General features: G+C 33.1%; 7 protein-coding genes, 1 long non-coding RNA gene and 1 pseudogene across 8 annotated transcripts; 8 read left to right on the top strand and 1 right to left on the bottom strand.

The window, feature by feature from the left end:
- The first annotated feature begins 673 nt into the window (after positions 1-673).
- Positions 674-1,777, top strand: LOC134681600 (complement C1q tumor necrosis factor-related protein 4-like). Its single transcript, XM_063541247.1, has 2 exons — positions 674-992; positions 1,258-1,777. Exons 1-2 carry the CDS (start codon positions 740-742, stop codon positions 1,650-1,652), a joined length of 648 nt encoding a protein of 215 aa, XP_063397317.1. The 5' UTR covers positions 674-739; the 3' UTR covers positions 1,653-1,777.
- Positions 1,778-10,128: 8,351 nt separating this feature from the next.
- LOC134681599 (EMILIN-1-A-like) lies at positions 10,129-12,768 on the top strand (annotated as a pseudogene).
- A 5,234-nt stretch (positions 12,769-18,002) lies between these two features.
- LOC134681598 (complement C1q tumor necrosis factor-related protein 4-like) lies at positions 18,003-19,759 on the top strand. The gene is made up of 2 exons (XM_063541246.1): positions 18,003-18,296; positions 19,127-19,759. Exons 1-2 carry the CDS (start codon positions 18,047-18,049, stop codon positions 19,519-19,521), a joined length of 645 nt encoding a protein of 214 aa, XP_063397316.1. The 5' UTR covers positions 18,003-18,046; the 3' UTR covers positions 19,522-19,759.
- A 2,824-nt stretch (positions 19,760-22,583) lies between these two features.
- LOC134681597 (complement C1q tumor necrosis factor-related protein 4-like) lies at positions 22,584-23,569 on the top strand. The gene is made up of 2 exons (XM_063541245.1): positions 22,584-22,884; positions 23,151-23,569. The coding sequence occupies exons 1-2, from the start codon at positions 22,638-22,640 to the stop codon at positions 23,543-23,545; spliced, it is 642 nt and encodes a 213-aa protein (XP_063397315.1). The 5' UTR covers positions 22,584-22,637; the 3' UTR covers positions 23,546-23,569.
- A 2,503-nt stretch (positions 23,570-26,072) lies between these two features.
- On the top strand, positions 26,073-28,825 carry LOC134728159 (complement C1q tumor necrosis factor-related protein 4-like). The gene is made up of 2 exons (XM_063592637.1): positions 26,073-26,392; positions 27,961-28,825. The coding sequence occupies exons 1-2, from the start codon at positions 26,143-26,145 to the stop codon at positions 28,356-28,358; spliced, it is 648 nt and encodes a 215-aa protein (XP_063448707.1). The 5' UTR covers positions 26,073-26,142; the 3' UTR covers positions 28,359-28,825.
- Positions 28,826-33,219: 4,394 nt separating this feature from the next.
- Positions 33,220-34,513, bottom strand: LOC134681596 (uncharacterized). The gene is made up of 2 exons (XR_010100644.1): positions 34,381-34,513; positions 33,220-33,761 (listed from the first exon to the last, which is right to left on the bottom strand). It is a non-coding gene; the product is annotated as an uncharacterized LOC134681596 (long non-coding RNA).
- A 1,605-nt stretch (positions 34,514-36,118) lies between these two features.
- Positions 36,119-41,889, top strand: LOC134728158 (complement C1q tumor necrosis factor-related protein 4-like). The gene is made up of 3 exons (XM_063592636.1): positions 36,119-36,248; positions 40,122-40,422; positions 41,267-41,889. Exons 2-3 carry the CDS (start codon positions 40,173-40,175, stop codon positions 41,659-41,661), a joined length of 645 nt encoding a protein of 214 aa, XP_063448706.1. The 5' UTR covers positions 36,119-36,248; positions 40,122-40,172; the 3' UTR covers positions 41,662-41,889.
- Positions 41,890-45,338: 3,449 nt separating this feature from the next.
- Positions 45,339-47,180, top strand: LOC134681595 (EMILIN-1-A-like). The gene is made up of 2 exons (XM_063541244.1): positions 45,339-45,741; positions 46,566-47,180. The coding sequence occupies exons 1-2, from the start codon at positions 45,456-45,458 to the stop codon at positions 46,958-46,960; spliced, it is 681 nt and encodes a 226-aa protein (XP_063397314.1). The 5' UTR covers positions 45,339-45,455; the 3' UTR covers positions 46,961-47,180.
- Positions 47,181-51,986: 4,806 nt separating this feature from the next.
- Positions 51,987-54,168, top strand: LOC134728157 (complement C1q tumor necrosis factor-related protein 4-like). The gene is made up of 2 exons (XM_063592635.1): positions 51,987-52,279; positions 53,652-54,168. Exons 1-2 carry the CDS (start codon positions 52,030-52,032, stop codon positions 54,044-54,046), a joined length of 645 nt encoding a protein of 214 aa, XP_063448705.1. The 5' UTR covers positions 51,987-52,029; the 3' UTR covers positions 54,047-54,168.
- The last annotated feature ends 2,955 nt before the right edge of the window (positions 54,169-57,123 follow it).

The following is a 57,123-nucleotide window of genomic DNA, read 5'->3' as shown; positions in this document are numbered from 1 at the left end:
TCTCCATTTCATAAAGGTCTATCTCCGTAAATTGATCGAACTTCAAATATTTGTTTCCTATACCTTTCTCGTAATAAACGAACATTTAATTCAATAAATCGATATCTGTACAGTTGTTGGGACTTGGGAAATAGTTTTCGTCTTATCACAACGTTAAAAACTATTTGAAACTACTCGCCCTTTTCTGTTTTGAAGGCATAAAAACATCATAAAAAATGTTACATCCACCTAACATACCCACATCCCTGTTTATAGAGAATTGTCGGGGAGATAAAAACTATTCAATAATACATAAATAGCTAACAAATTTGAATATCTGAATCAATTTAAATGTTCCTGTATCTAAACTACATATTCAATTATCATCTGCTGAATTTGTTCATGTTCTGAAAATCAAATTTAGCATGTTTAGTATCACGCCACTATGGATTGACATACCAAAAAGTACAGTTAAGTTATTATGGTCAGCATACAGCCATTAAACTTTTGACCTGAATCAAAGACAATTAATGGTACAAATCATATATAGCCATACCTTACTCACTTACATATTTAGTCACAAAAAGCTGCGCTTTTCGTGAATTAAATATGTTAATTTATAAATGGCGTGCTATATTATATATATATTATATACACATATATGTTACTTCTCATGTATTTTATTTCCGAAACATATCCAATCTGTATTGTTGTTAACTAAACAGTTGGAGTAAAGAAAATTTCGGTTAAAGTTGTAACAATGACACTTAAAGCGATTGTATTATTAATTTTTGTCGTAACAATTATTATCAAATACGGGAAAGGACAAAAACCTAACAACTCCTCTACTGAGATACCACTACTGGACAATCTAAATATGCCTTTAGTTGCTATGTTCGATACCACGAAACTTAACGAGGTATTGAGGGCCGCTATAAAGAAGACAGTAGAAGATACCATGAACGAGATGATTCCTCGGATAAAACAGGCTGTTCTTGCTGACATTGGATACGGTATGTATAAAGTTCATGTATTTCAGTAGCTTTTTTAAAAAATCGATCAAAGAAAATTCGCATGACAATGTATTTTGAATTCTGAACGTATGCGTCAAAATTTGTTTTTTAAATAAGAGATATTGTTTTAATGCTGCTTTATTTGATTTCTCTATCAAAGGGTATGTTTTCCCTCTCAGTTAACATAATTTCATTTAGCATTAAAGTTTGTATTGGGTTATTTTCCATGTGTTAAGCAAACTACATTGGAAATTATTTTTTACAGAACCAGGACGAGAAAAAGAAAGACCAGCTTTTACAGCATCACTTACATCACACAGAAATCTTGGTCGATACGAAGTTGTTATATTTGACAAAATATGGCTAAATATGGGTGGAGCTTACGATAAGAAAACTGGAGTTTTTACTGCGCTGAAAGCGGGACTCTACTCTATTTCAACAACGGTTATGTCTTATCTCAGCAGTCATTTACACTGCGATTTGTGGAAGAATAATGAGAAACTGGTCAGAGCTTTCGGTACTAAATTATCGACTGGGACTCTGAATGTTGTGGTGGCATTAAAGAAGAATGACACAGTTTATGTCAAACATATTAATGCTAAGGAATACATTTATGGAGATCATAGATCGACATTTTCCGGATATCTAATTACCGAGTAAACCTGTAAAATCTTTTAGAAGAAATTGATCTGGAAATGAGAAATGTTTTGGAGGTGTTTAGTAGGAGACTGAGAAAATTTAATATATTCATCTAGTAATAAATAAAGCATTTTCCTGAAATTTAATTCTGATTTTTTTATGTCTTCATTTATGTCGGCAATTCTTGATAGTGGCTATGGAAGTGTTTTGGCGTACCCATTAAACAAATTATGACGTCGCAATCAAAGTTAACATAAACAAATAATTAGAGTGAGCATCGTATTCCTAGCTACATACAAAGTGCAACATATGTGTTACAAGTTCACTCATTCATGTGTTATTTATATTGTTTTGTGATTTATGCCTTTAATTTTTCTATTTTATTAATCGATTGCTGTTATTATAGTTTGCGATTAATTACTAGTAATCGTCTGCATTAGTTAAGTAGTCTGCTCGGAGCTTAAATTTTTATTTATAATGATGAGAAACACTGTCAAATTAGCTACATATTGTTCTACTCTATAAATACCTGACTGATTATCTTAGGCCGTGTTCACACCAAACGCTTTGTACTACATTTGGTTTAATGTAATGCACACTAGTTTCACATTAAATTTGTTCACTTCTATACACCTTGTTTAGCTACCTGTACATAAGTTTTGTTCACACTTGTAAAGTTTATGTCATTTAAATGTTCATTACGTAGAACAGAATTCAAATTTTCGAACAACTTTTTTAGCAGTTTATAGGGAACAACCATTTGACTTTAAAAAGGGGGGTGATTTTACCACAATTTGATTTTTTTAAAATCGGTTCATACAGATGATTAGAATGAACAAATGTCCTGAATCCAAAGTTTGCACATACATTATAGTGTCAAATATTGAATTGGTACCATGGAAAAAATAAATAAATATAAACTTTCGCCCGAGAAAAAATTCTGACTCAGATGTCTCGATTACGCATTAAAAACATAGGCTGTATCAGCTTGCTTACAGACCATCCGAAGAAATAGAATTGCAATGTTTAAGGATCACTACATATCTATCTTTTCTGTTTGTTTCAAATGGTATTTTTTCTCCAAGGAGTATTTAGCAAAAGGAGGGGGTTATGGTTTTTTCTAACTGTATTTTAACGGACTTGAATTGCTGCACAAACACACAATAAGCCTCACCCTTTTTCAGTAATGCATTTATGAGTGAATCGTTGTTCAGAATGCCTTTTTTTGTGTACATTTAACCTACACAAGGTCTACATCGAATATCGACTGCTTGTAGACAAAACATGATTTACACTACATTTAAACATTGAGTTTTATCAATGAGAAAGTAATAATGTTCAGTTAATGTGTGAGTTACACTAACACAACACCGAGTTGATGTCAATGTGAACACTGCCTAAGGCTTGTTTTCATGTAAACATGCATGTGCATTTGTTGCTGATCACGTGTAAATGGCTGATTGGTAGATAAAGAGAAGAGCCATTGAATCATCACTGAATCTTAAAGTTTTGTTCTCAATATTTGTCCACTATATTACATTTTGGTTCTCAATGCTCTTCAACTTCGTACTTTATTTGGCCTTTTTAACTTTTTTGGATCGAGCGTCATTGATAAGTCGTTTGTAGACGAAACGCGTCTGGCGTATATACTAAATTTAGTCCTGGTATCTATGATGAGTTTATTTACAACCACTGGGTCAATGCCACTGCTGGTGGAGATTTATTTCCCCAAGGGTATCACAAGCCCAGTAGTCAGCACTTTTTGTGCTGACATGAATTGTCATTGATATGGTTATATTTATAAATTTACTGTTTACACATTTTTGATTTTTTTGAAATACTAAGGCTTCTCTATCCAGGCATAGATTACCTTAGCTGTATTTGGCAACACTTTTAGGAATTTTGGTTTTCAATGCTCTTCAACTTCGTACTTTATTTGGCCTTTTTAACTTTTTTGGACTGAGCGTCACTGATAATTTTTTTGTAGACGAAACGCGTCTGGCGTATATACTAAATTTAGTCCTGGTATCTATGATGAGTTTATTTACAACCACTAGGTCGATGCCACTGCTGGTGGAGATTTATTCCCCCCCCCCCCCCCCGAGGGTATCACAAGTCCAGTAGTCAGCATTTTTTGTGCTGACATGAAATGTCATTGATACGGTTATATTTATAAATTTACTGTTTACAAATTTTGGCATTTTTTGAAATACTAAGGCTTTTCTACCTCAGGCATTGATTACCTTAGCTGTATTTGGCAACACATTAGGAATTTTGGTTCTCAATACTCTTCAACTTCGTACTTTATTTGGCCTTTTTAACTTTTTTGGATTCGAGATTCACTTATGAGTCTTTTGTAGACGAAACGCGTCTTGCGTATATACTAAATTTAGTCCTGGTATCTATGATGAGTTTATTTATATTCAGCAAGTGAAACTGCGAGCTACTGCTCACTGATGATACCCCCGCCGCAAGTGGATAATATAAATAGTGTAAAAATATCAAAGTGTTCGGTAAACAGGAAGTTGTAGAGTGATGAATCTGAAAACGCATCACACGGTATAGCTGACTTATATAAATCCTGAAACCAAATTTCAGAAATTCTTGTATTGTAGTTCCTGAGAAAAATGTGACGAAAATTTTCAACTTGGCTATCATGTGTAAAATCATACAAGTGTTCGGTAAACAGGAAGTTTTCAAGTGATCAATCTGAAAACGCATCACACGGTATGTCTGACTTAGATAAACCCTGAAACCAAATTTCAGAAATCGTTGAATTGTAGTTCCTGAGAAAAATGCGACAAAATATATTCATGGGACGGACGGACGGACGGACTGACTGACGAACTGACGGAAGGACAGACAGAGATAAAGCAGTATACCCCCCTTTTTTTTTAAATCGGGGGTATAATGATATTGTCAAACTCGTTCTGCATATCTTTATTGCACATTGAAATAGACAATGCGAATACTAAAAATCTGGACTTAAAATAAGACGTATAGGTACGGTTTTCAATTTGTTATCGGGTATGATATAAAACAGTGAATAAAATAATTCAACTTTATGTATACCTAAAATAGGACAATCCTGTTGATTAAAAAATAATCCGTTCCAGGACCTTACGTTTTTCAAAAAATTAACATTACCAATAACTGATAAGTTCTAGGTAGAAGGGTTCAAACAAAAAGATTTTGGAAGCAGAGAAAACTGTGCATCTTATAATCCGCATGACTTTATCAGATAATACGCATAGTTATATACTCTAATTTAGTCACGGACCAGCGATATCACGGGTGTGTCCTAGTATAATATATAATAACAAACCAAAATATACTGATCACAAATGATTATATCCCTACAATATAATAGTTATTACGGCGAGGTTGAATTCCTTGTCATGTAATCATCATCAACACACGATCTCAGAAAAAAATATATATCTATGTTCCTTAACCTTACTTTTAGGTATAGAGATGTGATTTATTTTCTGAGACACTGGTATTACGGTGATGTTGAATTTCCTGCCATTTATTCATCATCCACACACGATCTCAGAAAAGATATATATCTATGTACTTACTTTCAAGTTTAAAGATGTGATTCATTTTCTGAGACACTTGTGCTTGTGACCATCCACAAGAACTTGCGGTCAGTACTTCAGTACTTTGATTGCTAGTGTAATTGAGTAGGCATAGTTCGAATACACTATATACAAGACTTCTAACTGAACGATTCCTAATGTAATTGTGTTTATTATTCTAAAACAAAATAGTACTGATGATATTGTAGTCATGTTAACTTTTAAGCTAGGATGCCATGTATGCTATCTGACATTTCAATAAATATAAAAAAAGATGTGGTATAATTGGAAATTAACATTACCAATAACTGATAAGTTCTAGGTAGAAGGGTTCAAACAAAAAGATTTTGGAAGCAGAGAAAACTGTGCATCTTATAATCCGCATGACTTTATCAGATAATACGCATAGTTATATACTCTAATTTAGTCACGGACCAGCGATATCACGGGTGTGTCCTAGTATAATATATAATAACAAACCAAAATATACTGATCACAAATGATTATATCCCTACAATATAATAGTTATTACGGCGAGGTTGAATTCCTTGTCATGTAATCATCATCAACACACGATCTCAGAAAAAAATATATATCTATGTTCCTTAACCTTACTTTTAGGTATAGAGATGTGATTTATTTTCTGAGACACTGGTATTACGGTGATGTTGAATTTCCTGCCATTTATTCATCATCCACACACGATCTCAGAAAAGATATATATCTATGTACTTACTTTCAAGTTTAAAGATGTGATTCATTTTCTGAGACACTTGTGCTTGTGACCATCCACAAGAACTTGCGGTCAGTACTTCAGTACTTTGATTGCTAGTGTAATTGAGTAGGCATAGTTCGAATACACTATATACAAGACTTCTAACTGAACGATTCCTAATGTAATTGTGTTTATTATTCTAAAACAAAATAGTACTGATGATATTGTGGTCATGTTAACTTTTAAGCTAGGATGCCATGTATGCTATCTGACATTTCAATAAATATAAAAAAAGATGTGGTATAATTGGAAATGAGACAACTGTCCACAAGAGACCAAAGTGACACAGACATTAACAATTATAGGTCACCGTACGGCCTGCAACAATGATCAAGGCCCATACCGCATAGTCAGCGTTGAAAGGCCCGAATATAACAATGAAAAAAATTATAAATCATCTATTATAACAGCTACAATACTATTAATGTTTGTGTTATCATAAGATATGTGATGATATTTTCAAACAATCATGGTTTTGTCTTGAATACTGATGTCGACAGATTACTAATGGAAAATGTCATTAGGAACCTTTTAGTAAACGTAACCATTTAAATTGTGATCAAGTAAGATTATCCCTCAAGTTTAAACTCTACGATAGAAATCTCTCAAAAATAGTTCCTCAAGAAGTTTGAGTTGAGGGCGGGAGATCATTAGTTTGTTTTATACAAAAATAGCGTGTATGGTTGGAGTGATAATGTCTAAAAAATCTATTTCTATGATAAACGTTTACGTCAACAGAACCCGATGCGTATATACATTTAGATTTTTTGGAGTGCAAATTATACGAAAATTGAACTGTAAATACATTGCATGCTTCAGATTCTAGAGTCAGAGTCGTTATATTTAAACTAAATTAAGACCACCTGGAACCTTTTCGTTCGAATTTTTTTATCTCCCTGAATTCTTTTCTACTTTTGTGATATCAATTTTGATCTAAGCCATTTAAAAATGTCGAAATAAACTGACAACGCCATGGCTAAAGAAAATTAAACAAACAGGCACTCAATTTGCACAAAATAAATGTACAACAAAGAAAATTAAAGACTAACACGAACCCTACCAAATACGGGGGTGGTCTTAGTTGCTCCGGAAGAGTAAGCTTTTCCGGCCTCACATGTTATAATAAAAGCGAAGCCTCATTTGATATGTCAAATTGGTCGTCAATGAGCCTGGGTATTTTCTGTTAAGCTCTTCCTAAAATCCCATGTCACGATTTGTGACGTCATATGTTTTTGATATGGCCTTCATAACTTTAAATAAAGGCAACAGTAGTATACCGCTGTTCAAAACTCATATATCCATGGACAATAAACAAAATCGGGGTAACAAACTAAAACAGAGGGAAACGCTTTAAATACAAGGAGAACAACGACACAACACTGAAATGTAAGACACACAGAAACGGACCAAGCATCAGACAAAATCCCACGAGAATAACAAATATAACATCAAAACCAAATACATGAATTTGGGATAGACAAGTACCGTGACACGTCTTATCGCAATGTGAATTTACACTAAAAAATTAGAGAAAACAAACGACGCAATTAACGTCAAAATGTAACACACACAGAAACGAACAATAATATAACAATGGCCATCTTCCTGACTTGGTACAGGACATTTTTAAAGGGAAAAAAATGGTGGGTTGAACCTGGTTTTGTGGCATGCCAAACCTCGCACTTTAATAGCAATGTTAAATATAACATTGAAATGACAACATAATAGTAAAGGACTATAATACAAATAAATAGGAGAACATATTAGACAAAGAAACACATGATTAATAGATAACAAAAAGCATCAGGTTTAAAATTCAATACGCTCAAAACGCGCCTCGTCCACACAAGACTCACCAGTGACGCCCAGATATAAAAGATCGAAAGTGAAAAAAGTACAAAGTTGTACAGCACTGAAGATCAAAAGTTGAAATAGGTTGTGTCAAATACGGCTATGTTTTTATGCTTGGGATAAGAACATCCCTATTATTTAGAACAATTAATGCTATTGCAAACAGTAAATTTTATCAAATGAATATAAAAGAGATATACATTATGAAACTGAAGTATTAACTAATTACAGAAAACTAAACCCGAATACATAATGCTAAGACCAACACAGAATAGACACACCGACTCAGTCCGGGCCTCAACACAATAAATCATTAAAATGACGTCACATACGATGGCGAAAAGGCACAAAAATAACGTCACATTTGAATTTATGAAATTTCTGAAACAGCACAAAAATGACGTCACATATGAAAAACTATAATTCAAAAGTAAGATAGAATTAGGATGGATTTAAGATTATATTAGAACTAAATACTGATATTACATTTAAACACAATGCATATTGCAATACTTATTTAAAATAGCAATTAACTATAATATATATATATATATATATATATGTCCAGTTTGTTATGAATCCAACTTCAAACGTAAATTATCGTTCAGATCACGTTGAACAAAATTAAATCTAATAAATGAAGGCGGTGATTAATTTTTCAAAATTCAATGAGAATTACAATTATAACATTAAACATTTAAACAAAATACATGAATTTGGGATAGACAAGTACCGTAACACGTCTTATAGTAATGCGAATTCACATTCAGCAAAACAGTCACAATCGGGAATAAGTCACGTTTGGTAATTAAAATTTTAGACGAAATAATGACAAACCACAATTTACCATGTGGTAAAAATGTTCATTATCACTGAACTAGATATAGGAAGATGTGGTGTGAGAGCCAATGAGACAACTCTCCATCCAAATAACAATTTAAAAATTAAACCATTATAGGTTAAAGTACGGCCTTCAACACGGAGCCTTGGCTCACACCGAACAACAAGCTATAAAGGGCCCCAAAATTACTAGTGTAAAACCATTCAAACGGGAAAACCAACGGTCTAATCTATATAATAGTATATATTTTTTTAGGGGCCAGCTGTAGGACGCCTCCGGGTGCGGGAATTTCTCGCTACATTGAAGACCTGTTGGTGACCTTCTGCTGTTGTGTTTTTTTATTTGGTCGGGTTGTTGTCACTTTGACACATTCCCCATTTTCATTCTCAATTTTATCTTAACTACTTTGGTTAAAGACACATCGTATGGATCCACCAATTCGTGATGGTGTCCATAAAATTTACGGAGTGTCAATTTCAATCTGTCCTCCTCATAACTTTGTTGGAGCAGTTTCTGCGTAAGGAGCACACTCCTGTATATGAAGTCCGTATAGTGTGAACAAGCACGTGAATAACGTATCACTTGTGATATGTAAACACCATACGAAGGGGCAGAGGGTATGTTACTGCTGAGAAATGGAAAATTGACAACTGGGAAGTTGAAATCGTCCCGTTTATCATAGATTATCGTGTGAAGTTGTCTCATCTACGTCAATATTGAGGAAAAGATCAAGGTATGAAGCAGTCCTTCTAGTATCAGTAGTACCCTTAATTTCAAGTTCACTGGGATATATGAGATGTAAGTATTGGCTGAAGTATGGGTTATGGGTTATTCAAAAATAGAACATCATCAATATATCGGAAAGTAAAATTAAAGAAATTCGCAAACTGACGATCTGTTACCTTTTAACATGTGACCTGTGATATATTTTAAAGCGACCACAGGAGCTCCAACCAGGGTGGGCGATTTTACTTCAAACTGTGTTAACGTTAATTTAAATCTTTTAACAAAATATTTATCCAATTTAAACAGTTCCCTGTGATATCTGATAAGAAAAAAACTTTGAAAAAAGTAAAATCACAAAAATACTGAACTGAGAGGAAACTCAATTTGGAAAGTCCATAATCACATGGCAAAATAAAAAAACAAAACGAAAGACAGCGACCATTTGCCGGTCTTTAATTTGCAAACAAAAAATCTTAGACTCTTGACAGTTTTTTTTTTATTTGTTGTGGTTTTTTTTAATAAACCACGTGAGCGATGCATATAAATAATTCTCATTTGTTGCCGGAATTTTGTCAGGTTCCTTACTAAAAAAGTTGAGTAAAGAAAACAATTGTTAAGCAATGCATATAAATATTTGCATTAGTAATTTTCGAAACATATGAGTTCTTGCAGGTTTTTAAATACACAGTCGGAGTGAAGAAAACAATTGTTAAACTTGTAATAATGGTACTAAGAGGGATTTTGTTTCTACATTTTTTAATTACGATTATGAAATACGCGAAAGGACAAAATAGTGACAATTCTTCAAAATATACCTTTAGTTGCTTTGTTTAATACCACGAAACTTAACCAGGTGTTGACGATCGCTATTCAGAAGGAAGTAAAAGATATCATGAACCAGATGATTCCTCGGATAAAACAGGCTGTTATTGCTGACATTGGAAACGGTATGAAAAAGTTCATATACAGTGCATAGTTTGGCGTTAATATTGAGTCACTGATAAGGTCTTTGCGTCGGAACTAAAGACATTTATTCTAAAAACAGTTGTTGGCATGACACGGGTTATGTTCTTCTCATATATTTTATGATGGTATGATACTAAACCCCTAACGGGAAGGATTGTGCCTGATGTTCATATGATGAAATCATAATCTTTCAGTCAGTTTAATTGAAGTCTGGAGCTGGCATGTCAGTTAACTGCTAGTAGTCTGTTGTTATTTATGTATTATTGTCATTTTGTTTATTTTCTTTGGTTACATCTTCTGACATCAGACTCGGACTTCTCTTGAACTGAATTTTAATGTGCGTATTGTTATGCGTTTATTTTTCTACATTGGTTAGAGGTATAGGGGGAGGGTTGAGATCTCACAAACATGTTTAACCCCGCCGCATTTTTGCGCCTGTCCCAAGTCAGGAGCCTCTGGCCTTTGTTAGTCTTGTATTATTTTTATATTAGTTTCTTGTGTACAATTTGGAAATTAGAATGGCGTTCATTATCACTGAACTAGTATATATTTGTTTAGGGGCCAGCTGAAGGACGCCTCCGGGTGCGGGAATTTCTCGCTACATTGAAGACCTGTTGGTGACCTTCTGCTGTTGTTTTTTATTTGGTCGGGTTGTTGTCTCTTTGACACATTCCCCATTTCCATTCTCAATTTTATTTTGTGACAGAAAATAATAACTGCCATGAAAATGTTTTCGAGTACTGAATGTAAGTGTATAGAGTGCCAGCAGCAGATGATATCTCTCACAGGGCCATCAATATTTTACAAAATGATTCTACCTTTGTTGTACATTCGAGAAATTCTAAAACACAACTTTTTTTTTCAAACGTCAGCTTGTGTTTGTTTATGTAAAAATATAATATTTACAGTAAGTGTACAAAAGGCCCTTCCACTGTAAGTTCGGTAAATTAAAACAATTGTGGCCCTTTAGAATCGATAAATATCCAAAATTGTCAACCCTTAAAAGTTATTTCACTTCGGGCTGCGCCCTCACTGAAATAACCTTCTCGTGTTGACAATTTTGGATATTTACATTTTCAACAGGCCATAATTGTATATTGTTCTCTTGTAACAACCTTCATTCTGTATTGAACTTTAATAAGTTACGCCTTTGAAAAACACTTAAAGAAAATAGCATACCATAAAAGTATGAAGAATACAAAACTCATAATAAAGTGCAAAGCTACACGACAACGCCGCTGCTATGTTTATTAAGTATGTTACCTATGAACATTCAAAATCACATTTGTATATATTATACTTCACACAACATAATACAAAAAAACAACATCCAGTCCTATCAATCTTATTGTCCGGCTTATAAATAACTAAAAAGGGAGACTTATTGAATAAATTAAAATGTTCAAAGTTATTAAATGAGGAAAACCGCTCCTTTGACGTTGTCGTGCTGAATGACCGAAACCCCGGTTTCGGCGGGAAACTGACCACACGATAGGTACACCTATACATCATGAAAAGTCAAGAGAAAATAATTTCACTCTAATTCTCTACGTTCAACTGTATGAAATTATATTTATATTATATTATGCTTCTTAAATATAATTCTTTATAATATGGTCTCTGGCGGAGAGTTGTCTCATTGGTGTTCGCACCACGTCATTTGTATGGTGTTTAAATTACTAATATGCTGAGACAATACAAATATATGTAACAAGTATTGGTTTCGAAAATCATTTTCCCTTTCAATAAATATAAAGACAATATAGACAGTATTCGGGTTATTTTTCATGTGTTATAAAAATTGAATATTACATTGAAAATTAGTTTTCAGAACCTGGAAAAGAACAGGAAAGGCCAGCTTTTACAGCATCGCTTACATCATCTAAGAATCTTGCTAGTAGTGAAGTTGTGATATTTGACAAAGTATGGTTAAATATGGGTGCCGCTTACAATCAGGACACAGGCGTTTTTACTGCGCCGAAAACGGGACTCTACTCTATTTCAACAACGGTTATGTCTTATTATACCACCATGTTACACTGCGATTTGTGGAAGAATAATCAGAAACTGGTCAGAGCTTTCGGTACTAAATTATCGACTGGGACTCTGAATGTTGTGGTTGCATTAAAGAAGAGTGACACAGTTTATGTCAAACATGCTGGTGGTAGGGAACAGATTTATGGAAATCATAGGTCGACATTTTCTGGATACCTAATTACCGAATAAACCAGTAAAAACCTTTAGAAGAATTTGATCTGGAAAAAAAGAAATGAATTCGGCAAAACACACGTTATGTATAGAAAATGTCATACTCATGTTCACTGAAAATTTCCAAATGCTAGTACCTATTTATATTGTTTCAAAACAAAATATATATGCATTTTTTAGGGAACGACATATAATTTTATTATATCTATTGAGTAATAAATAAAAGATTTCTAACAAAGTTTTTTTTTTTATATCTTTGTTTATTTCTACAGTTAATGATAGCTAATAACGATGTCGCAATCAAAGTTAACATAAACAAATAATTAATGTGAGAATGGTATTCCTAGATAAATTCAAAGCACGTACAACATATTTGTTACGAATTCACTCATTTACGTTGATTTGGTGACACAGCCAAAATATATTTAATGCCTTCTTTAATTCTTCTATTTCATAAATCGATTTCAATGATTATAGTTTGTGATGAATTAATCATCTGAATTTGTATAACTGTGTGGCAGCTTCAATTTCAATTTATAATGACGAGAAACATCGTCAAATCAGCTATATATAGTTCTGTTCTATAAATACCTTACTGATTATCTTAGGTTCGATTTCATGTAAACAAAATGCACGTACATGCATGTGCATCTGTCGCTGATCACGTGTAATGGCTGATTGATAGATAATGAGAAGTGCCATTGAACCATCACTGAATTTCAGCAGTATTGTTCTCGATATTTGTCCAATATACTATATCGTCACTTTTTCTGCATATCCTTGTGCACATAGAATTAGTTTCATTTGATTTCTGTGTTTATTACAAATTACAATTGAAGATGTGCGTATGACTATGCTACCATTGCCGTTCGCCCTTTAAAAGTACAATATTAATTTTACATTTGTCTCAGTTTTTTACATTCTTTATAAACCATATAATTATTGAACACTTTGTCAATGAGTGTGATTGGTTATTCATTAAATACTATGATATATGGTGTGTCTTTAAATCCCCACAGGGACACTTAGCTGTACATTACTGAATACATATACATTTGTACATGACAATAACTCAACTATATGTATGCTTTGTATTTCAAATGAAAGATTGCAACTCATAGTTCAAACATTTTGGTAATAAAAAGGAAATATAAAATATAAAAAAGATTTGGTATGATTGCCAATGAGACAATTATTTACAAGAGACCAAAATGACACAGAAATTAACAACTACAAAAAAATATATACGTCACCGTACGGACTTCAACAAGGAGCAAATATCATACCGCATAGTTAGTTATAAAAGGCCCCGAATTGACAATATAAAACAATTCAAACGAGATAACTTACAGCCTAATCTATGAACAAAATAATGAATAAAAGTCTGGTACCACGTATTCAAACAACATTTCAGTAAAATATGTTTTTTTTAATGGAAATAACAAAAGCAGTTCTTTGGGACTCATTAAACTTATATATTTCAACATTTAAACCAGTTATATATATTATAGCATGCTAGAAACAAAGCTTTCTCAAGTTTTATTTGAACAGATTTTTTTTTCTTAACTTGAAAATCGTAATCAAAGATCAGACTGTCTGAAGGATACGATTGCCATAGTTTTCATTGACACATGTATAGCAGTTATGACAACTTTTCATTTAGCAAATGCATGAATTTTGGCCAAAATTGAAAATATCAAAGAGGAAAAAAATAGATCAAAGGATACTGCCTCAAAAAAAGCATGAGCATGCGTGAGTCTGACGCATTTTTGGCAGCCCTGGTACAGCTGGATAGTATTATTTTCAAAACTTATTCAAGACATTCAACTGCACATGCAAAATGTAATAATCTGAATAGTTACTCAACTTTAAAAATAGCCAATCCCAGATACAAGTGTATGAGCAATGTACTTATTGTGTTTTATTTTTTGTACTATCAATTCTAAGTTTACTTTCCACAGCAGTCAATGAGAGTGAGGAAGGTATTTCATCATTAATTATAGGAGGAACCCCATTTCTAACGCTTTAAATATTATTTTTTTGGGTCCGTGGGCATGACTCCTTTCCGTACACACTCCTTTGTTTAAATTGAGATCGTTCTTAATATAATAAGACGTTTATCGACATCTAACAAGTTATTTTTCTAGACGAGTCGTAGTGTATTTCGTTGACGGAAAATACTTCCAGAAGGGAGACAACTCGAAACGATAATATGGAAGACTCCATTTCGACTGAAGGGGTGTTATAGGTAAACATATAATTTAAATGATGCATATGATTTAAAATTATACAACAACAATAAACCTCAATAATTACATCAGATGTAAGTTTCATTATAATACGTTATTCTGATTGGCTAACATGTTATTCCGTAAACAATTGCATCAGACAATAACATTTATCATGCATGATGACACGAGATCCCACAAAAAAGTGCACAGGTGAATTAAATAAAACTGGATAAAAATCGTGTTTTCATGATTTTAGCTAAAAAAAATGTAATTATAAGTATTGAATACTTCTTTTTGAAACTTTATAGGGTTGTAAAAGCGTTGACCGTACGTACATTTTTAGAATGAAGTTCCGCGCTTCATACAAAATTTACTTCGGTCAACGCTTTTACCACCCAATAAATTTACAAAAAGAAGCATTCAATTCTTAAATAGCAGACAGACAAAGAAAGAATCGCATGAGTTTCAAATCAATCAATGAAGTGGGGAATCCAGAGAAACCACTCAATCGGATAATCAAGAAAACTATACGCATGCGCATTAATACATAAACAAAATCGCGACTTGCGATTTGGAACAAGAACGTTTATTAAATGATATGATGAATGGTTCTCCATATCTTCATGAGAGTTCAGTATCAAATATCAGTTTCATAACGGTAAAATATAGAAATACTCCACTTCAGTTCTTATATGACAGAAATAGAATTTTCGGAATTCAGAGAACTCTCGCATTTAATTATCAAAACTGGGGAATTTCCTCTGACGTGTTTCTAAATTTATAAATACACTAAATATAAATACTGCTTAATTATGATTTTCCGTGTTGTTAAAAACACGCATATTGGTCAAGGGAAATATCAAACATGAAGATTATGAGAAGAACATTACTGGAAAGTTGTTTATATCCAATTTTTTGGCTTATTTTTACCTTTTAAAGCAAGACAATCATAAGAATCTGAGAGGTTACTGAATGTTTAGAATAAAACAGTTGACGCGAGGGAATGAGCCCTGAGTCAACGGTAAAAGTCTACAGATTGCTTGAAAGCAATCGTATCCCAAAAATTAAAATTGTAAAAATGTAATTGTAGAAAATCATCCCTAAATTACATCTAGAATACTATAAGTGTTTGTGCTATCATATGATATGCGATAGTATTTTCCAACAACCATGGTTTTGTCTTGAATACTAGCATTAACAATTGGAAAATGGTACTAGGAACTAAAAAAAATCATTTAAATTGTGATAAAGTTCGATTATCTCTCAAAACAACTCTCCAAACTCTTTCCTCAGAAGTTTGAGTTGCGTGCAGGAGATCATTAATGTGTTGTTTAAAGACATAGTTGGAGTGATTTGGTAAAACAAGAAGACATATTTCAATAATATACGTGGACCTCAACAGAAAACGAGAGGCGTAAAAAAAAATATTTTGAGTGCAGTCCTTTGGGTCTCATTAAACTGATGCATTTTTACATTTCACCAGTTATAGATCTATAGTAAAGCATGCCTAAACAAAACGCTTTCTAAAGTGTTATTTGTACAGAATTTTCATACATGAAAATCGTTAAAACAAATTGTAAAGATGTGATTGTAGGAAATCATCGAAAAATTACAGCTTAAATACTATTAATTTTTGTGCTATTGTAAAATATGCGATATTATTTTCCAACAACCATGGTTTTGTCTTGAATACTAGTATTAATTGTCACAAGGAACTGCGGGCAAGAAATCGTTAGTTTGTTGTATAATACATGGTCATATCGGGGCCTTTTATAGCTGACTATTCGGCATGGACTTTGCTCATTGTTGAAAGCCGTACGGTGACCTATAGCTGTTAATAACTGTTTCATTTTGATCTGTTGTGGACAGTTGTCTCGTTGGCAGTCATACCACATCTTTTTTTTATATTGGAGTGATAATGTCAAAAAATGATGTATTTCAATAATATACGTGGACGTCAACAGAACCCAATGCGTATAAATAAGTATTCTTTTATGTGCAAATTATACTAAAATTGAACTGTAAACACATAGCATTCTTCAGATCCGTGTTGCTAATTTAAAACATATTACTAAATTAAGCCTACGTGGAACTTTTCTGTTCGAAAAAAATTATCCTGGTTTATTTTTACAATTGTGAGATCAATTTTGATCTTAGTCATTTATAAATTCATGAAAGAGAGACAAAAAACTCACATGCCAAAAATAAATTTACAACGCCATGGCTTAAAACAAAAGACAAACAGGAACTTAATTTACATTAAAAAAAACATGTACGACATTTAAACCTAAAGAGTACACAGCACGAACCCCACCAAAACCGGGGGATGATCTCAGTTGCTCCAGAAGGATAAGAATATCCGGCTTCACATGTAATTTTAAAAGCAGGGCTTGATGTGATATCTAATCTAATCGGTCTTCACATAGCCTGTGTATTTTCTGTTCAGCTCTTCCTTCAATCTCGTGTCACGATCTGTGACGTCATGTGCGTTTGACAGGGCCTTCATACCTATAAAACGGACTCAGTACCTAAGTGAATATGTTTAATCTGATGGTAGATTATTTCCCTCTCAATATGCCTCCAGAAAATACTGGCGAAGGACTATCCAACTCGATGTTCACTCCACTTGTTATTTAATTAAATTTTTGCTGGAATGTTTCCACAACTTTTCTCAAAAGTTGTGTTGATCTTGCCGAATAACCAAGAAGGTCCAACATGCTTCGGGTTTACTGGGCAATCGTCTAAGCTGGCGTTTAATAAAAACGATCTGTGACCTTAAATATGTTCAAAGCGTTAATTTGGAGACTTTTACGTTTGCTTCAAAATCACCTGTGAGTCTGTGCTTGTCTTTCTTAAAAAGCGATCTTGCAATCCAAGAGGGCTACCCTACATGAGCCCCGTCTTAGGTGGATGATATTGCTTTAAACTATGTTCAACAAAACTATATAAATCTTGTAACAAAACATTTTTAATTTAAACAGTTCCCTTTGATATCTGATATTTTTTTTTTAGTGAAGACAGCAAACGTTTACTTACACCATTGGCCGGTCTTAAATTTGCAAACAAACACTCTTACTCTGACAGTTTTTGTTTTTTATTGGTTTTTGTTATCATAAGCCACATGAGTGATGCATATAAATACTTTGCATTCGTAATTTCCGAAACATATAAGTTCTTGCAGGTTAATTTTTAAGTACACAGTCGGAGAGAAGAAAACAATTCTTGAACTTGTAACTATGGTACTAAGAGGGATTTTGCTTCAATTTTTAGTAATTACGATTATGAAATACGCGAAAGGACAAAATAGTGACAACTCTTCTACTGAGATACCACTACTGGACAATCTAAATATGCCTTTAGTTGCTCTGTTCGATACCACGAAACTTAACCAGGTGTTGAAGGTAGCTATTAAGAAGTCAGTAGAAGATGCCATAAACGAGATGATTCCTCGGATAAAACAGGCTGTTATTGAAGACATTGGATACGGTATGTAGCTTTTATGACAGAAATGTTACTACGGCCATGGCAATATATTTCGAGTCGGGGACGGATCCAACCATTTTAAAAAGGAGGTCAAAACACAGGAGAAAAGGGGGGTCAAACCATATGTCCCTATTCAAATGCATTGATCGTCCCCAAAAAGGGGTTTTTATCCCCCGGAACCACCCCGCCCTTCTGGATCCGCCACTACGAATTCTGAGTGTGTGTGTAAATCGTTTTAGTAAAAGATATTGTTATATAATGTTATGCTTCTTAATTTTGTCTCATTTATATGAATACCTGACCACATGTATTAATGTTTATATTACTGATATGCAGAGAGTACATTAGACTCATCAGTTACGCTCAAATTGTAATTTTTATAAGGCCAAACACGTACAAAGTTGAAGAGCATTGAGGATCCAAAATTCCAAAAAGTTGTGCCAAATACGGCTAAGGTATAATCTATGTCTGGAATAAGAAAATCCTTAGTTTGTCGAAAAATTCAAAATTTTGTAAACAGGACATCTATAAAAGAGACCACATGATTGATATTCAGGTCAACACCGAAGTGGTTACTACTGGGCTAGTGAAACCCTCGGGGACGAAACGTCCACCAGCAGTGGCATCGACCCAGTGGTTTAAATAGTTATCAAAAGTACCAGGATTATAATTTAGTACGCCTGCCGCGCGTTTCGTCTACATGTTACTTATTTCAAGTGAAGGCTTATTCTCACTTTCGATAATTAAGTATAATTTTTAATAGAAAAAATATAGACTGTATTGGGTTATAATTGTACAGCTGTATATAAAATAGATTGACAATTATTTTTTAGAACCTGGACGAAAAAGGGAAAGGCCAGCCTTTACAGCATCGCTTACGCTAACTAAGAGTCTTGCTATTAATGAAGTTGTAGTATTTGACAAAATATGGTTAAACATGGGTGAAGTCTACAGTCAGGACACTGGAGTTTTTACTGCGCCGAAAACGGGACTTTACTCTATTTCAACAACGGTTATGGCTTATCATAACAGCTACTTGCACTGCAATCTGTGGAAAAATAATGAGAAAGTAGTCCTGGCTTTCGGTAATGATTTATCAACAGGGACTCTAAATGTTGTGATGGCATTGAAATTAAATGACACAGTTTATGTAAAACATCACACTGGTTCGGAAAGAATTTATGGAGATCAAAGGTCGACATTTTCTGGATACCTTATTACCGAATAAACCAGCAAAAATAACTTTTAGAATAATTTGATCTGGAAATGAGAAATGATATTAAGTCAGTCGAAAAAACACACGTTATGTATAGATAATGTCATACTCATGTTCACTTCATATTTCCAAATGCTAGTACCTTTCTATATTATTTCAAATATATATATATATATGCATTTGTTTAGTGAATGACCGAGCATTTTATTATACCTATTTGGGAATAAATAAAACATTTTTCACAAAAGTTTTTTTTTATATCTTCGTTTATTTAGACAGTTAATGATAGCGAATAACGATGTCACAATTACAGTTAACATAAACAAATAATTAATGTGAGACCGGTATTTCTAGATAAATTCAAAGCACGTACAACATATTTGTTACGAATTCACTCATTTACGTTGATTTGGTGATACAGCAAAAATATATTTAATGCCTTCTTTAATTTTTCTATTTTATAAATCGATTGCGGTGATTATAGTTTGTGGTGAATTTATCATATGAATTTGTATAACTGTCTGGCAGCTTCAATTTCAATTTATAAAGACGAGAAACATCGTTAAATCAGCTAAACATTGTTCTGTTCTATAAGTACCTTACTGATTATCTAAGGTTCGATTTCATGTAAACAAAATGCACGTACATGCATGTGCATCTGTCGCTGATCACGTGTAATGGCTGACAGATAGATAATGAGAAGAGCCATTGAACCATCACTGAATTTCAGCAGTATTGTTCTCGATATTTGTCCAATACACTATATCGTCACTTTTTCTGCATATCCTTGTGCACATAGAATTAGTTTCATTTGATTTCTGTGTTAATTACAAATTACAATTGAAGATGTGCGTATGACTAGGCTACCATTGCCGTTCGCCCTTTCAAAGTAGAATATTAATTTTACATTTGTCTCAGTTTTCTTACATTCTTTATAAACAATATAATTATAGAACACTTTGTCAATGAGTGTGATTGGTTATTCATTAAATACTATAATATATGATGTTTCTTTAAATCCCCACAGGGATACTTAGCTGTACATTACTGAATACATATACATTTGTACATGACAATAACGCAACTATATGCATGCTTTGTATTTCAAATGAAAAATTGCAACTCATAATTCAAACATTTGGTAATAAAAAGGAAATATAAAATATAAAAAAGAAGATTTGGTATGATTGCCAATGAGACAACTCTCCACAAGAGAATAAAATGACACAGAAATTAACAACTACAAAAACATATATACGTCACCGTACGGACTTGAACAATGAGCAAAGCTCATACCGCATAGTTAGTTATAAAAGGCCCCGAAATGACAATGTAAAACAATTCAAACGAGAAAACTAACAGCCTAATCTATGAACAAAAAGAGGAATAAAAGTCTGGCACCACGTATTCAAACAACAATACAGTTCTTTGGGTCTCATTAAACTTATATATTTCAACATTTAAACCAGTTATATATATTATAGCATGCTAGAAAAAACGCTTTCTCAAGTTTTATTTAAACAGATTTTTTTTTCTTACATGAAAATCGTAAAAATAAAAATTGTTTAGATGTTATTGTAAATAGGAAATCATCGTTAAATTACATCTAGAATACTATTAGTGTTTGTGATATCATAAGATATGCGATAGTATTTTCCAACAACCATGGTTTTGTCTGGAATACTAGTATTAATTGTCACTAGGAACTGAACAAAATCATTAAAACTGTGATGCAGTGCGATTATCTCCTCAAAAAAGTTTTGAGTTGCGGGCAGGAGATCATTAGTTTGTTGTATATAACATGGTTGGAGTGATATTGTTAAAATATGATATATTTCAATGATATACGTGGATGTCAACAGAGCCCAATGCGTATAAACAAAATTCTTGTGAGTGCAAATTATACGAAAATTGAACTGTAAACACATAGCATTCTTCAGATCCTTGTCGTTATATTTAAAACATAGTACTAAATTAAGCCTACCTGGAACTTTTATGTTCAAAATTTTATATCCTGATTTTTGTTTTACAATTATGAGATCAATTTTGATCTTAGTCATTGATAAATTCACACAAGTCGAAAATAAACTGACAACGCCATGGCTCAAAAGAATAAAGACAAACAGGCACTTAATTTACACAAAATACATGTACAACATAGAAAACTAAAGAGTTCACAACACGAACCCCACCAAAAACGGGGGTGATCTCAGTTGCTCCAGAAGGGTAAGAATATCCGGCTTCACATGTAATTATAAAAACAGGGTCTGATGTGATATGTCTAATCGGTCTTCAAATAGCCTGTGTACTTTCTGTTCAGCTCTTCCTTTAATCCCATGTCACGATTTGTGACGTCATATGTGTTTGAAATGGCCTTCATAACTATAAAACGGACTCAGTACCTAAGTGAATATGTGTAATCTGATGGTAGATTATTTCCCTCTCAAAATGCCTCCAAAAAACTCGATGTTGACTCCACTTGTCATTTAACTAAATTTTTGCTGGAATGTTTTCACAACTTTTCTCAAAAGTTGTGTTGATCTTGTCGAATAACCAAGAAGGTCTAACATGCTTCGGGTTTCCTGGGCAATCGTGCAACCTGACGTCTTATTAAAACGATCTGTGACCTTTAAATATGTCCAAAGCGTTAATTTGGAGACTTTTACATTTGCTTCAAAATCACCTGTGAGTCTGTGCTTGTCTTTCTTTAAAAGCGATCTTGCAATATAAGAGTGCTACCCTACATGAGCCCCAACTTATTGCTTTAAACTTTCAACAAAACTATATAAATCTTGTAACAAAATATTTTTAATTTAAACAGTTCTCTTTGATATCTGATAAAAAAAAATTATAAAAAAACAGCATACTAGTACGTTAACTTACACCATTTGCCGGTCTTTAATTTGCAAACAAACACTCTTACTCTTTGGTCTTTAATTTGCAAACAAACACTCTTACTCTTTAACAGTTTTTTGTTTGTTTTTTTGTTTATGTTTTTGTTATCATAAGCCACATGAGTGATGCATATAAATACTTTGCATTCGTAATTTCCGACACATATAAGTTCTTGCAGGTTAATTTTTAAGTACACAGTCGGAGAGAAGAAAACAATTCTTGAACTTGTAACTATGGTACTAAGAGGGATTTTGCTTCAATTTTTAGTAATTACGATTATGAAATACGCGAAAGGACAAAATAGTGACAACTCTTCTACTGAGATACCACTACTGGACAATCTAAATATGCCTTTAGTTGCTCTGTTCGATACCACAAAACTTAACGAGGTGTTGAGGGCCGCTATTAAGAAGACAGTAGATATCATGAACGAGATTATTCCTCGGATAAAACAGGCTGTTATTAACGACATTGGATACGGTATGTAAAAAGTATATGTATGTCAGCAGCTTTTAAAAAAATCAATAAAAAAAAATTCACCTGACAATGTTTTTTGAGTTCTGAACGTATGCGTAAAATTTGTGATAATAAAGATATATTGTTATATTATTAAATGCTTCTTTTTTTTTACTTCTCTATCAAAATGTATCTTTTTCCTTTCAATTAACATAATGTCATAAAGACCAATTGAATATAGTCTGTTAGGATTATTTTTCAAGCTGCGTTCACATTGCATTATTTTTCAGAACCTGGACGAGAAAATGAAAGGCCAGCTTTTACAGCATCGCTTACATCACATAAGTATCTTGCTGGATATGAAGTTATTATATTTGACAAAGTATGGTTAAACATGAGTGGAGCTTATGATAACGACACTGGAGTTTTTACTGCGCCCAAAACGGGACTCTACTCTATTTCAACAACGGTTATGTCTCATCATAACAGCCATTTACACTGCTTTCTGTGGAAAAATAATGAGAGAATGGTCCTGGCTTTCGGTAATGATTTTTCGACTGGGACTCTGAATGTTGTGATGGTATTAAAGAAGAGTGACACAGTTTATGTCAAACACGCCGCTGGTTCGGAAAGAATTTTTGGAGATCAAAGGTCGACATTTTCCGGATACCTAATTACCGAGTAAAAAAAACTTTTAGAAGAAATTGATCTGGAAATGAGTAATGTTTTGGAGGTGTTTAGTAAAAGACCGAGCAAATTTAATATATCATCCAGTAATAAATAAAGCCTTTTCCAGAAATTTAATTCTGATTTTTTTTTTATATCTTCATTCATTTCGGCAACTCTTGATAGTGAAATAGGCTATAGAAGTGTTTTGGCGAACCCATTAAACAAATTATGATGTCGCAATCAAAGTTAACATAAACAAATAATTATAGTGAGCATTGTATTCCTAGCTAAATACAAAGTGCAACATATTTGTTACAAGTTCACTCTATATTGTTTTGTGATTTATGCCTTTATTTTTTCTGTTTTATTAATCGATTGCGGTTATTATAGTTCGCAATTAATTACTAGTAATCGTCTGCATTAGTAAAGTTGTCTGCTTGTAGCTTCAATTTTAATTTATAACGATGAGAAACACTGTCAAATTAGCTACATATTGTTCTACTCTATAAATACCTTACTAATTATCTTAGATTTGATTTCATGTAAACAAAGTGCACGTACATGCATGTGCATTTGTCGCTGATCACGTGTAAATGGCTGATTGGTAGATAATGAGAAGAGCCATTGAATCATCACTGAATCTTAAAGTATTGATCTCAATATTTATCCACTTTAATATAATCAATGATTTTGTCAAACTCTTTCTTCATATTTGTAATGCACATTGAATTATTTTCAATCAACTTTGGGGGAAATGAGAATCACACGTGAGCCTGTGGCATATACTGCGATATTAATGTCATTTGCCCTTTCAAAGTCTGAAATTCAATAAAATCCACATACTTTGAATACTTTGTCAATGAGTTTGATTTGTTCAATGTTTTCTCATTGATCAAAACACTGTAATATATAGTGTGCATTATACTCCCCATAGGGACTTTTTGAATACATATACATGAAAAACTGGCGCAGGACTAATTTTACTAAATTGTTCTGGAATGGTTACACAAATTTTTCTCAAAAGTTGTGTTGATCTCGTCGAATAACCAAGTGGGTCCAACATGGTCAAATTAGTACCTGAGACCTTCGGGTTTGCTGGGCAATCGTGCAACCTGACGTCAAATGAAAACGATCTGTGACCTTTAAATATGTTCAAAGCGTTAATTTGGAGACTTTTACATTTACTTAACATGAGTGCACACACTGAAATGTCTCGCCTTCTTTACTATTCATTGATATTATATTGGTAGTCCTAAATATCAGCTTTATTACAACTGTCACATGAACTTAACATAAACAAAGAAAACTAAACATTGACCTTTGAACCATGAAAAGGAGGTCAAGGTCAGATGAACCATACCAGGCAGGCATTTACAGCTAACAATTCTTCCATACAACAAATTTAGTTGACATATTGCTTATAGTTTAAGAAAAAGAGACCAAAACACAAAAACTTAACACTGAGTAATGAACTGTGAAAATGAGGTCAAAGACAAATAAAACTTGCACGACTGACATATAGATCATAAAATATGTCCATACACCAATTATAATTGACCTGTTGCATATAGTTTTAGAAAAAAAGACCAAAACTCAAAATCTTAACTTTGACCACTGAACCATGAAAATGAGGTCAAGGTCAGATGACACCTGCCCGTTAGCCATGTACACCTTACAATCATTCCATACACCAAATATAGAATACCTATTGCATCCAGTATAAGAAAAACAGACCAAAACACAAAAAAACTTAACTATAACCACTGAACCATGAAAATGAGGTCAAGGTCAGATGACACCTGCCAGTTGGACAGTTGACCACTTTACAGTGCTTCCATACACCGAATATACTAGACCTATTGCTTATGGTATCTCAGATATGGACTTGACCACCAAAACTTAACCTTGTTCACTGATCCATGAAATGAGGTCGTGGTCAAGTGAAAACTGTCTGACGGGCATGAGGCTTTGCAAGGTACGTGCATACCAAATATAGTTATCCTATTACTTATTATAAGAGAGAATTTAACAATACAAAACATCTTGTTTTTTTTTTCAAGTAGTATGAAGCATCCAGGTCTTTCACCTTCTAAACTATAAAGCTTTTAAGAAGTTAGCTAACGCCGCCGCCGCCGGATCACTAAACCTATGTCGAGCTTTCTGCGTCGCAGGCTCGACAAAAATCACCTGTGAATCTCAGATTGGGTTCCTTTAAAAGCGATCTTGCAATCCAAGAGGGCTACCCTTCACGAGCCCTTACCAAGGTGGATGATATTGCTTTAAACAATGTTCAACAAAACTATATAAATCTTGTAACAAAACCTTTATCTAATTTAAACAGTTCCCTTTAATATATGATAAAAACAAAAAACTATAAAAGACAGCAAACATTAACTTACATCATTTGCCGGTCTTTAATTGGCAAACAAACACTCTTACTCTGACAGTTTTGTTGGGTTTTTTTTGGTTTTTTAAATGTTTTTTTTTTATAATAAACCACGTGAGCAATGCATATAAATACTTTGCATTCGTAATTTCCGAAACATATAAGTTCTTGCAGGTTTTCAAATACCACAGTCGGAGTGAAGAAAACAAATAGTTAAACTTGTAACCATGGTACTAAGAAGGATTTTGTTTCAACTTTTAGTAATTACGATTATGAAATACGCGAAAGGACAAAATAGTGACAACTCTTCTACTGAGATACCACTACTGGACAATCAAAATATGCCTTTAGTTGCACTGTTCGATACCACAAAACTTAACGAGGTGTTGGGGGCCGCTATTAAGAAGACAGTAGAAGATACCATGAACGAGATGATTCCTCGGATAAAACAGGCTGTTATTGTCGACATTGGATACGGTATGTATGAAGTATATATATAGGACTCATATCTATGGCGGGTTCCAAATTTATGGCAGATTCCTAATCTATGGCAAATGTGACGTTACAAACGCCAAACAACTCAAATCTATGGCAGATTTTTGTTTACTCCAAATCTATGGCAGATCTCGGGGAAAGGGTACCGTATAACGTCACAATTGAATATAACGCCATATTAGATCTTCGATGCCGCTAACGATGGCGGAACCCATAAATTTGAACACCATTCAAGATGAAGATATTTCCATGACAACATTTTTTGGGTGGTTTAAAGGAAGATGTGACCTACTATTCTAAAGATGGACCAAATGTGCTGTACTGGCCGAATCCCGCGATGAATTATGGCGCCTCTATTTTCAGTACCGCATATTTTAGAAAAAAGGATTTTTATAGCTTGCTGTTTGGTGTGAGCCAAGGCTCCTTGTTGAAGGCCGTACCTGGACCTATACTGGTTTACTTTTATAAATAGTAACTTGGATGGAGAGTTGTCTCATTGGCACTCATTCCACATCTTCCTATATCTAGTTAGTAGTAGTTTACTGTCTACGGCTGGCAAAGTTTATAAAATAATAGATAAAATTACGGGATACAAATTTGATTTAAATCGTCATCAAATAAAAAAAAGATGTATTAACGATATCGCTGAAATAAATATTATTTGAAAATTCAAACTGTCTATTTTTATTTGTTACTTTTTTATATTTTTTTTTTATAAAAAGCGGCCTTCTTGTTTGTTAGAGGTCTTATTAGTTGGTTTAATGAATTGGCTAAAAAAAGGTACCATGCACAGGTTTCATGAAAAATGTTTATTTTTTACAGAACACATCATTTTAACATTATGGAATGTTTATTCCACAAATGTTTGTAGACATGCTCCAGTTGTCGTATTTTTCGACTTGCTCAAGACAAGTTATAGGTCGAAAATGAACTGCATTGTTTTCCATTTGCACAAAATTTGCAATAGATTTGGAAACAACATAAATCCGCCATAGATTAGGAAAGTACAAAACTTGCCATAGATGTGGGATGGCATGACGTCACATTTACCATAGATTAGAAATCTGCCATAGATTTGGAACCCACCATAGATTTGAGTCCTACGCTTTTATGACTAAAAAAATATTATGCGGCCATGACAATGTTTTCGAGTCAGAGGCGGAACCAGCCATTAAAAAAGGAGGGTCCCAACCAAGGCGAACGGGGGATTCCTACCATATGTCCCTATTGAAATGAAGTGACCACCAAAAAAAAATGATTCCAACCTCTAAATGTATGTGTAAATCGCTTTAGTAAGAGATGTTGTTATGTTATGCTTCTTAATTTAACTTCTCTATCATATGGTCTCTGGCGGAGAGTTGTCTCATTAATATGATGACCTTACCACATGTATTTATGTTTATAAAACTAAATGCAGAGGGCACAAATATATGTAACTTAAGTGAAGGCCCATTTTTACTTTCAATTAGTATAATTTCATATAGACAATATAGACTGTATTTGGTTATTTTTCAAGCTGTATGCAAAAGGCATTGAAAATTATTTTTCAGAACCTGGACGAGTTAAGGAAAGGCCAGCTTTTACAGCATCACTTACATCCACCCAAAATTTCGGTGGTAACGGAGTTGTAATATTTGACAAAGTATGGTTAAACATGGGTAGAGCTTACGATCACGAGACTGGACTTTTTACTGCTCCTAAAATGGGACTCTACTCTATTTCAACAACGGTGATGTCTAACTATAACAGCTATTTACACTGCGATTTGTGGAAGAATAATGAGAAACTGGTCAGGGCTTTCGGTAATGATTTATCGACTGGAACTCTGAATGTTGTGATGGCATTGAAGATGAATGACACAGTTTATGTCAAACATTTATACAGTGATTCGGAATACATTTATGGAGATCAAAGGTCGACATTTTCTGGATACCTCATTTCCGAGTAAACCAGTAGAAACATTTTAGAAGAATTTGATCTGGAAAAAGATAAATGAAGTCGACAAACCACACATTATTTTTAGATAATGTCATACTTATGTTCACTGCAAATTTCCAAATGCTAGTACCTTTCTATATTATTTCAAAAAAATACATAAATATGCATTTGTTTAGTAAAAGACCGAGATTTTTATTATATCTATTTAGTAATAAATTAAAAAAAATCAGAAAATGATTTGTTTTATATCTTCGTTTATTTCAGCAATTCTAGGTAGTAGAATAGGATAGAAGTGTTGATGTGTACCCATTTAGCTAAACATGATTTCTTAATCAGCATTAACATTAACAAATAATTAATGTGAGAATGGAAAATTCCTAGACTGAGTTCCTTAATACATACAAAGTACAACATATATGTAACTCATTTACGTTGATTGTCGATACAGCCACGATACTGAATATATATGAAATTTTAATTAAGGATGTTTGCTCCACTGTATTTGGATTTTTTGCCAGATTTTTGGAATCCTCTGGTTTTATCCATGTATTGTCATCAAAAAATTTTGCCCACTAACCCCTACTTTTCTTTTCATAATTTTATAACATAAAGTTTAAAAAGCCATATTACAAAATTTTATAAAATTCTTGTTATTTTTTCATAGTTTTTGAAACAAATAAGGTGCCAATGTTAAGTTTATGAAAAGTCCAGAGAGAGTTATTTCCCGCCAAATTTTCAATGGCTTATATCTCTAAAACTAGCACACGGACCCGCCATTTTTTTCTACTTTTTTATTTCCTTTATTTATATACTATCGATCCATAACAGTCTTTAAAAAAGCTTGTTATTTTTTAATAGAGTAGCGAACATCCTTAAGCGAAAATGGTATGTATACTCATACTTGTTGACAAATGACAAGGTAGAGAACGGCCCCCTAATTTCGTTCAAATTAAAAGTGACTTGCCATTAATTATAATACATTATTCTTAAAGTTTAAAACCTATATTTTTGTTAACATTAATAGATTTTTCAACTTCCGTTGATATTATTCATGCTCTGTTGCTGTAAAGACCTCAATATTCGCGAAAAGGGCAGAAAAATGGCAGTTTCAAAAACTTTTTCTGCATTTTAAACTATGAGCGTACCTACGACCAACGATCATATTTATACCAGACATTCCTTGAACATTAATGTTGATGTAGTTCAAATATTTTAGTGGGTCGTAAGTACGCTCATAGTTAAAAATTCAAAAAAGTGACAAAAAATCGTCGTTGTTTTCATTGAATCATCGAAATTTTTAACCGAACTGCGGACCGGAGATGATTTCCGGTATTTACTAGATCTGACGACGGAAAAGTGTTCCTGCTACGCTATAATAATAGCTAGTTTCTTTAGGACGAAAAATAAACATATATTTGAGACAGGAAAACAGGATATTCCTTTACTCATTATTCTTTAATTTAAAGTGACATTTTAGCAGACCGTCGAAATTTGACCCAAAAATAAACGGAACTGTGATAAACTTCAGAGAAATACTGGGAACGTAATTGTGAATGAATATAATAACTGGTTCATACTCAAAAAGTGCATATATACGTATTTTGTTTCATAATTGACGAAATCGTCGCCCTGGAATGTTTTAATCTCCGTTGACACTTTTGTGAAAAGTGCTTTCTTTCACGTCCGCATTTCTACAAAGTATGGCATGCCAAGTTAACATTTTAGACAATCATTTAATAAAAATACAGATGGCGAAAATAAACTACAGAACTGTGAATAATAACATACACTGTAATTCATATCACATAAGAGGGGGAGGACAGGGGTGAGGGAGACCGGGAGAAAGGGGTAGGAGAAAGGAGAAAGGGGGTACGAGAAAGGAGAGGAAGGCTGGGAGAAAGGAGAAAAGTTGGAGAAAAAAATAAAATATCAAAAAAATAAAATATCTCTTTTTTCCGGTAAATTAAAAAAAAATAAGGAGAAGAGGGGTAGGAGAAAGGAGAAGAGGCCTGGTAGGAGAAAGGAGATGAGGGGTGGGAGAAGGGAGAAGGGTACCCCCTGTCCTCACCCTCACATAAGAAGACACCATGTGACCATTTTAATTAGTTAATTGTGTAAGTGTAACAATAATCAAAATTAAACAAAACTATCCAACACTTTTATGATCTAAATTATGTATCTTGAGTTATTTTTTTTGGTCATGGCGTTGAATTTATTGGACTTATTATTTGTTATAATTGTCACCCGCCTTCCCGTTGTTCTGTCTTGACGACAACTTGGTGCTACTTCGTATTTCTTGTTTGCAAATCATTCTCTTCATATCTTTCCGTTAAAATTTGCATGCATAAAGTATTTGTCACTGGACGGTCAGGAAACAACATTCAATCAATCATATATCTTCTAAAATAACAGCACTTCATGTATTATGAATTTAAACATATTCAAAAGAATAAAAGCTTCTTTTATTTTTTAATCAGATATTTACACGTCGAAGAAAATAAAACAAGTATTGAATATGAAAGGAATAAAAACGCATCATAATTAAAGATATCTTGCTTGTAAGACGTGTGTTTCGCGTACAAAAGACTCATCAGTGACGGTCGAATAAAAAAAATGTCAAAGGACCATAAAAGGCTCAAATTCCGATTTTATTTTGTGAATAAAGGTTATTTATTCCTGAATATATTATCCGTAGTTTTTGCAAACAATATAAAGTTTTGTTAACAGTTAATTCATAAAAGTTACTATTTCAATCATAATTCATGTTTACACAAAGTGCTCACTTTTGGACATCATGTTGCTGAATGGGTTGTTTGTTTCATTAATTTTTAGTGTGCTATAGCTTAAAAGGTTACAGTCCGTTGGAAGACATATTACCCTAACTTGACACTCCGATCCAACTAGTTTTTGTTCTTACCCCTTAATGCCAATTGATTGACGGAAATCAGCAAATACCAATTTTTAAGTCTTAAGTTTGACCAGGCCGGTGTCAGAACCCACGATATCAGGCGTTTTAATTCATTTATTATATTTATAAAATTGTACAATGAATGAATAAAAGGGTGCATACTGTAAGAATCCATCGTATATGAATCCGCGCTTAAACATACACATCCACACAAAAGAAATAACTTTTGCAACATTTATAGAAATAAGAAGATGTGGTATTAGTGCCAATGATACTACTCTCCTTTCAGGACACAACATGTAAAAAGTAAACAATTATAGGTCAAAGTACGACCTTTAACACAGAGCTTTGGATTACACCAACCTGCAAGCTATCAAGGACACACAAGTGGCTAATGTAGCAATTCAAACAGGAAAATCAACGGTTTAATCTTTATATAAAAAAAACTAGAAACGAGGAACACGTATGAACCACAACAACCACTGAACAGGTTCGTAACTAGTTGCAAACAAACGCAGCATGTGTAAACGTTTAAACAGGCGACAACCTTCACCCTAACCCGAACTTATATTAGTATACTCTTATTAGTAACTTTCATATCCAATTAAAACTGTAGTTCATTTTGATAAACAAATTACAAAAACAAAACGAAAAAATACAAAATGCAAATCAATCACATACAAATGTCATGCATTTTACATGATATTTCACAAATCATTTGACACTGACAGGAAAGTGAAACCATTTTCCGTCATTGCCAGTATTCACATCATAATTACAGATAACAAAAATGTTCCATAGTTATAGGAAGATGTGATGTGAGTGCCAATGATACAACTCTCCATCCAAATAACAATTTATACAAGTAAACCATTATAGATCAATGTACGGCACGGGGCCTTAGCTCACACCAAACAACCAGCTATAAAGGGCCTCAAAATTACTACTGTAAAACCATTCAAACCATAGTCCATTTCATCTTGAAAGAAAACAGTTTATTCTGTACTCAGTTTTCACTTGTCTTTGTCAATTTTCTCTGGCTTCAAATGAAATGAATGGATTAATTATGTTAAACATATTACTTTTTTCTTCTTTTTTTGGAATTTTATTCTCATACACACTTGTCCCGGTCTACACTTATTTAGTTTTTATACATTGACTTGTGATATTTGGCATACAGTGTATAGCCATGACTCAGATATCATAACAGTCTAATTTTGTTTATTTTCTTTGGTTACATCTTCTGACATCAGACTCGAACTTCTCTTGAATTGAATTTTAAATGTACGTATTGTAATGCGTTTACTTCTCAACATTGGCTCGAGGGATATAGGGGAGGGTTGAGAGCTCGTAAACATGTTAATCCCCGCCGCATTTTAGCGCCTGTCCCAAATCAGGAACCTCTGGTCTTTGTTAGTCTTGTATTTTTTTAATTTTAGTTTCTTGTGTACAATTTGGAAATTAGTATGGCGTTCATCATCACTGAACTAGTACATATTTGTTTATGGGCCAGCTGAAGGACGCCTCCGGGTGCGGGAATTTCTCGTTACATTGAAGACCTGTTGGTGACCTTCTGCTGTTGTTTCTTCTTTGGTCGGGTTGATGTTTCTTTGATACATTCTCCATTTCTATTATCAATTTCAATATCATTATGACATTTACCGTTGATCTCAAGGTCCAATTATTTGACCTTTAACTTTCATGGTTAAATGCCTCGTTAATAACTCCAAAAACGATGTATACACCCCCCTTTTTGCCTTGTTAAGTCGTTTCTAATCCACCATAGGTTTGTACCCATGCAGAGGACACATTTATTCCAACCCCTACATGTGTACATCATATTAATTCGTAATTGCCTGGATTAGACATTTTATTCCGCAAAATGTCTGTATGTGGTACAAGTCACGTCTCTTTTATTCCATTAACTGTTAAGTATCTTTAAAAACTGTTTAAACTCATCTCAAATTATTAAATCTTATATATTCTTGTTTTCATGAAAAGACTTTCACATTGAAACAAAGATTTTGTACTGGTCTACAAATTAAAACAAAATGTTTGATGTTGCTTAGTAAGATGTGGGATTCTATACTCAATATAGAATTCGTCCCAAAAATATTGATAATCTAGATGTGTATATTATAGTGTAACACCGTATGATACGGTGCTTTTTGTTCGCAATTCGCTTTTTGTCCGTTTTTGCTTTTTGTCCGATAATTTTGCTTTTTGTCCGACACTTTTGCTTTTTGTCCGTTGCTTTTTGTCCGTTTTGCTTTTTGTCCGATTATTTTGCTTTTTGTCCGACACTTTTGCTTTTTGTCCGTTGCTTTTTGTCCGTTTTGCTTTTTGTCCGATTATTTTGCTTTTTGTCCGACACTTTTGCTTTTTTGGCCAGTGAATCTAATGGCGAATGGTCACTATGTCTAATGGCAAATGGTCACTATGTTGCTAATGTTGGCTGTTCTAACTTCAAAACCCCTCCCTCTGAAAAAACACGTTTCATCTATCCTGTTAAAAAGGCATGTTTATAATAATTTCATTGAAACATATGATCTGACAATAAATATAAAATAAAGTATAGGTTATTATAACTGTTGTAATGAAATGACAAAATTGTTTCATATTTATGATAAAATGGATTGACCCTAGCAGGGAATCGAACCCCATTCTCCTATTTTAAAAAAATAGGCGTAATTACCAATATACCACCGAAGTTTCCAATGCATTTTACAAATACAACAAGATTGTCACTCAGTTTTAATTTTAATCATCATGTAATACAGCATTTTAAATCGTCAGATGCACAATGGCGTGCACTTTCATCAACTTTACAGGGTGTAGCTACCGCAAGTATAGTCCAAATAATTATGACGTCTGGCAAGGCTATTTTAATTTTTTTCTGGGACGCCACAAGGATATTTTAATTTTTTTCTGGAACTCAACAATGCTATTTTTTTTTTTCTGGGCACCGCAAGTATAAATGAATCTCTGCCAAAGGGCCCCTCCTGCCAAGCCTCGAATGTCAGCACAATTTTATCAAGGAATCCTCTATCAGATATGAACATATTTACCAATGCTACCATAACCGGCGGAACATTTACGATTAATTTAGTAACTATAGACCTACCGATTCTTCTTGTGCGTCCACCGCTATTGACAACTGACTTGAAAATATGCGTGTCAGAAATTGACTTCAAACGAAAAGACGGTTGGATTATAACTTTTCTGTTATATTGTGACACAAATATCGTTTTAGTTAATAAATTTGTTAATTTTTGTTTCAATTTTGAATTTTAGAAAAGCAACTTTGCTAAATTAAACTGGTTTGAACTAGTTGGATACAAATCGACAGGGAGGTTGATGGAAGAGCCTACACAAATACTGTACACAGCGAACATAGAAATTACCGTAAATGACCTAATCAGAATCGAAATAATTGATTATCACTCTGGCAAAAATAATCACGAATATAATGCCTACCCATGTTAAAACTACAATAAAGTATAGCTGGCATCAATTATTTCTTAAATAAAGTACAATTCTTAAATAGATACTGGAGTTTGAATTACGATTTTTACCCATGTCTGTGTTGTTGGGGTAAAAAGCATGATAAAAATAGAAACTATCAACAATAACAAAAGAAAAAAAAAGGGAAACAAAATCAGCAGCAGTAAAAGATCAATCAACTGAAATTCTAGTCATGAATATATTCTAGCGTAATACATTGGAGCTTGGCTTTCTAATATCCATAAAAACATATTGCATTCTATTTCAAAAATGAAATGCCGACTACCGGTTTTTTAAAAATACATTGTACTTATTCAAGACGAGAAAAAAAATGAATAAATAATAATACAATGTATAATAGTGCACAAATATAACATTCATTTCCTTTTCCTGTTCTGGTAATTCAAGATATATTTGGTTGACATGCACTAGAAATTACCAATTGAGGGGAACTAACTCCGTAATTTGCTATCATTCTAACCAAAAGTTACCTGGAGATTACTCGAATTACCAGACACACGGAAACGAAAAAGCTACCATTCCTACCTCAAGATGAACGTTACTTCAAATTGGATGATAAATTTGGTTTGGTTTTTTTTTGGTCAAATTTGAAATTCTTCTAAATTGCCTGACGTTTACAAAGACTTAAATATATATAACACAGTTCACACAGATTATAAACATGAATAAAACAAATTTTAGTTTTTGGAAAACTGCATGGAATTTTTCAATTTCAAACAATATTCTCAAGCTTAAACTTATTAAAATTTTTCGTTTTGCCTTATTCTACATGTGTAACTTCCAAAAATTATTTTTCGAATAAAAAGAAGCAATACACTATTCAAATTCAACATGCGTCGGTGTAAGTTATCACATCGGTGAAATATAATTGTATTAAATACAATTAAAACATGTGTTACGTAGCAAAAACAAGGAGATGCAATATTCGGAAATAATGATAATTTCAGATATATGAGAAGGTATATTAGACATGTAATTACAATGTTTAAATTAATATTTACGGATGGACAATAGCATCATTTTAATATAGATAGCCTATAACCTATTAGAAGATACAATCAACAACTCATGTTACTTAATTTAATTTACTGTTGATTATGTATAACATATCAAAAAAATATACATACAAGTTTTTTTTTCTTTTTTAATTTTGATACAATCATCAATCTTTAAGTGTAATTATTGTCAATTTTTTAATATATCTTGTGCGTAAACAACACAACCTGTTTCGCCAATTCTTTTAAAACCTTTTTTTTCAAATTAGAAGGATAATATTAAATTGACTTCGATTGACAAATACGTACCCGAATTCGTCAATATATCTGATAAATGTACGTGTCCACACGTGGGTTTATTAAGGGTATATAAGCAACTTTGCATCACATGAGACTCAAACAGCCGGAATCTTGGATGCACGACTGGGAGTTTTCCTTTTCTTGCTTGTGACAGTCCTACAGACAGTAGTCGGTAAGTTGAAATTTTAAAGATGTTATGTCAATATTATCTATATGTAGATATCCGAAAGGTTTGTTAGTTTTACTTCCTTTTTAAAATTAAATACTTTTGAAAATTTGTGCCTTTAAAATATTGGATGAAACACCAAATGGAAAAAAAATCTTCAAACAACAGCTTAATTCATACTTAAGAGGGGCAAGTACCAATTTTTTAACCGTTGCTAGGCAACATTTCTGTTGCCAAGGTTGTTTTTAAGCATATAATAAACAAAATTAAAGGGTATTTTCATTTGTGACTTCAAGTTCTTCTTGGACAAACAATATCATTTGCAAATATTAAAATTTTTACTGATAAAGCAATTAATATGTGATAATTTTCATTCTTCATAAAAACCGTTGCTAGGCAACCTTCCTTTCACCGGAACACAATAAAATCATTATTTTTTCTAGTGTCTACACTAAGACCATCATTGATGTCAATTTAAACTTATTTGGAGAGGGGGCCAAAAATAGCCCTTATCATACCTTGTCCTTTGTATCATAATTTAAGAAGAAAAAAAAAAGTCTCTCATAACTCTTTATATGCTGACCTTTGTTGTTGACTTGTGTTTTACTAAGTCTATGTTGTATATTTTATATGTAACAAGTGGTGATACTTTAATAAAGTATTTGTCTTGTCTTGTCTTCTTTATTTTTTCTATTTCATTAATCGATTGCGATGATTATAGTTTGCGATGAATTAATCCTCTGAATTAGTATAACTGTCTGGCAGCTTCAATTTCAATTTATAAAGCCGAGAAACATCGTCAAATCAGCTATATATTGTTCTGTTCTATAAATACCTTACTGATTATCTTAAGTTCGATTTCATGTAAACAAAATGCACGTACATGCATGCGCATCTGTCGCTGATCACGTGTAAATGGCTGACAGATAGATAATGAGAAACGCCATTGAACCATCACTGATTTTTAGCAGTATTGTTCTCGATATTTGTCCAATATACTATATCGTAACTTTTTCTGCATATCCTTGTGCACAAAGAATTAGTTGACTTCTGTGTTAATTACAAATTACAATTGATGATGTGCGTATGACTAGGCTACCATTGCCGTTCGCCCATTCAAAGTAGAATATCAATTTTACATTTGTCTCAGTTTTCTTACATTCTTTATAAACCATATAATTATTGAACACTTTGTCAATGAGTGTGATTGGTTATTCATTAAATACTATAATATATGATGTGTCTTTAAATCCCCACAGGGCCACTTAGCTTTACATTATTGAATACATATATATTTGTACATGACAATAACTAAATGTACGCTTTGTATTTCAAATAAAAGATTGCAACTCATAGTTCAAACATTTTGGTAATACAAGGAAACATAAAACATAAAAAAAGAAGATATGGTATGATTGCCAATGAGACAACTCTCCACAAGAGACCAAAATGACACAGAAATTTAAAAACAACTACAAAAACATATATAGGTCACCGTACGGCTACAACAATGAGAAAATCTCATACCGCATAGTAAGCTATAAAAGTCCCCGAATGACAATGTAAAACAATTCAAACGAGAAAACTTACAGCCTAATCTATAAACAAAATATGAATGAAAGTATGGTACCACGAATTTAATCGAAAATTGAACTGTAAACACATAGCATGCTTCAGATTCTAGAGTCAAAGTCTTCATATTCTAACTTAATTAAGCTCACCTGGAACTTTTTATTTCGTTCGTTCGATTGATTGATTTGATTGTTAGTGTTTTAACGCCACTTTTAAGCACCGAATATAGGCTATTTCATGGCGGCCAGTTTTTAATGGTGGAGGGAGCTGGAGTGCTCGAATAAAACACCGACAACGCCATGGTTAAAGTAAAATCAGACAAACGCACTTAATTTGCACAAAATGTACAACATAGATAATTAAAGACTTATCAACATGAACCCTACCACCAACGAGGGTGGTATTAATTCCTCCGGAAGAGTAAGCATATCCGGCTTGACAATTATAAAAGCGGTGCCTGATGTGATATGTTAAATCGGTCTTCAATGAGCCTGTGTATTTTGTGGTCAGCTCTTCCTTTAATCCCTTATTGATATTTGTGACGTCAGATGTGTTTGACATGTGGCCTTTATACCTATAAAACGGACTCAGTCAATGTTTAATCTGATGATATATCATTTCCCTCTCAAAATGCCGCCAGAAAATACTGACCAACTCGATGTCGACGTCTCTTGTCATTTAAGTAAATTATTCTTGAATAGTTACACAACTTTTCTAAAAAATTGTGTTGAGCTCGCAAAATTACCAAGTGGATCCAACATGGTCCAATAGGTACCCGAGAGTTACTAAGACCTTCGTGCTTTCGTGGACGACCGTGCAACCTGGTGCCTAATTCAAAACGATCTGTTACATTTTAATTTGTACAAAAAAGCATTAATTTGGAGATTTTACATTTGCTTAAAAGCCACCTGTAGATATGTGCATGGCTTTTTTAAAAGCGTTTTTGCATTCCAAGAGGGCTACCTTCATGAGCTCCAACCAAGGTGGATGATATTCCTTTAAACAATGTTTAAAAAGAGTGTACACACTGAAATGTCTCGCCTTCTTTACTAATCATTGATATTATGTAGATAGACCTAAATATAAAGCTTTATTACAACTGTCACATAAACTAAACATTAACCAAGAAAACGCAACATTGATCAATAAACCATGAAAATGAGGTCAAGGTCAGATGAACCATGCCAGGTTGACATGTACAGCTAACAATTCTGCAATACAACAAATATAGTTCACTTATTGCTTATAAATTAAGAATAACAGACCAAAACACAAACACTTAGCAATGGACCGTGAAAATAAGGTCAAGGTCAAATAAAACTTGCTAAACAGACATATAGATCATAAAACATTTTCATACACCAAATATAGTTGACCTAATGCATAAAGTATTAAAAAAATAGACCAAATCTCAAAAACTTAACTTTGACCACTGAACCATGAAAATGAAGTCAAGGTCAGATGACACCTGTCAGCTAGACATGTACACCTTACAATCATTCCATACACCAAATATAGTAGACCTATTGCAGACAGTATAAGAAAAACAGACCAAAACACAAAAACTTAACTATAACCACTGAACCATGAAAATGAGGTCAAGGTCAGATGACACTTGCCAGTTAGACATGTACACCTTACAGTCCTTCCATACACCGAATATACTAGACCTATTGCTAATAGTATCTGAGATATTGACTTGACCACCAAAACTTCACCTTGTTCACTGATCCATGAAATGAGGTCAAGTGAAAACTGTCTGACGGGCATGAGGACAAACAACAAATATAGTTATCCAATTACTTATAATATTAAAGAGAGAATTTCACATTACAAAAAATCGTAACTTTTTTTCCAAGTAGTTACTGAACCATAAAAATGAGATCAAGGACATTGTACATTTGACCGACGGAAAGTTCGTAACATGAGGCATCTATATACAAAGTATGAAGCATCCAGGTCTTCTACCTTCTAAAATATAAAGCTTTTAAGAAGTTAGATAACGCCGCCGCCGCCACCGGATCACTATCCCTATGTCGAGCTTTCTGCAACAAAAGTTGCAGGCTCGACAATAAAACTATCTAAATCTTGTAACAAAACCTTAATCTAATTTAAACAGTTCACTTTGATATCTGATAATTAAAAATTATAAGTGACAGTAAACGTTACCTTACACCATTCGCCGGTATGTAATTTGCAAACAAACACTCGTACTCTGACTGTTTGTTTGATATGGTGTTTTTTTAACCACATGAGCAACGCATATAAATACTTTGCATTTTTTCTGAAACATATTAGTTCTTGTAGGTTTTTGAATAAACAGTCGGAGTGAAGAAAACAATTGATAAACTTGTAACCATGGTACTAAGGAGGATTTTGTTTCTACTTTCTGTGATTACGATTATGAAGTACGGGAAAGGACAAAAAAGTGACAACTCTTCTACTGAGATACCACTACTGGACAATCTTAATATGCCTTTAGTTGCTCTGTTCGATACCACGAAACTTAACGAGGTGTTGAAGATCGCTATACAGAAGACAGTAGAAGATACCATGAACGAGATGGTTCCTCAGATAAAACAGGCTGTTATTAAAGACATAGGAAACGGTATGTATATGATGTATTTCTGAAGCTTTTATGACAGAAAATATACTACGGCCATGGCAATATATTTCGAGTCGGGGACGGATCCAACCATTTAAAAAAAAAGGGTTCAAAACACAGAAGAAAAGGGTGGGTGTCAAACCATATGTCCCTATTCAAATGCATTGATCGTCCCCAAAAAGGTTTTTTTTATCCCCCGGAACCACCCCGCCCTTCTGGATCCGCCACTACGAGTTCTGAGTGTATGTGTAAATCGTTTAAGTAAAAGATATTGTTATATAATGTTATGCTTCTTAATTTTGTCTCATTTATATGAATACCTGACCACATGTATTAATGTTTATATTACTGATATGCAGAGAGTACATTAGACTCATCAGTTACGCTCAAATTGTAATTTTTATGAGGCCAAACACGTACAAAGTTGAAGAGCATTGAGGATCTAAAATTTCAAAAAGTTGTGCCAAATACGGCTAAGGTAATCTATGTCTGGAATAAGAAAATCCTTAGTTTGTCAAAAAATTCAAAGTTTTGTAAACAGGACATCTATAAAAATGACCACATGATTGATATTCAGGTCAACACCAAAGTGGTTACTACTGGGCTAGTGAAACCCTCGGGAACGAAACGTCCACCAGCAGTGGCATCGACCCAGTGGTTTAAATAGTTATCAAAAGTACCAGGATTATAATTTAGTACGCCAGACGCGCGTTTCGTCTACATGTTACTTATTTCAAGTGAAGGCTTATTCTCACTTTCGATAAGTATAATTTTTAATAGAAAAAATATAGACTGTATTGGGTTATTGTACAGCTGTATACAAAATAGATTGACAATTATTTTTCAGAACCTGGACGAAAAAGGGAAAGGCCAGCCTTTACAGCATCGCTTACATCATCTAAGAGTCTTGCTAGTAATGAAGTTGTAGTATTTGACAAAGTATGGTTAAACATTGGTGGAGTCTACAGTCAGGACACTGGAGTTTTTACTGCGCCAAAAACGGGACTTTACTCTATTTCAACAACGGTTATGTCTTATTATGCCAAGTATTTGCACTGCTTTCTGTGGAAAAATAATGAGAGAATGGTCCAGGCCTTCGGTAATAATTTATCAACTGGGACTCTGAATGTTGTGATGGCATTGAAGATGAATGACAAAGTTTTTGTTAAACATGCCGGTGGTACGGAAATAATTGTTGGAGAACATAGGTCGACATTTTCTGGATACCTAATTAGCAAGTAAACCAGTAAAATAACTTTTAGAAGAAATTGATCTGGAAATAAGAAATGTTTTGGAGGCAGCCGTCATCAAATATGTTGTGTATAGATAATGTTATACTCATGTGAACTGCAAAAATAAAAATGCTAGTACCTATATTATTTCAAATTATAAAAAAATAGAATTTGTTTAGTTATCGACCGAACAATTCATTACATTTATATCGTAATAAATAAATACTTTTCCAGAATATTTACTTCTCATTTTTTATCTTTATTTTTGGGACAAATTCTTGGTAGTGAACTGCTGCCAAAAGTGTATAGTACTGGTGATTGAATTTATAATGTAGTCATAATTAAAGTTAACAAGAACAAACAATAAACAAACAAAAAATGCACAATTAATATGAGAGTGACATTCTCCGATACATATTAAAGTTGTCTTTACGAATTCACTTATTTACGTTAACAGCTGATTTACAATTTTTTCTTTTTTTCTATTTTGTTCTCTTATGATGTCTCTCTATCACATACAGGAATTAATCATATGAGTTAGTATAGCTATCTGGCAGCTTCAATTGCAATTTATAATGATGCAAAACATCGTCAAATCAGCTTCACACTCTATAAATACCTAAACTGATTATCTTATGTTCGATTTCATGTAAACAAAATGCACGTAGATGCATGAACATCTGTCGCTTAAGCCTTTTCACGGACTGATAGATAAAGAGAAGTGCCATTGAATCATCACTGAATCTTAAAGAATTGTTCTCAATATTTATTCATTATGCTATATTGTCAAACACTTTCTGCATATCTTTATTGCACATTGAATACGTTTCAATCAACCTTTGGGGAAATTACAAATCAACATGGAACCTATGGTGAATAAATAGGTAACCAATGCCATTTGTATTTTCAAATTAGAACGACGTGACTTGGAATTTTGACTGATAACCGAACAAATTTCGTATAACTGCGTGGATATTATTGAATGCAAAATAAAATGCCTTATCGGTTGTTATACATTAATTTCATCAATAAATATTCGTGAAAATACTTTTCGAAAACATAGATAAATGGTATGAAACTGTGAAATAATGAATGCCTTTCCAAATCCAATCTATTAGAAAAACGAATTCTTACAGAAGAGTGTGCACCATGCACTTGCACTGCACTATCATTAAAATAGTAGAATAGAATGATATGCAAATGAATATAATACAAATACTGATATAATATATATATAATAACAAACCAGAGTATACTGATCACAAATGGTTAAATGACTACAATATAATGGTTATTACGGTTAGGTTGAATTCCCGTCATTTATTCATCATCCACACACGAACTTGTCTCAGTCAAAACCCTCGCTGTACATTTACCTTATTTTTAGTATAGAAATGAATTATTTTCTGAGACACTTGTGATTATGTCCCTCAGCTACAGACTTGTGGTTATCAGATGTTCAGTACTTCAGTACTTTGCTTATTGGTGTAATTGATGAGCCATAGTTCGAATACACTATAGACAAATCTTTTAACTGTACAATACTAAATGTAATTGTGTTTATTATCTAAAACAAAATACTGATAGAATTGTGGTCAAGACTCATGTTAACTTTTAAGCAATGATGCCGTGTATACTATCTGATTATTCAATAAAGATATAAATTATTAATTAATTACAGCTAGATTACTTTTAATTTTTGTGCTATCAAAATATATGCGATGATATTTTCAAACAACCATGGTTTTGACTTGAATACTGGTGTCGACAGATTACAAATGGAAAATGTCACAAAGAACTACTAGTAAACAAAATCATTTAAATAGTGAGCAAGTAAGATTAACCCTCAAGCTTAAAATCTACAATAGAAATCTCTCAAAATTAGTTCCTCAAGAAGTTTGGGTTGAGGGCGGGAGAACATCAGGTTGTTGTTTACAAACATAGTGTGCATGGTTGGAGTGATAATGTCAAAAAAATAGATCTATTTCTATGATAAACGTCGACAGAACCTGATGCGTATAAACATGGCGTTGTGAGTTTATTTTCGATTTATGAGTTTGTCCCTCTAGTATCTTTCGTCCCTCTTTTAGTTCTTTGGAGTGCAAATTATTCGAAAATTGAACTGTAAACACGTTGCATGCTTCAAATTCTAGAGTCAGAGTCTTTATATTTTAACTAAATTAAAACCACCTGGAACTTTTTCGTTCGAAATTTTACTCCATGATTTTTTTTTCTACTATTGTGAGATCAATTTTGATCTAAGCCAGTTACAAATGTCGAAATAAACTGACAACGCCATGGTTCAAGAAAATTAGACAAACAGGCACTTAATTTGCACAAAATAAATGTACAACATAGAAAATTAAAGACTAAGCAACACGAACCCCACCAAAAACGAGGGTGGTCTCAGTTGCTCCAGAAGAGTAAGCATATCCGGCTTCACATGTTATAATAAAAGCGGGGCCTGATTTGATATTTCACATCGGTCTTCAATGAGCCTGTGTATTTTTTGTTCAGCTTTTCATAAAATCCCATGTCACTATTTGTGATGTCATATGTGTTTTTCATAGCCTTCATAACTTTAAAACGGACTTCAGTAGTACCAAAATCAATATGTTTAATCTGATTATAGATGCCTCAAGACAATAATGGCGTAGAACTAGCCAACTCGATGTTGACTCCTCTTGTCATTTAAAGTCATATGAAACGAGGGAGTGGTAAAAATTGTGATTATCCAATTCTTGAACAAATGCATGTATACTTCTTTGTTGATTGTTTACTATATAATGACAATCGGTAAAATACTGTTTTAAAAAACGACAGTTAATAAGCTTCCATATCTTAACTTCATAACAAACAGGGAGAGAAAGATGACGATTATATGATATTTTCGCGTAAAAAATGACAAAATCGTGCACAGAAGACTAAGTTTATAATATGGATAATGAGCACGTGTTTAACATGCACAATCAGATAATAGTTTATTTCAGTGACATATCCATATGTAATGTTTTTGCAATCGTCCGATTTTTCCGAGAGGGTCACGCTAAGTCTTTTTGAATACGGAACATGTGTCGGCGAATTGCTTCCTAGAAGCAAGCAACTAAAAAAAGTTAAATTCTTCTAAATGTGGACAAATTAAATAATTGTCTGCAGAAAAAGTAATTTTTCGTAAGATTAATCAGGACAATTATCCATTTTGTTATAAAAAAATTTTTTTTCAATTTGAGGTTTCACATCACCCTATTGTTTTGGAATGATCATACGACTATTAGCAAAAGCTGTGTAGATCTCGTGAATAACCTGGTGGATCCAACATGACCAATAAGTACCCGAGACCATCGAACTTTGTTGGGCGATCGTGCAACCTGGCATCTAATTTCAACTGACGATCTGTTTCCTTTTAACATGTTCAAAGCATTAATTTGAAGACTTTTAAATTTGCTTAAAAGTCATCTTGTGACCTGTGATATACTTTAAAACGACCACAGGAGCTCCAACCAAGGTGGGCGGTTTTGCTTAAAACTATGATAACGTTATTATTAATCATTCAACAAAATACTTATCCAATTTTAACAGTTCCTTGTGATATCTGATAAGAAAAAAACTATGAAAGACAGCGACCATTTGCCGGTCTTTAATTTGCAAACAAAAAATCTTAGACTCTTGACAGTTTTATTTATTTGTTGTGAGTTTTTTTTAATAAACCACGTGAGCGATGCATATAAATACTTCTCATTTGATAATTTCCGAAATTTTGTCAGGTTCCTAACTGAACAGTCGGAGTAAAGAAAACTTGTAATAATGGTACTAAGAGGGATTTTGTTTCTACTTTTTGTAATTACGATTATGAAATACGCGAAAGGACAAAATAGTGACAACTCTTCAACTGTGATACCACTACTGGACACTCAAAATATGCCTTTAGTTGCTTTGTTTGATACCACGAAACTTAACCAGGTGTTGAAGATCGCTATTCAGAAGGAAGTAGAAGATACCATGAACCAGATGATTCAGAAGGAAGTAGAAGATATCATGAACCAGATGATTCCTCGGATAAAACAGGCTGTTATTGCTGACATTGGAAACGGTATGTATATATAAGTTTATATACTTTTGTGACAGAAAATATCAACTACCATGAAAATGTATTTCGAGTTCTGAATGTAAGTGTGAACCGCTTTAGTAAAAGATATTGTTCTCTTGTAACAACCTTCATTCTATATTGAACTTCACAAAGTATGCCTTTGAAAAACACTTAAAGAAAATAACATACTATGAAGAATACAAAACTCATAATTAAAGGGCAAAGCTACACGACAACGCCACTGCTATGTTTATTAAATATGTTACCTTCAAAATCACATTTGTATATATTATGCTTCACACAACATAATACCAAAAAAAATATACCTCCAGTCCTATCAATCTTATTGTCCGGCTTATAAATAACTAAAAAGGGAGACTTATTGAATAAATTAAAATTTTCAAAGTTATTTAAAGAGGAGAACCGCTCCTTTGGCGTTGTCGTGTTGAATTACCGAAACCCCGGTTTCGGCGGGAAACTGAGCACACGATAAGTACACCTATACATCATGAAAAGACAAGAGAAAATAATTTCACTCTAATTCTCTACGTTCAACTGTATGGAATTATATTTATATTATATTATGCTTCTTAAATATAATTCTTTATAATATGGTCTCTGGCGGAAAGTTGTCTCATTGGTGTTCACACCACGTCATTTGTATGGTGTTTAAATTACTAATATGCTGACAATACAAATATATGTTACAAGTATTGGTTTCGAAAATCATTTTCCCTTTCAATAAATATAAAGACAATACAGACAGTATTCGGGTTATTTTTCATGTGTTATGAAAATTGAATATTACATTGAAAATTAATTTTCAGAACCTGGAAAAGAACAGGAAAGGCCAGCTTTTACAGCATCGCTTACATCATCTAAGAATCTTGCTAGTAGTGAAGTTGTGATATTTGACAAAGTATGGTTAAATATGGGTGCCGCTTACAATCAGGACACAGGCGTTTTTACTGCGCCGAAAACGGGACTCTACTCTATTTCAACAACGGTTATGTCTTATTATACCACCATGTTACACTGCGATTTGTGGAAGAATAATCAGAAACTGGTCAGAGCTTTCGGTACTAAATTATCGACTGGGACTCTGAATGTTGTGGTTGCATTAAAGAAGAGTGACACAGTTTATGTCAAACATGCTGGTGGTAGGGAACAGATTTATGGAAATCATAGGTCGACATTTTCTGGATACCTAATTACCGAATAAACCAGTAAAAACCTTTAGAAGAATTTGATCTGGAAAAAAAGAAATGAATTCGGCAAAACACACGTTATGTATATAAAATGTCATACTCATGTTCACTGAAAATTTCCAAATGCTAGTACCTATTTATATTATTTCAAAACAAAATATATATGCATTTTTTAGGGAACGACATATAATTTTATTATATCTATTGAGTAATAAATAAAAGATTTCTAACAAATTTTTTTTTTTTATATCTTTGTTTATTTCTACAGTTAATGATAGCTAATAACGATGTCGCAATCAAAGTTAACATAAACAAATAATTAATGTGAGAATGGTATTCCTAGATAAATTCAAAGCACGTACAACATATTTGTTACGAATTCACTCATTTACGTTGATTTGGTGACACAGCCAAAATATATTTAATGCCTTCTTTAATTCTTCTATTTCATAAATCGATTTCAATGATTATAGTTTGTGATGAATTAATCATCTGAATTTGTATAACTGTCTAGCAGCTTCAATTTCAATTTATAATGACGAGAAACATCGTCAAATCAGCTATATATAGTTCTGTTCTATAAATACCTTACTGATTATCTTAGGTTCGATTTCATGTAAACAAAATGCACGTACATGCATGTGCATCTGTCGCTGATCACGTGTAATGGCTGATTGATAGATAATGAGAAGTGCCATTGAACCATCACTGAATTTCAGCAGTATTGTTCTCGATATTTGTCCAATATACTATATCGTCACTTTTTCTGCATATCCTGGTGCACATAGAATTAGTTTCATTTGATTTCTGTGTTAATTACAAATTACAATTGAAGATGTGCGTATGACTATGCTACCATTGCCGTTCGCCCTTTCAAAGTAGAATATTAATTTTACATTTGTCTCAGTTTTCTTACATTCCTTATAAACAAAATAATTATTGAACACTTTGTCAATGGGTGTGATTGGTTATTCATTAAATACTATTATATATGATGTGTCTTTAAAACCCTACAGGGACACTTAGATGTACATTACTGAATACATATACATTTGTACATGACAATAACGCAACTATATGTATGCTTTGTATTTCAAATGAAAAATTGCAATTCATAGTTCAACATTTTGGTAATAAAAAGGAAGATTTTGTAGGATTGCCAATGAGAAAACTATCCAAGAGACCAAAATGACACAGAAATTAACAACTACAAAAACATATATACGTCACCGTACGGACTTCAACAATGAGCAAATCTCATACCGCATAGTTAGTTATGAGAGGCCCCGAAATGACAATATAAAAACAATTGAAACGAGAAAACTTACAGCCTAATCTATGAACAAAAAATGAATAAAAGTCTGGTACCATGTATTTAAACAACATTTCAGTAAAATATGTTTTTAATGAAAATAACAAAAGCAGTTCTTTGGGACTCATTAAACTTATATATTTCAACATTTAAACCGGTTATATATATTATAGCATGCTAGAAACAAAGCTTTCTCAAGTTTTATTTGAACAGATTTTTTTTTTCTTAACATGAAAATCGTAATCAAAGAGCAGAATGCTCTGAGGGATACGATTGCCATAGTTTTCATCGACACATGCATAGCAGTTATGACAACTTTTAATTAAGCAAATGCATGAGATTTGGCAAAAATTGAAAATATCAAAGAGGAAAAAAAATAGATCAAAGGATACTGCCGCAAAAAAAATTAGCATGCGTGAGTCTGAAGTATTTTTGGCAGCCCTGGTACAGCTGGATAGTATTATTTTCAAAACTTATTCAAGACATATAACTGCACATGCAACATGTAATAATCTGAATAGTTATTCAACTTTAAAAATAGCCAATTCCAGATACAAGTGTATGAGCAATGTACTTATTGTGTTTTATTTTTTGTACTATCAATTCTAAGTTTACTTTCCACAGCAGTCACTGAGAGTGAGAGAAGGTATTTCACTTCGTATCTTATCACCGTTAATTCTAGGAGGAACCCCATTTCTAACGCTTTAAATATTATTTTTTTGGGTCCGTGGGCATGACTCCTTTCCGTACACACTCCTTTGTTTAAATTGAGATCGTTCTTAATATAATAAGACGTTTATCGACATCAAACAAGTTATTTTTTCTTGACACGTCGTAGTGTATTTCGTTGACGGAAAATACTTTCAGAAGGGAGACAACTCGAAACGATAATACTCCATTTCGACTGAAGGGGTGTTATAGGTAAACATATAATTGAAATGATGTATATGATTTAAAATTATATAATAACAATAACCCTCAATAGCAGACAGACAAAGAACGAATCCCATGAGTTTCAAATTAATCAATGAAGTGGGGAATCCAGAGAAACCACTCAATCGGATAATCAAGAAAACTACACGCATGCGCGTTAATGCATAAACAAAACCGCGAGTTGCGACTTGGAACAAGAACGTTTATCAAATGATATGATGAATGGTTCTCCATATCTTCATGAGAGTACAGTATCAAATATCAGTTTCATAACGGTAAAATATAGATATACTCCACTTAAGTTTTTATCTGACGTGTTTCTAAATTTCTAAAAACACTAAATATAAATACTGCTTAATTATGATTTTCCGTGTTGTTAAAAACACTCATATAAGTCAAAGGGAAATATCAAACATGAAGATTATGAGAAGAACATTACAGGAAAGTTGTTTATATCCAATTTATTTGCTTATTTTTACCTTTTAAAGCAAGACAATCAAAAGAATCTGAGAAGTTGATGAATGTTTAGAATAAAACAGTTGACTTGAGGGAATGAGCCCTGAGTCAACGGTAAAAGTCTACAGATTGCTTGAAAGCAATCGTATCCCAAAAATAAAAATTGTAAAAATGTAATTGTAGGAAATCATCCCAAAATTACATCTAGAATACTATTAGTGTTTGTACTATCATATGATATGCGATAGTATTTTCAAACAACCATGGTTTTGTCTTGAATACTAGCATTGACAATTGGGAAATGTCACTAGGAACTAAAAAATATCATTTAAATTGTGATAAAGTTCGATTATCTCTCAAAATAACTCTCCAAACTCTTTCCTCAGAAGTTTGAGTCGCTTGCAGGAGATCATTAATGTGTTGTTTAAAAACATAGTTGGAGTGATTTGGTAAAACAAGAAGACATATTTCAATAATATACGTGGACGTCAACAGAAAACAAGAGGCGTAAAAAAAAATATTTTGAGTGCAGTTCTTTGGGTCTCATTAAACTGATGCATGTTTTACATTTCACCAGTTATAGATATTAAAGCATGCCTAAAAAATGCTTTCTAAAGTGTTATTTGTACAGAATTTTCTTACATGAAAATCGTAAAAAACAAATTGTAAAGATGTGATTGTAGGAAATCATCGAAAGATAACAGCTGAAATACTATTAATTTTTGTGCTATTATAAGATATGCGATAACATTTTCCAACAAGCATGGTTTTGTTTTGAATACTTGTATTAATTGTCACAAGAAACTGAACAAAATCATTAAAACTGTGATGAAGTACGATCATCTTCTCAAAAAAGTTTTAAGTTGCGGGCAAGAGATCATTAGTTTGTTGTATAAAATATGGTCATATTGGGGCCTTTTATAGCTGACTATGCGGCATGGGCTTTGCTCATTGTTGAAAGCCGTACGGTGACCTATAGTTGTCAATATCTGTTTCATTTTGATCTCTTGTGGATAGTTGTCTCGTTGGAAGTCATACCACATCTTCTTCTTTTTTTTATATTGGAGTGATAATGTCAAAAAATGATATATTTCAACAATATACGTGGACGTCAACAGAACCCAATGCGTATAAATAAAATTCTTTTTAGTGCAAATTATACGAAAATAAAACTGTAAACACAAAGCATTCGTCAGATCCGTGTCGCTAATTTAAAACATAGTACTAAAGTAAGCCTACCTGGAACTTTAATGTTCGAAATTTTATATCCTGGTCTGTTTTTACAAGTGTGAGATCAATGTTGATCATAGTCATTTATAAACTCACAAAAGAGAGGCGAAATAACTCGAAAATATTAAACTGACAACGCCATGTCGCAAAAGAAAAAAGACAAACAGGCACTTAATTTACACAAAATACATGTATAACATAGGAAACTAAAGAGTACACAACACGAACCCCACCCAAAACGGGGATGGCCTAAGTTGCCCCAGAAGGGTAAGAATATCAAGCTTCACATGTAGTTATAAAAGCCGGACTGATGTGATATATCTAATCGGTCTTTAAATAGTCTGTGCATTTTCTGTTCAGCTCTTCCTTTAATCCCATCTCACGATTTGTGACGTCATGTGTGTTTGACATGTCCTTCGTGACTATAAAACGGACTCAGCACCTAAGTGAATATGTTTAATCTGATGGTAGATTATTTCCCTCTCAAAATGCCTCCAGAAAATACTGGCATAGGACTATCCACCTCGATGTGCACTACACTTGTCATTTAACTAAATTTTTTTGGAATGTTTTCACAACTTTTCTCAAAAGTTGTGTTGATCTTGCCGGATAGCCAAGAAGGTCTAACATGCTTCGGGTTTCCTGGACAATCGTGCAACCTGACGTCTAATTAAAACGATCTGTGACCTTAAATATGTCCAAAGCGTTAATTTGGAGACTTTTACATTTGCTTCAAAATCACCTGTGAGTCTGTTCTTGTCTTTCTTTAAAAGCGATCTTGCAATATAAGAGTGCTACCCTACATGAGCCCCAACTTATTGCTTTAAACTTTCAACGACTATATAAATCTTGTAACAAAATATTTTTAATTTAAACAGTTCTCTTTGATATCTGATAAAAAAAAATGTAAAAAAAACAGCACACTAGTACGTTAACTTACACCATTTGCCGGTCTTTAATTTGCAAACAAACACTCTTACTCTTTAACAGTTTTTTTTTTTTGTTTTTTTTTTTATGTTTTTGTTATCATAAGCCACGTGATCAATGCATATAAATACTTTGCATTCGTAATTTCCGAAACATATAAGTTCTTGCAGGTTAATTTTTAAGTACACAGTCGGAGAGAAGAAAACAATTCTTGAACTTGTAACTATGGTACTAAGAGGGATTTTGCTTCAATTTTTAGTAATTACGATTATGAAATACGCGAAAGGACAAAATAGTGACAACTCTTCTACTGAGATACCACTACTGGACAATCTAAATATGCCTTTAGTTGCTCTGTTCGATACCACGAAACTTAACCAGGTGTTGAAGATAGCTATTAAGAAGACAGTAGAAGATACCATGAACGAGATGATTCCTCGGATAAAACAGGCTGTTCTTGAAGACATAGGATACGGTATGTATATGATGTATTTCTGTAGCTTTTATGACAAAAAAAAATACTACGAAAAGGGGGGGGGTCAAACCATATGTCCCTATTCAAATGCATTGATCGTTACCAAAAAGGGTTTTTTTTATCCCCCGGAACCACCCGCCCTTCTGGATCCGCCACTTCGAATTCTGAGTGTATGTAGTAAGTTATCATAAGTACCAAGATTATAATTATAATGTGTAAATCGTTTTAGTAAAAGATATTGTTATACCTATAATGTTATGCTTCTTAATTTTGTCTCATTTATATGAAGACCTGACCATATGTATTTATGTTTATATAACTGATATGCAGCGTGTACAAAAAGAGGGACGAAAGATACCGAAGGGACAGTCAAACTCATAAATCTAAAACAAACTGACAACGCCATGGCTAGAAATGAAAAAAGACAAACAGAAAAACAATAGTTCACATGACACAACATAGAAAACTAAAGAATAAACAACACGAACCCCACCTAAAACTGGGGTGATGTCAGGTGCTCCGGAAGGGTAAGCAGATCCTGCTCCACATGCGGCACCCGTCGTGTTGCTTATGTGATTACAAATCCGGTAAATAGTCTAATTCGGTAGGTCAAATTCATGAAAGGGAAGGGGATTGTAGTTACGACGTAAGGAACATATCCGATATCATTTGTGCAACGGTTATTCCATAACGGTCAACCAACTCGTGATGGCGTCGATCCGTAAAATTTACGAAGGGATGATTTCAACTTCACCATTTGGAACTCTTGGTTTAATAGCTTCCTTGTAAGCAGTAACCCTCTATCAAGAAAATCATGATAGGAAATGCAAGCAAATATATAGTTATCAAACGTACCAGGATTATAATTTAGTACGCCAGACGCGCGTTTCGTCTTCATAATCCAGTGACGCTCAAATCGTAATATTTATAAAGCCAAACACGTAAAAAGTTGAAGAGCATTGAGAATCCAAAATTCCCAAAAGTTGTGCCAAATACGGCTAAGGTAATTTATGCCTGGAACAAGAAAATCCTTAGTTTGTCGAAAAATTCAAAGTTTTGTAAACAAGATATTTATAAAAATGGCTACATGATTGATATGCAGGTCAACACCGAAGTGGTTACTACTGGGCTTGTGAAACCCTCTGGGACGAAACGTCCACCAGCAGTGGCATTGACCCAGTGGTTTAAATAGTTATCAAAAGTGCCAGGATTATAATTTAGTACGCCAGACGCGCGTTTCGTCTACATGTTACTTATTTCAAGTGAAGGCTTATTCTCACTTTCGATAAGTATAATTTTTAATAGAAAAAATATAGACTGTATTGGGTTATTGTACAGCTGTATACAAAATAGATTGAAAATTATTTTTCAGAACCTGGACGAAAAAGGGAAAGGCCAGCCTTTACAGCATCGCTTACGCCAACAAAGAGTCTTGCTAGTAATGAAGTTGTAGTATTTGACAAAATATGGTTAAACATGGGTGGAGTCTACAGTCAGGACACTGGAGTTTTTACTGCGCCGAAAACGGGACTCTACTCTATTTCAACAACGGTTATGGCTTATCATAATAGCGATTTACACTGCTATCTGTGGAAAAATAATGAGAAAGTAGTCCTGGCTTTCGGTAATGATTTATCAACAGGGACTCTGAATGTTGTGATGGCATTGAAATTAAATGACACAGTTTATGTGAAACATGCCGATGCTTCGGAAAGAATTTATGGAGATCATAGGTCGACATTTTCTGGATACCTCATTACCGAATAAACCAGTAAAAATGGCTTTTAGAATAATTTGATCTGGAAATGAGAAATGGTATGGTCAGTCGACAAAACACGTTGTGTATAGATAATGTGATAATCATGTTCACTGCAAATTTTCCAATGCTAGTACCTATCTACTATTTAAAAAAAATGTGTACGCATTTGTATAGTAAAAGACCGAACATTTTTATTATATCTATTCAATAATAAATAAAAAAAAAAATGTTTATGTTTATACCTTCATTTATTTTGGCAGTTTTTGATAGCTAATAACGATGTCGCAATCATACTGGTTAACATAAACAAATAATAATTAATGTGAAAAAGGGAGGCATTTTAAAATTCCTCGCGAAGAGAGACTTTGCAAAAAATGCAAAGTACTAGATGATGAGAAACATTTCTTAATAAATTGTTCTCATAATTCAAATATTAGATTAACATATTTTGATTGCATTAACAGAGAAAGTAATTCATTTGCTAATCTCACTGACAATGACAAAGTAATATATATACTTAACCCATCAACGCCAACACAAGTGAATAAACTAGGATCCTTTATAAAAAAAAAAGTCAATGGAACTGAGGACAGGGGACTTAATATCTACCTGAATTTGTGTATATATATTGAGTTACTTAGTTATTGTCTTTATTTGTTTTTGTTGTTGTTATATTATGTCACAAACTGTAAAGTTTGTATGGCAATAAAACTTTGAATTGAATTGAATTGATATAAATGCAACTGTTTTTAAAATCATAAACTCTAACTTAGGTAGAATCATAAATGATGTAAATAGCACATAATTTTAAACAATTGTTCTTAAAAATCACAGTTTTACCTGTATATAAGGTTGTTTTTTTTTAAACTTGAGCACCACACCACACTGTAAATATCTGTAAATATTTTAAAACCATATATCCCCAAGTGGGAGTGCTCCGATACATAACGGTGGAATCTACCTGAACAGAACAGAACAGAAGTATTTGTCTTGTCTTCTTTAATTTTTCTATTCCATTAGTCGATTGCGATGATTATAATTTGTGATGAATTAATCATCTGAATTTGTATAACTGTCTGGCTGTTTCACTTTCAATTTATAATGACAAGAAACATCGTCAAATCAGCTATATAAAGTTCTCTTCTATAAATACCTTACTGATTATCTTAGGTTCGATTTCATGTAAACAAAATGCACGTACATGCATGTGCATCTGTCGCGGATCACGTGTAATGGCTGACAGATAGATAATGAGAAGAGCCATTGAATCATCGCTGAATGTTAAAGTATTGTTCTCAATATTTGTCCACTTTACTATTTCTGCATATCTTTAGTGCACATTGAATTACTTTCATTCAAGTTTTGTGGATATATATCACAATCGCACGTGAGCTGACTGTGGTATATAATAGCGTATTGATGCCATTTGCGCTTTCAAAGTAAAATATTATTCGAACATTCGTCTCAGTTTTCTGACATTCTTTACAAACAATATAAATATTGAACACTTTGTCAATGAGTGTGATTTGTTCAGTGTTTTGTTATTTTATCAAAACACTGTAATATTTCACTTTGGTGTGCTTCGTGTTTACTTCTGATATCACTGTACGCTTACCTGTACATCATTCAATACAAACATGAAATAAATGCTTTGTATTTAAAGTGGAAGCTAGATTGCAACTCATAGTGCAAGCATTTTGGTAATGAAAAGGGGGATGTCTGATATCTACATATTTGTGTAGCATCTAAGGGAAAGTGTGTCAAATGCGCAAAAATTGTAACATATATAGTAATCGTAATCAACAAGGGACGGACACAATATAATTTTACATTGGATAAATTACACATTAATAGAGGTGAAAAATTCAAAGTATTTGCTTTCTTACCTGTGTATGTTAACCTTCTTGAAATATGGCACTGATGTTATGAATCAGAAGACGAAAATGCTGTAATTCACGTGCAGACAATTATTTGATTATCAGCAGACGATACACATCTGGTATCTCTTTGGAGCCTTCGATTAAGCAATAGGTATGCAGAAAACTAATCTCATCATTTAATTAAGAGTTGTTGTCTTATGCCATATTTCATAACTAGAATTTTATACGATTTTATTTTAGGAAATTTTATAAAATGACAAGAAAATGATTACCGAGGACTCTTAACACTGTAACGTTAGGTAAAAAAAATATTGGCAAGCGTTAAAATATTCAATTTATTGTTGCTGATTGTTGTTTTCCCCGTAAAATTGAAATGAAAATCACGATCAACAACTTTACAGCACAAGAATAGTATATAGATCGAAATATAGCTACTGAGAAAGCGCACGAATCCCAAATTTTATTCTTTTTATATGCATTTTGCCCAATGCCTTTGAATGGGAACATGTAGTTGGAACCCCCCTTTTTGTCCAGGGTTAGGAATCCCCCTTTTTAATATTGCAGCATGCTTGATATGCTCCCGACTGTCTACCATGTAAATCTAGAGTACTACACTTTGTAAAACTTGAGGAATATCCTACAAAAAAACAATTAAGTTTCCGAAAATGTAAATAAATTGATGGTACTACCATATACAACAATTTATATATACTTTGTATGTATCTAGGATTATCATTCCCACAGAAATTAACCAATAATCAGGGTAGTGTACAAATATCATTAGGAAAGTTCAACAGAAAAATATACAATAGGGTCTGGATAGAATGTACCGGATAGAAAGAGGGTCTTCACGTAGGGTCTTTCAATATTCTTAATATTTTAGGCCAATTTTTTTTTTCTATGCATTTTATTCCATAGCACCCCACTATTTCATACTTATTATTGTTTTCCCTATGTTTTCCCTTCACCCCCCCCCCCCCCCTTCTTTTTTGTCACTTTTCACATTGTCGATTTTTCTAAATTCCACATTTATATACACCTACCAGACTCCAATGTATGGCCAGGGGCAGGTCCAGGTAAGGGCGTAATGGGCGTACGCCCCCTTTAAAAAAAATCAATAAAAAAAATCGTTATAATCTGCCTTCGCCTGAAACATTCAGGCAAGAGATGAGACTCTGGAAGCAGTTTTTCGAAAAATTACCGTA

Source organism: Mytilus trossulus, chromosome 8 (genome assembly GCF_036588685.1).
Source record: "Mytilus trossulus isolate FHL-02 chromosome 8, PNRI_Mtr1.1.1.hap1, whole genome shotgun sequence".
NCBI lineage: Eukaryota > Metazoa > Mollusca > Bivalvia > Mytilida > Mytilidae > Mytilus > Mytilus trossulus.
The sequence above is the reverse complement of the archived record's forward strand: the minus strand, read 5'-3'. Positions and strand labels throughout refer to the sequence as shown.

Excerpts from the sequence above, each read along its gene's own strand:
- LOC134681598 (XM_063541246.1), top strand. The coding sequence starts at position 18,047 with ATGGTACTAAGAGGGATTTTGCTTCAATTTTTAGTAATTACGATTATG. Across the intron at positions 18,297-19,126 it reads TATTGAAGACATTGGATACG|AACCTGGACGAAAAAGGGAA; the intron begins GTATGTAGCTTT and ends ATTATTTTTTAG.
- LOC134728159 (XM_063592637.1), top strand. The coding sequence starts at position 26,143 with ATGGTACTAAGAAGGATTTTGTTTCAACTTTTAGTAATTACGATTATG. Across the intron at positions 26,393-27,960 it reads TATTGTCGACATTGGATACG|AACCTGGACGAGTTAAGGAA; the intron begins GTATGTATGAAG and ends ATTATTTTTCAG.
- LOC134681595 (XM_063541244.1), top strand. The coding sequence starts at position 45,456 with ATGGTACTAAGAGGGATTTTGTTTCTACTTTTTGTAATTACGATTATG. Across the intron at positions 45,742-46,565 it reads TATTGCTGACATTGGAAACG|AACCTGGAAAAGAACAGGAA; the intron begins GTATGTATATAT and ends ATTAATTTTCAG.
- LOC134681600 (XM_063541247.1), top strand. The coding sequence starts at position 740 with ATGACACTTAAAGCGATTGTATTATTAATTTTTGTCGTAACAATTATT. Across the intron at positions 993-1,257 it reads TCTTGCTGACATTGGATACG|AACCAGGACGAGAAAAAGAA; the intron begins GTATGTATAAAG and ends TATTTTTTACAG.
- LOC134681597 (XM_063541245.1), top strand. The coding sequence starts at position 22,638 with ATGGTACTAAGAGGGATTTTGCTTCAATTTTTAGTAATTACGATTATG. Across the intron at positions 22,885-23,150 it reads TATTAACGACATTGGATACG|AACCTGGACGAGAAAATGAA; the intron begins GTATGTAAAAAG and ends ATTATTTTTCAG.
- LOC134728157 (XM_063592635.1), top strand. The coding sequence starts at position 52,030 with ATGGTACTAAGAGGGATTTTGCTTCAATTTTTAGTAATTACGATTATG. Across the intron at positions 52,280-53,651 it reads TCTTGAAGACATAGGATACG|AACCTGGACGAAAAAGGGAA; the intron begins GTATGTATATGA and ends ATTATTTTTCAG.
- LOC134728158 (XM_063592636.1), top strand. The coding sequence starts at position 40,173 with ATGGTACTAAGGAGGATTTTGTTTCTACTTTCTGTGATTACGATTATG. Across the intron at positions 40,423-41,266 it reads TATTAAAGACATAGGAAACG|AACCTGGACGAAAAAGGGAA; the intron begins GTATGTATATGA and ends ATTATTTTTCAG.